This window comes from Gorilla gorilla, chromosome 10 (assembly GCF_029281585.2).
Source record: "Gorilla gorilla gorilla isolate KB3781 chromosome 10, NHGRI_mGorGor1-v2.1_pri, whole genome shotgun sequence".
In the NCBI taxonomy this organism is placed as follows: Eukaryota; Metazoa; Chordata; class Mammalia; order Primates; family Hominidae; genus Gorilla; species Gorilla gorilla.
In genome coordinates this window covers 131,845,031-131,917,119 of record NC_073234.2, presented here as the reverse complement: position 1 = coordinate 131,917,119, position 72,089 = coordinate 131,845,031, and the positions used below count along the sequence as shown (strand labels likewise).

Below are 72,089 nucleotides of genomic sequence, written 5' to 3'. Positions count from 1 at the left end.
GGCTGGTCTCAAACTTCTGACCTCAGGTGATCCACCTGCCTTGGCCTCCCAAAGTGCTGGGATTACAGGCATGAGTCATCGTGCCCGGCCTACAGGTGCTTTTTATCACCTCCATGTCTCTCAGATCCATCCTCCTCTCTCATCTCCATGTCACTACCTTGATCTAAGCCCTGATCTCTCACCTGGACCAATCTGAGCACCATAGCCAGGTGCTCCCCTTGCCCCACCCTAACTGCCTGCAAGCTGCTCTCTAAACCGCAGCCAGAGTGTTTAGGAAATGCATGACCTCCTCTTCCCTCATCCCCTCCAAACTCACTAGTAGCTGCCCCCTGCCCTCAGCAGGAAGACCCAACTCTTCTCTGTGGCTGGGTGCAGCCCTCTGCTGGAGTCCACATGTATCCATTTGTCAGAGCAGATTATCAAAGTATCAGAAATTTTGGAAGCTGCTTGACGTCACATTGGTGACTTGGAATCGGCCACAACGGGAGTATTTACACTACGGAAATTGGCAAACACTAATCCGAGCCTTTTTGCTTTCTCCTGGGGAACTGGTTGTTAAACATTTACCAGCACACCCGTGCCTGCACGACCTGGCCCACCTAACCCCACCAGTTCCTCCAGTTTTCTCCCTTCAGACTCTGCCCCTTGCCTCTGATGGCACCAGTCTACCTTCCTTCCTCTTGCAGGTAAATTGCATATCCTTTCTGTGAAGCTCAAGCATCACTTCCTCAGATAAGCATGCCTGGACCCCAGCACAGGTGCAATCTGTTGTATGCTCTTTCCAGCAGCAGGCTTATCTCAGCTTTTAATCACGTGATGTGTTAGAGTGCTAATTTCTTTCCCCTTTGCCCCACTAAACTGAAAGTGTCATGGGAGCAGGGCCTGCATCTGCCTTTGCTTATTGTTATATACCCAGAGCCCAGCACAGTGCCTGGCACATAGTAGGTACACATAAAATGCTTTTGCATATTTAATTTTAGTAAACCATACATAACAAAATTCACCACTTTAACTCATCTTTTTTTATTTTTTTTAAGTGATAGGTTCCCGATACATTGCCCAGGCTGGAGTGCAGTGGTTATTCACAGGGCAAGAGCCCAACTACTAATGAGCATGGGAGTTTTGACCTGCTTTGTTTCCAGCTTCGGTCAGTTCCCCGCTCCTTAGGCAACCTGGTGGTCCCCCACCCCCAAGTGGTCACCACATTGATGCTGAACTTACTGTGGACACTCAATTGGCTTAGGGCACTACAGCCCAGAACTCCTGGGCTCAAGCAATCAGCCTCCCGAGTAGCTGGGACTACAGGTGTGTACCGCTATGCCAGGCCATTTTAACTTTTTTTTTTCTGAGACGAAGTCTCACTCTATCGCCCAGGCTGGAGTGCAGTGACACGATCTCAGCTCACTGCAACCTCTGCCTCCCAGGTTCATGTGATTCTCCTTCCTCAGCCTCCTGAGTAGCTGGGATTACAGGCATGCGCCACCACACCTGGCTAATTTTTGTATTTTTAGTAGAGATGGGGTTTCACCATGTTGTCCAGGCTGGTCTCAAACTCTTGACCTCGTGATCCACCCGCCTTGGCCTTCCAAAGCACTGGGATTACAGGCATGAGCCACTGCGCCCGGCCCACTTCAACCATTTTAAGTATGCAGTTCGTTGGTATTAAATACATGAACAGGTGCAACCACGACCATGCAAAAAAAAAAAAATTTTTTTTTTTTTGAGATGGAGTTTTGCACTTGTCACCAGGCTAGAGTGCAATGGCGCAGTCTCAGCTCACTGGACCCTCCACCTCCTGGGCTCAAGAGATTCTCTTGCCTCAGCCTCCCTAGTAGCTGGGATTACAGGGGCCCGCCACCACACCCAACTAATTTTTTTTGTATTCTTAGTAGAGATGGGGTTTCACCATGTTGGCCAGGCTGGTCTCAAACTCCTGACCTCAGGTGATCCACCCACCTCAGCCTCCCAAAGTGCTGGGATTACAGATGTGAGCCACCGCACCTGGCCAAAAAATAAATTTAGTGTATGTATATTCAGCGTGTCTTTATTTGAATAGGTAATATATGTATATGTGGAAAAATTTCAAGCATTGCAAGAAAGTGTACAGTGAAAATAAATAAGATAAAAAAGAGCGTACATCTCCTTCACTGTCTGACTCTAGGCCCCCTGAGTTCCTTCACTAGAAGAAACCACCATCACTAGCCTCTTGGATAAGCTTCCAGAAGAATTTGATGCTATAAAAGCATGTAATGTAAGTGCATATCCCCTTTTGTTTAACAAATGATAGCATCTTCTACATGCTGTTATGCCTCTTTGTTCTTTCCGTTTGTTAATATCTTTTGGAGACCATTTCAGAGGAGTGCAGAGAGAGCTTTCGTTTGATCTGGGCTGCATAGCATTCCAGTATGTAGACGTACCATGATTTATTTAACCTGTTCTATGAGCCACTTTTATGGGGTGCTGTACATTTCCTTGTGACACAAAGGAAAGCCTACACAAGCTTTTGGAATCACACCAGTCAACAATTGAGCTAGGTACTGGAAATAAAACTGAGAACAAATATAAAGTGAGTCGAATGAAATCATGACATAATTGCAACATAATCAGCATTTGCTGAGTACCTAGTGTGGATCTGGGGCTGTCTAGGTGCTATATCATTTAACTTGAATGGCAATCCTGTGGGGAGTAGTTAACACCCATGTTTTGCTACTGAGGCTTGGACAGTTTCAGCAATTCAGCCAAGAACCAAACTTAGCATGCAAGTCCTCTGACCCCAAGTCTGAAACTCTTCCTTGTATCAGCACGCTGCCTCCTCTAGTGCCCAATCCTTGAGTCTCACTGGGATTTAAACACAGTGCACTGGGGCTGAAAAATGGACAGCTCAGGTGTAGACCAGGGTGCTAATGATAACCAATCTCCTCTCCATTACAGCCCTGTCTAGATTCTTCATCCATGCAACATATACTCATTGAGTGCCTCTCATGTGCCTAGCACTGTGCTTATGCATGGGATTGAGATCAACAAGATATGCAAGGTTTCTGTCCCTGTGCAATGGCGTTGAATGGTGACCCAACGCCCCCCTCCGCCACTAACTTACATACACATCTTAACACCTGGCACCTGTGAATGTGACCTCTTTTGGAAATAGGGTATTTGCAATATAATTAAGGATCCTGAGGTGAGATCATTGTATTTGTCTGTTGTGACACTGCTATAAAGAACTGCCCAAGACTGGGTAATTCATAACGAAAAGAGGTTTCATTGACTCACAGTTCTGCGTGGCTGGGGAGGCCTCAGGAAACTTACAATCGTGGTGGAAGGGGAAGCAGGCACGTATTACATGGCAGCAGGTGAGAGAGAGTACATAAAGGAGGAACTGTCAAACACTTATATAACCATCAGATCTTGTCAGAACTCACTCACTATCACGAGAACAGCATAAGGGAAACCACCCCTATGACCCAATCACCTGCCACCAGGTCCCTCCCTCAACACGTGGGGATTAAGGGGATTATAGTTTAAGATGAGATTTTTGCAGGGACACAGAGCCAAACCATATCAATCATCCTGGATCCCTAAATCCAATGACAAGTGCCTTTTATGAGAAAAAGATAGAGAGAGATTTGACACACCCATGTGAAGATGCAGTCAGGGATAGGAGCAAAGGAGCCACAAGCCAAGGAACATCTTGGGGCCACCAGTGGCTGGAAGAGGCAAGGAAGGATCTTCACCAAGAGCCTTCACAGGGAGGATGACCCAGCTAACACCTTGACTTTGCACTTCTGGCCCCCAGAACTATGACAAAATAAATGTCTGTTGTTTTAAGCCACCTAGTTTGTGTTCATTTGTCACGGCAGCCTAAGGAAATGAATATACCCCGTAAAGGGATCATTTTTCTTTTCTTTTTTTGAGACAGAGTCTCACTCTGTCACCTAGGCTGGAGTGTGGTGGTGCGATCTCGGCTCACTATAACCTCTGCCTCCCAGGTTCAAGTGATTCCCATGCCTCAGCCTCCCACGTAGCTGGGATTACAGGCACGTGCCATGACACCTGGCTAGTTTTTGTAGTTTTAGTAGAGACAGGGTTTCACCATGTTGGCCAGACTGGTCTAGAACTCCTGACCTCAAGTGATCCACCCGTCTCGGCCTCCCAATGTGCTGGGATTACAGGTACGCACTACCACGCCTGGCCTGGGATCATTATTTGAATGAAGAAAAGCGTTGGTTGCAAGATGACCCAGGTAGTGCATGTTAAAATTCACTGGAGCAGACCCTCTTGTGCTGTCAGAATGATACAGGCTAGTTTCTTGCAGAAGACACTGAAACAAATACAGTGGAATCCTGAGACCCCAAACTTCCAGCTGTTTTAAAAAACAGGCAGCTGGCAAGTCAGCAGGATAATTAGACAGGCAGACCGTTAACTTGCTCCAGTCATCACCATGGAGTGTCATCAGCCCAGGTTTTTTCATTAATGTCCAAGAACTCCTGGATCCCTCTGTCTTCAACAAACATGTACAGTGTGTGTGCTCTTTGGGGGGCCCTATCCTGGGCTCTGAAGGGGGTACGACACAGCCCCAACCCTATGGGGCTCAGGATCTGGTCGGGGAGGAGTAATGTCAGCCCTGGTGGTTAGAGGTAGTGCTGACATTCACCAGGATGCACTGATACAGCGACACAGTTCCAATGGTGGAATACTTCTGTCTGTGGCACTTGGTAAATAGCTGCCTCCCTGAACCCCTAAGTGCCATCCTGCCACCTTGGCTATGCCAGCCCCCGCCACCCTTCCTAAGACCCCAGGGATCTCTGCACCATTCAGCAACTAAAAGGATAATGGTGCCCTGGTACAGCAGGGAGGGGACCCCCAGGATCCTTCTTCTGTGCTGCAGCCAAGATCCATTCTGACTGATCAAACGCCATTGTTGTACTGAGTGACACATTGATGTAGTTTGGCTGTGTCCCCACCCAAACCTCATCTTGAATTGTAGCTCCCACAATTCCCATGTGTTGTGGAAGGGACCCGGTGGGAGGTAATTGAATCTTGGGAGTGGATCTTTCCCATGCTGTTCTCATGATAGTGAATAAGCCTCATGAGATCTGATGGTTTTATAAAGAGGATTTTCCCTGCACAAGTTCTCTTCTCTTGTCTGCCACCATGTGAGACATGCCTTTCACCTTCCACCATGATTATGAGGCCTCCCCAGCCATATGGAATTGCGAGTCCATTAAACCTCTTTCTTGGCCAGGTGTGGTGGCTCATGCCTGTAATCCCAGCACTTTGGGAGGCTGATGCAGGTGGATCACGAGGTCATGAGATCGAGGCCAGCCTGGCTAACATGGTGAAACCCCATCTCTACTAAAAAATACAAAATATTAGACAGGTGTGGTGGCATGCACCTGTAGTCCCAGCTACTCGGGAGGCTGAGGCAGGAGAAAGGCAGGGGAATTGCTTGGACCCAGGAGGCAGAGGTTGCAGTGAGCCAAGATCGCACTACTGCACTCCAGCCTAGGCAACAGAGCGAGACTCCGTCTAAAAAAAAAACAAAACCAAAACCTCTTTCTTTTGTAAATTCCTCAGTCTCAAGTATGTCTTTATCAGCAGCATGAGAACTGACTAATACTAATACACACATATTTTGAGGATCATCACTGATTGGACCTCAATGCTGAGGGGCTGACTTTGAATCTGTGTCTTTCATCTATATAACTCTAGCTAGTCATCTGAAATTGCAAGCCTTAGGCACAAAAACATGAGTGAGGGTGGGCCCATCTACCAACATCACTCCTCCCTGCCTTAAACATAGCCTCAAAGATATCACTGGTCCCTGCAAATGGCCCCAAAAGGGTCTAGGGAGAGACCTGGGGGATCCAGACCAGTACACACAATGGTCAGGACCACCTCTGCAAGCTGCCAAATCTCAAAGAAAGGCCAAAAGCCAAGACTAGTCTGAAAACCCCACAGTATGCATGCCCTGCTGAAAGTCAAGGGTCTGAAGCCTGGAGGCGAGGAGGCAGGGAGGGCCAGATCCTGGGGTCCAAGTAAGGCCAGTTCCAGATAAGCCAGAGGTTAACCCTCAAATGCCAGCAGGGGCCAGACAGGTAAGTACATTAATGAAGTGGCTAGCCCAAGCCTGATACTGGGACAGCCTTAGCACACTTCCCAAAACCATGTCTGTAATTTTCAATGGGATGAAGGCAATTTTTGTAGGGGCGGCTTCAGGCCCTTGGGCGTGTCAGGAAATTGGCTGCAGGTACCGTAGAAGAAGTGTGTTTCTATCATCCTTCTTTAGCTTTCTCTGCAAGGCCAAAGGGCCAAACATGAAAGATTTCAGAGTCATTCCGAAGGGTTTTTTGAGAATCAAAGCTACCTAACCGAGCTCCAGAGAGCAAGCCCTTTCCACAGGGGGTAAGAGGAGGCACCCCTGGGTCATTGGCATTGTTATTATTACAGAGGGTGATGAAGGATGGTGGGTCCTTGAGAGAATAAACTTTCCTAATCGTTCCTGAAACCAAAGATGGAGTGCACTGTATTGCATTATTTAACAATTGCATTGATTCATTCTGAATATTTCTGCAGACCTATTATGTGCAGGTTATTAAGGGGCTATGATGGGGAACAAATCAGAATTGGACTCTGCCCAGCCTGGCCAACATGTGAAACCCCGTCTCTACTAAAAATACAAAAATTAGCCAGGTGTCGTGGTGTGCACCTGTAATCCCAGCTCCTTGGGAGGCTGAGGCATGAGAATCACTTGAACCCGGAGGCAGAGGTTGCAGTGAGCCTGGATCACGCCACTGCATTCCAGCCTGAGTGACAGAGCAAGACTCTGTCTCAAAAAATAAATAAATAAATAAATAAAAAGAAAAGGAAAAGAAGTGGTCTTTGTTCTTGCAGTACTTACAGTCAACTGAGTACCTACTATGTGCCAGGCCCCTTGCAAAAATGATGTCAAGTACCCCCATATCACCATGAATTTTAGTTATTGAGGGCCTGTGCTATACCAGGGATGGTCAAGGTTAAGGATATCCGTGCAAATAATAATGGCGGCAACATGAACTGATGTCTTGCTAAGTGTCATGCATGCACTGACTGTGAGTGTTATTGTAGTTAAGTTCCCAGTAACCTCTGGGAACTAAACATAGTCCAGATGAGGAAACCGAGGCACAGAGAGGTTGCGACTCCTCCCACTAGTAAGTGGCAGAGATGGGGCTTGAACTTGCCCTGATTCTAGAGCAGACACTATTAATTATGCTGCCTGCTTAGTAATTCTCAAAACGTCCCTATAAGTAGTCATGCTTAGCCCCATTTTGCAGATTAGAAACTGAGGCTCTGGAAGGTTTTTCTTGTGACGGCAACCCAGGGCGGGGACCAGAGTGAAGCCTCGGCTCAGCTGCTAAAGTTAAAGGGGTACCAAAAACCCAGTAATCAAGATAAACAGTATTTAATGCAACATTTTAAAACTCACAAATTGATGTAAAATATCCACAATGAACAAGACATGAAAATTTTAAAGAAAGAGAGGATCCCACCTTGTACACAAAAGTCTTCACCTGACTTGCCTCACTCTAATCCCAGTCCTGTCTTTAATTTTTTCATAGTTTGTTCATCATTGATTTTGTTGGCAGTAATTTTCAGTTTTTAACAATATTGTATTAAAATTTTATTTATTTATTTATTTGTTTATTTGTTTGTTTATTTTTTAGAAATGAGGTCTCACTATGTTTCCCATGCTGTCTCAAACTCCTGGACTCAAGCCATCCTCCTACCTCGGCCTCCCAAAGTGCTGGGATTACAGGCGTGAGCTGCCACTTCCTGCCATTATTTATCTTGATTATGGACATTTTTTGTTTGCTGTTACATTTTGCACCTTGGCAAGTGCCTCACTGATCTTATCCTAGTATGGATTCTGCAGCATTAACTTCTCACAGCTATTTCATTTATTTTATTACTATTGTGTTTTTTGGAGGCAGGGTCTTGGCTCTGGCACCCAGGCAGGAGTGCAGTGCTGCGATCATAGCTCACGGCAGCCTCTAACTCCTAGGCTCAAGTGATCCTCCTGCCTCAGCCTCACAAGTAGCTAAGACTACAAGTGTGTACCACTCCATCTGGTTTTTATTTATTTTATTTTATTATTAATTTTTTTTTTTTGTAGAGAGAGAGAGTCTCACTATATTGTCCAGGATGGTCTTGAACTCCTGGTCTCAAGCGATCCTCCCACCTCAGCCTCCCAAAGTGTTGGGACTACAGGGGTGAGCCAGGAGTCAGGCCCCATAGCTGTCGGGTGTTCACCCTGTACCACTCTTTCAGGTCTTCCTTGTGTCTTATCCTCCCAACAGCCCTAGGAGGCAAGGTTATCTTCCCTAAAGGTCCTGTTTTACAGAGGAGGACACAAGACAGCGGCTCAGAGAGGTGGAGAGCTTTACTTAAAATCATACAGCAGAGGGGCGGACAGTTGAACCCAGCCAGGCTTCCTGGAAGGAGGGAGGGAACTTCTCCGCGCTGGGAACAGCCCAAGCGTGGGTGAGGGACTGATGATCGCCCAGGCGTCTCCAGAATTCCTGCAGGGGGTGGGGAGGGAGGACCTGGTGACCTCTGAGTTCCCAACAACCCTCGATTCCAGTTTTCTACGATTCCATTGCTTCTTATGAAGCTGGTGACTTGGAGCCTGCCCCAGTCCCTGGGCCCCAGCCTGGACCTGGGGAGCCCCGGGGCGGGAATCAGCGGGGACCCTGCACGTCCCAGGGCAGGGGGAACGGGGAAGGTGTCCCCGCCAGCCTGGTGCGCGGAGCCTGGCTCCTCGGCGCGCCTGAGCGGCAGCCCTGGGAGGGAGAGGCGTCGAATTGCAAGAAAGCTGTTGGTAATAAGCGGAATTGGGTTTTAATGGGGTTCGCATAGATAGAACAGAAATCAAATTAGGGCCTAATTGGCATGCAGGAGGCAGCCAGAGCCGCGGCGGCGCGGCGGGCCCGCTGGGGCCAAGCAGCGCAGCAGCCCCCGGGACGCCGCGTCCCGCCTGCGGGAGGCCTGGGCGCGCTGGGAAACCTCTCCGGCGGCGACGCCCCGCCCCTGCACAGCCCCGCCCCTGCGTTTCGCCCTGGAGAACCGAGGCACAGCCTGGGGACCAGCATCCCGCTACAGCCCTGCCCGGGCAGCCTGGGAGGGGCCCTTTGACCTTGACCCCGCTCCTTGAAAACGCTGGAGCCGCTGAGAGCTTGCAGAGCTTGGCGTTGGCTTGGTTTGATTTATTTTGATTTTCCCTATTGATGGCAAAGGAAAAAAAAAATGTAGGGGAGGTGGCACAGGGAAATAAAGTGGGACAGAAGAGGAGAAAGAGTATTGGCAAAAGGAAAAGGAACCGAACACCCAGTGCGTAATAATGAGAGCGATAATAGCAATGTTGGGTGCCGACCCTGGGCCAGGTCCTGAGCTGGCAGGTTGCAGGGATTTACAGCACGACCCCTGTGAGGTTTGATACTCCTCTTTTCATCTCACACGTGACGAACTGGAAGCACAGACGTTTAGTTGTTTCCTGAGGGTCACTCAGCAAGCAAACTGTGGTGCTCACGTTGCAACCCAAGGCTGGGGGACTCCTAGGGTAATACGTGTATCTGTTTCTGCCACAAGCAGGTAAAAGTTTTTTTAAATTATTTTTTGTTTTATTTTTATGCTATTTTTTGAGACAGTGTCTCACTCTGTCGCCCAGGCTGGAGTGCAGTGGGACGATCTCAGCTCACTGCAACCTCCGCCTCTCGGGTTCAAGCAATTCTCGTGCCTCAGCCTCCGAGTTGGGACTACAGTCACGTGCAACCACGCCCAGCTAATTTTTGTATTTTTAGTAGAGATGGGGTTTCATCATGTTGGCTAAGCTAGTCTCGAACTCCTGACCTCAAGAGATCTGCCCACTTCGGCCTCCCAAAGCGCTGGGATTACAGGCGTGAACTACCACGCTTGGCCCTATTTTTAATTCATTTTTATTAGGGACGAGGTTTCGCTATGTTGCCCAGGCTGGACTCGAACTCCTGGGCTTAAGCCATCCGCCTGCCTCGCCCTCCCAAAATGCTAGGGTTACAGGCATGAACCACCACAGCTGACCTTTTTTTTTTTTTTTTCCTTACCTACTTTTTTTTTTTTTTTTTTGAGACGGAGTCTTGCTCTATCGCCCAGGCTGGAGTGCAGTGGCGCGATCTCGGCTCACTGCAACCTCCTGAGCAATTCTCTGCCTCAGCCTCCGGAGTAGCTGGGATTACAGGCACGTGCCACCACGCCCGGCTAATTTTTTTTATTTTTAATAGAGACGGGGTTTCACCATCTTGGCCAGGCTGGTCTTGAACTACTGACCTCGTGATGCACCCGCCTTGGCCTCCCAAAGTGCTAGGATTACAAGCGTGAGCCACCGCACCCGGCCTTTTTCTTATCTACTTTTAAGAGCACTTACAAGATTCTCATAGACTGATGGTGCCTTGGTTTTATTGTTAACAATTCGAAAAGTTTTGAGATGGCATTTCTTTCCAAGATTTTACAATTCAGACTTTTGCTATATCAGACGAATTTTATTTTACATCTGCCCTCTTTCCCTGTAGTGTCCTTGGAAGTCTTACAGCTCCACAGACCACGTACTTCCTGGGCCAAACAGCACTCCTAGTCTTTGGGCGGATAGAAACTGAGAGAAGCAAAGAGAGACCTCCACCTTTCCACGGTGGGTGAGCTGAGCAGCAAGTAGTGATGCCAGGCAGGCGAGCCCCAAAGTGCAGCTTAGCGCCTGGGTTCTTGGCTTTGCCCAGGAAAGAATTCAAGGGCAAGCCAGAGGTAGAAGGAAAACAGCTTTATTGAAGAGGCCGTGTTACAGCTCCGTGACTGCTCCCGCAGAGCAGGGCTACCCCATAGACAGAGAGTAGCAGCTCAGGGCAGTTTTGCAGTGGTATTTATACCTACTTTTAACTGCATGCAGATTAAGGGGCGGTTCATGCAGAAACTTCTCGGGAAGGGGTAGTAATCATTGGGTCGTTGCCATGGAAAGGGGCGGTAACTCCCAGGTGTTGCCACGGCAATGGTAAATTGACGTGGCACACCGGTGGGCGCGTCTGATAGAAAGCTGCTTTTGCCGGCCCTGCTTTAACTAGTCCTCAGTCTGTTCCCGTGTCCCAACCCCACCTCTGGAGTCGGGTTCCGCCTCCTACCTCGGTAGGAGTTTAACTTGGAAGGAATACTGTAGCAACTCTCCTCAAGCATCCCCTGTATAGCATGTCCACTCCTCAAACAAGTCTTCAAGGGAGGCATTTTAATCCCCTCTTTTTTTTTTCTTTTTCTTTTTTTTTTTTTTTTTTTTGAGACAGAGGCTTGCTCTGTTGCCCAGGCTGGAGCGCAGTGGCGCCATCTCAGCTCACTGCAACCTCCGCCTCCGGGGTTCAAGCGATTCTCCTGTCTCAGCCTCCGGAGCAGCTGGGACTACAGGCTGCGCCACCATGCCAGGCTAATGTTTTTAATTTTTTAGTAGAGACGGGGTTTCACCATGTTGGCCAGGCCGGTCTCAAACTCCTGGTCTCAAGTGAGCTGCCCACCTCTGTCTCCCAAAGTGCTGGGATTACAGGCATGAGCCACCAAACCCGGCCTTTAATTCCCATTTTTAAGGCTCAGAGAGGTACAGTGACCTACCCAAGGTCACACAGTGAGTCCACGGTAGAACTGGTATCTGAACTCAGGTATGTCTGACCCCAGATCCCATGTTATTTTCCTGGCACTTTGCACATGGTGCTAAACAGTGATGACATCATCTCTTTCAGAAAGCACCAAGGATTAGCGTGGTGTGTTCTCTCAGCAGTTGGGAAATAGGATGTGCTGCTTCCATCCATGCTACAAACCCATCTTTGTCATCTTTTGGATACAACCAGAGTGAAGGAAACTTGGAATATCAGTTTCTGACAATTTCAAGCCTGATCTGTCTCCAAATGGAATCAGACATTTCTTGGTGGCAGCTGGCTGAGAACATTCCAGGGCAGCATTTTCCAATGCATATTACAGGAACATGTTCAGAATTGTTCATGAGATCATAGGCTCTGTGAACAAATGAACTGGGGAAATTTGGGATGGATCAACCAAGTTAAACCTGCTTCTTTACAGCAGGACTTTTCAGAGCCTTTAATGTGTTCACAGGCGTGGGAATCTCCAAGAGGATCAGTAGCAAAAAGCATTTTCCAAATAGAATTATGCATGGAATGCTTTCATAGAACACTGTGCAGGCAGGCATGACAGTACACACTTTGGGAAACATGACCAAGTGTGTTCCGAACTCAGCCCTTTAGAGTTCCAAATTGGTTGGGAGATGGAACCTGCCCTCTGCATTAATCCTACTGTCTTCTTCCCTTAGGTGGGACATGTTAAAGTCCTGCTCGTGGAGAAAAGCTTTCATGGTTGAATGAGAGAGTTGCAATTGTATCTGTTTCCCTAGAGCATTGCCAGTTGCACTTTTCAATACAAAATCTTCACATTTATGTCCTTATGGCTGTCCAGAGCATCATAGGGTATCTGAAGACTTACAGGCAAGTGAAATTATACTCAGAGACGCATGCAGCATGTTTAGCATTCAGCAAATCGTGGAGTTAGTGTTGGGGCTAGTGTTATTGATATTGTCATTAGACCCAGTTCCTGCCCTTGTGGAGTCCACAGTCTGGTCGAAAGAATAAAACACAGACCCTGCCACTAAATTAAAAAAAAAAAAAAAATTAGCTGGACAAGGTTAAAATGGCCAGGTATGGTTAAAATTGCCAAGCGTGATGGTGCGTCCCTATAGTCCCAGCTAGTCGGCAGGCTGAGGCGGGAGGATTACTTGACCCCAGGAGGTCAAGGCTGCAGCGAGCTATGATCACTCCACTGCATTCCAGCCTGGGCAACAGAGCAAGACCTCATCTCTTAAAAGAATATAATAAAATACACACACCCAACATGATAACTAACAGAGCAGCTTGGTACAACTGCAACAAAGTCCAACTGCAAATATTTTGGAAGTATAGCTATTCTATTCCCCGAAGCACATTAAAAAAATCTTTATTAGATTTTTAATTACAAAATTAATACAATGCCCATTGTTAAAAATAAGAAAAAACCACTTTAGAAAGTAGAAAATAGAAAGCCAAAAGTTTCTCTCTTCATGCTTCGACTCCACCATCCCTAGAGGTAATCAACGTTAATGTGGTGTGGACCCTGCCAGACGTTTTTATGCACAAACAAACATGTAAATAAGGGATTTTCTTTTTACCAAAAAGTGGGTCATAAGATACACACTGCTTGTAACCTACTTTTTTCACTTAACTATACACTGCGGATCTCTTCTTTCAAATATGCCCAGATCAATCTCCCTTCCTACTCCCAGCTGACCCCATAAACCACAGACCCATCCCTTGGGCATAGGATAACTGGCCTGCTTTGTGAACCCCTGAGGAGGGAAAAGCTGTGAGAGCTGGCTCATAAATGCATGTTCTTGGGGATTGAGACAGATGGAAAAGTGTTCAGATGGAGGGAACAGCATATGCAAAAGTATACAGGTGGGGCTGGGCATGGTGGCTCATGCCTGTAATCCCAGCATTTTGGGAGGTCGAGGCAGGCAGATCACTTGAGGTCAGGAGTTCAAGATCAGCCTGGTCAACATGGTGAAACCCCGTCTCTACTAAAAATATAAAAATTAGTTGGCCTTGGTGGCGTGTGCCTGTAATCCCAGCTACTTGGGAGGCTGAGGCAGGAGAGTCGCTTGAGCCCAGGAGGCGGAGGCTGCAGTGAGCTGAGATCCATTCAGTGCACTCCAGCCTGGGCGACAGAGTGAGACTCTGTCTCAAAAAAAAAAAGTGTACAGGTGGGAAGTTAGGTGAGCAAATCCCCGTAGTATGGGAAACGTACTTCTTTCTTTTCAATGCCTGAAGGCCATCGCATTCCGTGCATGTACCACGATTTATTTGCCCAGACTCTTTCATTTTGAAATGCTTTTTATGAGAGATTGGAATGTCGCTAGCTTGGTGTGGTCAGAGGCTAAGCACCTAGAGGGCAGTGGGTCAGGTCTCTTTAGGTTTTATCCAGCGTCCCACGCCCTGTGTACACCATGACTATCACATTTATCAGCTAATTTCATGATTGTTTCCCAAGGCGCTTTGAACTGGAATCACCTGAGGTGACACTCTTTAACTTAGAAGCACACAGTCAAATGGCTAAACTTGGCGACACAAATGAGTGACTTGAGCATGTCACCAGCCACTTGTCACATTTACTCACACGCTCAAGGGGTCAGTTGTACTGCAGTTAGCTGGTTAACTAGCATTTGTCAGGCTCTCATGAATTGCTGAAATACAGCAATGGTGGCAGTAGGAGGGATCTAATTGCAAGGGCAAATATTTGTTCCTGTGGACAAGGAAATACGGAAGAGGGGCCCCTTTAGGAGTTTCCCAGGAGGCGCGGTGGCTCACGCCTACAATCCCAGCATTTTGGGAGGCCGAGGCGGGTGGATCATCTAAGGTCAGGAGTTCGATACCAGCCTGGCCAACACGGCAAAATCCCATCTCTACCAAAAATACAAAAATTATCCAAGCGTGGTGGTGCATGCCTGTAATCCCAGCGACTGGGGAGGCTGAGGCCGGACAATCGCTTAAACTGCAGAAGTTGCAGTGAGCCAAGATCGTGCCACCGCACTCCAGCTTCGGGGACAGAGTGAGAGTCCATCTCAAAAAAAAAAAAAAAAAGTTTCCCAGGGAGGCAGTGAGGAATTAGAAAGCCATCGTAATCCATCATAGTTAGTCTTCAAAATGAAACTTGATTGGCCGAAATCAGACACTCAGCCTGTCTGGATGCTCTGATACTATGGACTTGACAAGTCAGGTCTTCCCTGAGTTCCAGCACTTCAGTTCCCCACGAGGAGGCCCGGAGACTAATAAAGCCCAAATAGCTAAGATCTCCAGAATCAGCAAATCCACACAGAAGACCTTGCATCAGCCGGCTCTGCGGGCTTCGGCTTCAGTGGCTGGTGTGCAGCGCTTTTCAATTGTCTCCATTCAGTTCCTCGAGTAGATCTCGTACACCGAGTGAGATCTTTATCATTTGTCACAGGGGTGATGCATGCTGGGCCTGCTACCGTGGAGTCAGTCTGGCTGCATAAAGACATCAGCAGCTCGACAAGGCTCTCTCAGCCCCTGGCCTGTGCTGCCGTCTGGGCTGAGGATGCCAGAGCTCCCGTGTCATTCACCTGTCCTGGAATGGGGCTGCCTCTTCTCTCATTTTAGCTATGCCCCTCCCAGTGTCAAAGTCAGAACCTCAGAGAAGCGATTTGGTCAGACTGGGTTCATCACAATTCAGCAAGTGGTTATTGATAGGTAGTGGACAGATCCGTGGGTCTGGGGACTGGTCTCAGCTCTGCCACTTGCTGCCAAGTGCCCTCGGGCACATCGTTAGAGCTCTCCAGTAGAAATGGAAATGAGAAAACCTCCCAGGATTCTTGAGAGGATGAAATGATCTAGAGAAAGCAGAGACCTAGGCAAGTCCATGACCGGTTCAGAATAGCATGTCCTGTCTCTAGCAAAATCCACACTATTAAGACATTTGACACAGGCCAGGCATGGTGGCTCACATCTGTAATCACAACAATTTGGGAAGCTGAGGTGGGAGGATGGTTTGAAGCAAGGAGTTCAGAACCAGCCTGGGCAATATAGTAAGACCCATTCTCTACAGAAAAAAAAAAAAAACAAAAACAAAAAATAAAATTAGCTGGGTGTGGTGGCTCAAGCCTGTAATCCCAGCCCTTTGGGAGGCTGAGGTGGGAGGATGGTTTGAAGCAAGGAGTTTAAGACAAGCCTGGGCAACATAGCAAGAACCCATCTCTACAAAAAATTACAAAAAAATAAAATTAGCTGGGCATGGTGGTGAACACCTGTAGTCCTGGCTACTTGGGAGGCTGAGACAGGAGGATCACTTGATCCCAGGAGTTTGAGGCTGCAGTGAGCTATGATCATGCTACTGCACTCCAGCTTGGGTGAAAAAGTGAGACCCTCTTTTGAAAAACAAACAAACAAAAAAAGACTTGTGACATAATATAGCAGTATTGATAAAAACACTTATGGACACAACAATTTGAATGTATGAAAAACCACTTGAACTATACACTTAAAATGGTTAAAATGTAAATTTTATGCAGTATTTTATACGTTTTATTTATTAAGAGACAGTCTCTCTATATTGCCCAGGCTAAACTCAAAGTCTTGAGCTCAAGCTATATTTCTGCCTCAGCCTCCTGAGTAGCTGGGACAATAGTCATGTGCCATCTTGCCTGGCATACACCATAATTTTTAAAAAGAACAATCACTTACTGAACAGTTATTACTTATTTTTGTTTTTGTTTTTGTTTTTTTTGAGACATGGTCTCACTCTGTCACCTAGGCTGGAGTGCAGTGGTGCGATCTTGGCTCACTGCGACCTCTGCTTCCTGGGTTCAAGCAATCTTCCTGCCTCAGCCTCCTAAACGGCTGGGAGTACAGGCACCTAACACCACACCTGGCTAATTTTTGTATTTTTGGTAAAGACAGGGTTTTGCCATATTGGCCAGGCTGGTCTCGAATTCCTGACCTCAACTGATCCACCTACCTTGGCCTCCCAAAATGCTGGAATTACAGGTGTCAGCCACCATGCCTGGCCCAATTATTACTTTTTTTTTTTTTTTTTTTGATGGCGTCTTGCTCTGTCATCCAGGCTGGAGTCCGGTGGTGTGATCTCGACTCACTGCAACCTCCACTTCCCAGGTTCAAGTAATTCTCCTGCCTCAGCCTCCCGAGTAGCTGGGACTACAGGCGTGCACCATCACGCCCGGCAAATTTTTTGTATTTTTAGTAGAGACAGGGTTTCACCATGTTGGCCAGGCTGGTCTTGAACTCCGGAGCTCAGGCAATCCACCGACCTCAGCCTCCCAAAGTGCTGGGATTACAGGCATGAGCCACTGCACCTGGCCCAATTATTACTTTTAAATGGCAAAAACCGCAATTACTTTTGCACCAACCTAATACTCTATGCTAGGTGTTTCACCTGTATTTAATCCGCCAAGAACTCCATCAGGTGGAAGACATTATGTCCAATTTAAAGATGAGGAAATGACTTCCAAGCAGCCACCCAAACTGGCAAGCAGCAGAGTTGGGATTCAAACTATGTCCATCCGACTCCTAAATCCACACTTTAACCTTGACATTTTAATGTCTTTTTTGCCAAAAGGTAGTATTGTTGGGTTCCTATTCAGTCCATCAGAGAAGCAGCTCCATTCATACATGCAGTCATTTGACTTCATTGAGTACCTGATCGGTGCCAGGGACTACGTTAGCTTCGAAGGAGACAAAGATGAATGACACCCTAAGGGTACTCCTATCATAGGCTAAGGCAGCAAACAGGCAGGGGAATAAACACAATAATGAGTCCTTTAGGAGCCCAGAGAGTTGTAAACAGAGAACCAGGAGGAGGGAAGTCTTCACAAAGAAAGGAACATCTGAGTTGAATTTTGTTTTCTGTTGTTTTTTGTTTTGAGACAGAGTCTCCCTCTGTCATCCAGGAGGAGTGCAGTGGCGTGATCTTGGCTCACTGCAACCTCCCTGGTTCAAGCAATTTTCCTGCCTCAGCCTCCCGAACAGCTGGGACTACAGGTAAGCATCACCACGCCCAGCTAATATTTTTTATTTTTAGTAGAGACGAGGTTTCACCATGTTGGCTAGGCTGGTGTCGAACTCCTGGCCTTAAGTGATCTGCCCACCTCGGCCTCCCAAAGTGCTGGGATTACAAGTGTGAGCCACCATGCTCGGCCTCTGTGCTGAATTTTGCAGTGTGCAGATGACTTTTTTCAGGAAGCAGAAGAGAAGATGGCATTGGCAAGGGCACAGTTGCTGAAGGTGTGTGGCTAGCATGTCACCAGAGCACACAGGGGCTCAGAGAAAGCAATGAAGAATTTGCTGGAAAGATAGCCAGGGACCAACAATGTAAGCAAAGAAGGCTGGACGGTATCTTGTAAGCATTGAGAGGACTCCAGGATTTGGGAGCCAGAGGAATGACCAGAATATATTTGTAGAGCAATGAGGGAAAAGGTTCCACTTCACTTCTTTATTTTTTTGGTAAAAATAGTATAACTGAAACAACTCAAGTGTTCATCAATAGATGAATAGATACATAAAATGTGGTATATCCACGTTGGATATTCTGCAATGGAATGTTATTCAGCCATAAAAAGAAAAAATGAAGTATGAGACATTCTACAACCTGGATGATCCTTGAAAACATCTGGATAAGTGAAAGAAGCCAGTCATGGTAGACCGTATATTGTATGATTTCACTTATACGAAATGCCCAGAGTAGGCGAAGCGTGGAGACTGGAAGTAATTAGTGGTTGCATGGGCTGGACAGGAGGGTAGGGGAGTGGGAATTTCGGCTAATGGGTATACGGTTTTTTGAGGGGTGATAAAAATGTTCTGAAATTAGGGCCCTGTGCACAACGTTGAGAATATATTAAAAACCGCTGCATTGTATGCTTTAAAAGAGGGTGAACTTTATAGTGGATGAATTATATCTCAATAAAACTGTTATTAAAAGACAACAGTGACCATATTAAGTAAAAGTTTGAAAAATACCAGTCACCCATACTCCTATGCTTCCCAACAAATTAACTATTTCCCATTTCCTGCTTTGTCCCTGCATGAATATATTTTATACGTACAATATCAGAGGGTATCATTTTTCTACTCTTTTTTTAACTTCAAATTTTATCACAAACAATTGTCCACATTCCTGTGAGGGCTCCACAATTGTTTGCAGATCTGCGTTTTAGGAAGATGAATGAATCCATTCAACAATTATTTTTTGAGCACCTGCCAGGAGCCAGGAACTGGGCAAGTCCCAGTTCTTGGGGAGGTTATTTTCTGGTGGGGGAGAAAGACAACAAATGAGACAATAAATGAGCAAGATAATTCCAGGCTGAGTGTGGTGGCTAATACATGTAATCCCAGCACTGTAGGAGGCCAAGGAGGGAGGATCGGTTGAGGCCAGAAGTTGGAGACCAGCCTGGGCGACATGGTGCGATCCCATCTCTAAACTTTATTTATTTATATTTGAGACAGAGTCTCGCTCTGTTGCCTAGGCTGGGGTGCACTACAACCTCCACCTCCTGGGCTCAAGCAATTCTTCTGCCTCAGCCTCCAGAGTAGCTGGGGCTACAGGCATGTACCACAATGCCTGGCTAATTTATGTATTTTTAAGCTTTTTCTTTTTTTTTTTTTTTGAGATGCAGTCTCACTCCATCACCAGGCTGGAGTGCAGTGGCATGATCTCGGCTCACTGCAACCTCTGCTTCCTACGTTCGAGCAATTCTCGTGTCTCAGGCTCCTGATTAACTGGGACTACAGGCATGCGCCACCATGCCCAGCTAATTTTTGTGTGTATTTTTAGTAGAGACAGGGTTTCACCATGTTGGCCAGGCTGATCTCGAACTCCTGGCCTCAAGTGGTTTGCCCGCTCCAGTCTCCCAAGGTGCTGGGATTATAGGCATGAGCCACTGAGTCCAGCCTTACATTTATTTATTTATTTAAAGAAAGGTAGTGAGGAGTATGACCTGAACAAAAATCCGCAGGGAAATGAGACCCCCAGGTGATTTCCAGCACAGCCACAGGAGGCCACGCCCAGAGATATCTGGAGGCCTCCCGAGCCTGGCTACTGCGTAGGCAGGGCAGCAAGTGCCAACCTGACAGCTGAGGGCAGCCCAGCCGCGCCCTGCCGCCTCGCTGCCTGCACATCAAAGTGACAGCGTTCCTGGTGCATCCGCTTCCTCTGGCTCTGAACCCCGGGAGCTGGCGCCGTGTCCCCCAGTGCAGACTCTGCCATCCACCTCCCACCAGATGCTCCCACGCCTGGGCTTTGTGACTCCTTCCCTTCTCAAATCACCGGCTTACTTAGGAGACAGGCCAATCTGGGCCAGATCCCCTGTGAAACTCACCGCTCCCCTGATCTCTGCCTTGTAACATCATTTTTCAATTGAGTCTTTGGATTAATTACTTAATAGCTGTCTTCTTTTGATGGCAAGCCCCATGAAAGTAGGAACTATGGATCCATAGCATTTAGTATGGAATACAGTGCCATTCATCTAAATATAAGATAAGCCACATAGGTAATTTATTTATTTTTAATTAAAAAAAATTTTTTTGAGACAAGACTCTCACTCTGTTGTCCAGGCTGGAGTGCAGTGGCGCAATCTTGGCTCACTGCAACCTCTGCCTCCTGTGTTCTAGTGATTCTTATGCCTCAGCCTCCAGAGTAGCCGGGATTGCAGGTGCACACCACCAGGCCTGGTTAATTTTTGGATTGTTGGTAGAGATGGGGTTTTGCCATGTTGGCCAGGCCAGTCTCAAACTCCTGACCTCAAGAGATCTGCCCGCCTTGGCTTCCCAAAGTGCTAGTAGTTACAGGCATAATAATTTACGATTTTTTTAACAGCCACCTTAAAAAACAGAAAGAAACAGAAACAGAAAGGTACAGGCATGTGGTACCTCATGCCTGTAACCCCAGTGCTTTGGGAGGCTGAGGCGGGAGGATCGCTTGAGCCTATGACTTCAAGGTTGCAGTGAGCTATGATCTCAACACCCCAGCCTGGGTGACACCCTGTCTCTTTAAAATTAAAAAAAAGTCAAAAGAAACAGATAAAACTAATTTACTAATTTTAGTAATATATTTTATTTAACCCAATATATCCAAAAACATTTTCATTTCCACGTGTGATCAATATAAAAATGTGAATGTGGTAGTTTACATTATTTTTTGCTCATACTAAGTCTTCAAAATCCAGTGTATATTTTATATTACAGCACATCTCAATTTGGGTCTACATTTTCATTGGAAATATTTGATCTTTTTTTTTTTTTTTTTTTCTGAGACAAGAATCTTGCCCTGTTGCCCAGGCTGGAGTGCAATAGCACAATCTCGGCTCACTGCAACCTCCGCCTCCTGGGTTCAAGCAATTCTTCTGCCTCAGCCTCCCAAGTAGCTGGGATTACAGGCATAAGCCACCGTGCCTGGCTGGAAATACTTGATCTTATTAGGTTTTATAAAATTTACAAGGAGGCTAAGTTATTCCAAACAGATGTCAAAGTTTTCCAATAGTTGAATGAATCAGTTTTTTAGTTTTAAATTTAAATTAAATAAAGTTGAATAAAATAAAAAATACAATTCCTCAGGCACATCAACTGTGTTTCAACTGTTCAACAGCCTATGTGGCAAGTGGCTACCATATTGGACTGCAAAGACAGAAGTGCTGCTATTTATTGGAATGAATGAATGGATAAACCCCAGTTTCACCAAATACCAATTATATAGCTTGAGCCTTGGGGTGGTTTTAAATACCCACAAAGTCTTTGCTACTCCTTTCTTCAAAAGAAGGAGCCTAATTCCTCTTCTCTTGAGCATGGGCCAGGCTTAATGACTCACTTCTAAGTAAAGGAATGTGGCTAGGTGACACTGTGTGACTTCCAAGGCAGGGTCACCCAGTGCCTTGTGGCTTCCTCCTTGGAGTCTTTTGGATCACTCATTCTGGGAGAAGCCAGCTGGCAGGGAATGCGGAGCCTTCGACAGCCCTGTGGGAAGGTCCCTGTGGAGGAACTGAGGCCTCCAGCCAACAGCCATGTGAGTGCTTTAAGCCACTATATTTTTAGGTAGTTTGTTCTGCAGCAATAGGTGATTAAGTCAAGCCTTAACCATAAAATGGGGTGAAAAACCCTAAAAGGCTTTTGTGAGGTTGAGAGATCATATATATAGAACACTTAGCAGAGCTCCTGGCACACTAAATAATCAATGGCCACTATTACTATGTCCCCTTCTTTTCTTTTCTTTCTTTATTTTTTTGAGATAGGGTCTTGCTCTGTCACACAGGCTGGAGTGCAGTGGTGCGATCATAGCTCACTGCAGCCTCAACTTCCCAGGCTCAAGTGATCCACCCACCTCAGCATCCTGAGTAGCTGGGACCACAGATGCACGCCACCACACCCAGCTAATTTTAAAATCTTTTGTAGAGACGGGGTCTTGCTATGTTGCCCAGGCTGGTCTTGAACCCCTGGGTTCAAGCAATCCACCTGTCTCGGCCTCCCAAAGTGCTAGGATTACAGGCATGAGCCACTGCAACCTCTCATTCATTCATTCATCAATTCACCCATTCATCTTAATGCTGACCAAGAGATACGTTGTATGCATCTCATTTGACTTAGGGAAAATAAAGTTAGAAATATAAATTTTATTTTCCAGGCTTCTCCTTTGTCTTCAGTCGTGCTAATCACATTGGCTTATGGAGACCTACTCATCTATGTGTAGGTTCTAACTGGGACTGCTCTTTTCATCAAAACTTCCTGAATTAGTGGATGCATGAACTAGCAAGTCAATGGTTATTCATTGTGATGAACACGGTGATAAGCCACCTGGATCCACCTTCAAGGAAGGACTTAGAGTTCAGCTGCTGGGAAGGTGGCTCACAGATGGCCTACAGCTGTCAGCCCCCCTCAGGAATTGCCTCTGCTGTCTGCAGCCAACTCGCACAGGCTGTACCCTTCCCAGTTCAGCCTGTATCCAGTGACTGACCCCTACAGGAATATAAAGACCTGGCCAATTTGGCCCATGGCAGGGACAATTCTGACAGGTCATCTATGCCCATGGGGCTGGCCAAGGTCTTGTGCCCACATCACAGTTCAATTTCTTAAAAATGGAAGAAGAAATATTACAGGGACGATTTGCACAAGGTAAAAATGCCACAAGCAAGAAATCACTTTTATTTAATTTATTTTTCAACTCAACTTCATCTCCCTCATCTCACTGATGCCCAGTCCTGCCACCGCCTCCTCCTCCTCCTCCTGCTCCTCCTCCTCCTCTTCCTCCCTTTCACAATGTTGATCCCTTGGACCTCAAAGTCTGTCTCAGCTTCTGCTCCAGAGAACCTACCTACCCTAAAACACTGATTGAAAGGAGGCCTCCATTGGGTTTCTCCATCTCTGCACTATTGACTTTCTGGATGATTCTTTGTGATGGGGGCTGTCCTGTGCACTGTAGGATGCTGAGCAGCATCCCTCGCCTCTACCCATGAGGTGCCAGTAGGACCTGTCCCCCAGTGAGGGAGGATCTCCAGATATTGTAATTGCAAAGTCACCTGTAATTGAGAATCACTGGCTCAGAATAAAGGAAATGGGGAAACAGGGAAAAAGGATCAGTCACTAGTAAGGCACAGCCAGGTCTTGCTGAGAGTGGAAAGTATTTCAGGATTAGGCTGGGCGCGGTGGCTCATACCTGTAATCCCAGCACTTTGGAAAGCCTGTGCGGGCGAATCACCTGAGGTCACGAGTTCAAGACTAGCCTGGCCAACATGGTGAAACCCTGTCTCTACTAAAAATACAAAAATTAGCCGAGTGGTGGCGCATGCCAGTAATCCCAGCTACTCGGGAGGCTGAGACATGAGAATCACTTGAACCCAGGAGGCAGAGGTTGCAGTGAGCCAAGATCACGCCACTCCACTCCAGCCTAGATGACAGACTGAGACTCTGTCTCAAAAAAAATAAAGAAAGTATTTCAGGATTTACCACTCTGCAGTGCCCACCGAAGTGTTCTGCAGATAAACTGCTCTAACTGCTCTCTAGCTCTACTTCTTATTTTATTTTAATTTTTGTAGAGATGGGATCTCACTGTGTTGCCCAGGCTGGTCTTGAACTTCTGGCCTCAGGCCATCTCCCCACCTCAGCCTCCCAAAGTATTGAGATTACAGGCGTGAGCCACCACACCCAGTCTCTAGACTGTTGTCTACTGCTCCCCATTCCACCAGCCAATCTATGGGCCTGAGACTGTTGCTTTGGGCTTCCAAGGCCTCATGGCTTCTGCTGACTCATGGTTTCTACTGACTGATGACTTCTGCTGACTCATGTTTTCTGCTTCCCTGACTTTTCCCTCTGTTTGTCTTTCAGCGTTTGTCCAAGCTGCCAACTCGTCTATGTTCACATTCCATAGACTTAGCCTCCCCAGAAAGAGTGTCTAACTGGCTCTTCCAGTCACTCTATGGTGGGGGCGGGCAACTCTGCCAGGCAGCACTCTCATCTAAGACCACTATGCTTGGGCCTGTCTGCTATGGGATCCGGGTGTTGAGGTCACAACGTCACCTTTCCTGGGAAGATGCCAAAGCACTGAGTATATAATAGCCTCACCTCAGTACAGTGATGTCGGTTGAGTCCACTAATGATCATAGGCCTCGGTTTCCTTGTCTGTTAAATGAGGATAAGAGAACTTGCACCATCCAACCAGGGAGCTATGTGCATCCAATGAGGTGAACCATAGAAAAGCTCTTTTCTTTTTTTTTTTTTTTTTGAGACAGAGTCTTGCTCTGTCACACAGGCTGGAGTGCAGCGGCACGATCTTGGCTCACTGCAACCTCTGCCTCCTGGGTTCAAGCAATTCTCCTGCCTCAGCCTCCCAAGCAGCTGAGACTACAGGCATGTGCCACCATACCTGGCTAATTTTTGTATTTTTTGGTAGAGATGGGGTTTTGCCATATTGGCCAGGCTGGTCTCGAACTCCTGACCTCAAGTGATCGGCACTACCTCGGCCTCCCAAAGGGCTGGGATTACAGGCGTGAGCCACCACTCCCGGCTGAGAAGCTCTTTTCAACTTAAATGTCTCATTTATAATATCGGCTGGGCATGGTGGCTCACACCTGTAATTCCAGCCCTTTGAGAGGCTGAGACGGGTGGATCACTTGAGGTCAGGAGTTCGAGACCCACCTGGCCATCATGGCAAAACCCCATCTGTACTAAAAGTACAAAAAATTAGTCAGGCCTGGTGCCACGTGCCTGTAGTCCCAGCTACTCGGAAAGCTAAGGCAGGAGAATTGCTTGCACCTGGGAACCAGAGGTTGCAGTGAGCCAGGATTGCTCCACTGCACTCCAGCCTGGGTGACAGAGTGAGACTCTTTCTGAAAAACAAATAAATAAATATTATTGCTGTGGTGAAACAACTTCCTGTGTATATGAAGTAGAAAAATACAGTCATAGTAATAGTAATCAGGACTGTCCTATTCCAAGTCTTCACAAAGACTCAGGACACTGGGCCCCTTCTAAACATCAGTGAGATGAGGGAGATGAAGTTGAGTTGAAAAAAAATAAAATAAAAGTGATTTCTTGCTTGTGGCATTTTTAGCTTGCGCATATCGTCCCTGTAATATTTCTTCTTCCTTTTTTGTTAATGGCTTGGGGGTTTGAACACTGTTTTGTTCAGCCGCACCGGGAAATGTTTAATGAATCCTTGTGAATATTCATTAAATGCTGTTAATATTTTCTGGTGGGGGAGGCCCCGCTGCCCATCCAGCGGGTCTCCGAACGGTGGTGGCAGGGGAAACAGCCCACCATTTGATTTGTGCTATTTGTTTTCCATTTCAGTTGCCCTATTTTCTGAGACCTCGGGAGGTTTGCAGGGGCCAAGGGTGGAGGCAGAGCTTGCTTCCTTTCCTTCTCTCCCTAGGCTGAGGAAGGAGTTTAGAGAGTGGGGGTGTGAAGTTGAAGATGCATAAACGCTACAGCCCAGCAACCACCCTTCTTCCTATGTATCTTCAAGAAACCCTCCTGCATGTGCAAAGAGATACGCAGGGAATGGTCACAGCACCACTGCTTGGAACAGCAGCAAAGTGAGAAACGATACTGATGCCTATTAATGGGAGAATGGATAGATGTATAATGGTCATACTAAGGGATTGCTATACGGTAGTGAAAATGGATGATCAAGCCTCTGTGTTAACACAGTTGGTATGGTTTGGCTGTGGCCCCACCCAAATTTCATCTTGAATTGTAGCTCCCATAATCCCCACGTGTCATGGGAGGGACCTGGTGGGAGGTAATTGATTCATGGGGGTGGGTCTTTCCCGTGCCGTTCTCATGATAGTGAATAAGTCTCATGAGATCTGATGGTTTTATAAAGGGGAGTTCCCCTACTTATGTTCTCTTGTCTGCTACCATGTAAGACGTGCCTTTGCTTCTAGTTCACCTTTTGCCATGATTCCTCAGCCATGTGGAACTGTGAGTCCATTAAACCTCTTTTTCTTTATAAATTACCCAGTCTCGGGTATGTCTGTATTAGCAGTGTGAGAACAGATGAATACTGTGGTTGAATCTGTTTTTATTGAGATAGAATGTATATGTCATAAAATTGACTTTTAAAAGTGTACAATGCTGTGGTTTTTAGTATAGTCGCAAAGTTGTGCAACCATCACCATGATCTAATTCCAGAATATTATCACCATCCCCAAAATAAACCTTGTACTCACTGAGCAGTCACTCTCCAATCCTCCCTACCCCCAGCCCCAGGCAACCGCTAATCTACTTTCTGTCTCTATGGATTTGCCCTATTCTGAATATTTCACATAAATGGAATTGTATACTATGTGGTCTTTTGGGCCTGGCTTTGTTCACTTAGCACAATTCCAAGGTTCATCCTTGTTGTAGCATGTTTCAGTACTTCGTTCCATTTTCCGACCAAATAATATTCCACTGTATGGATATGCCACATTTTATCCACTTATCAACTGATGGACATTTGAGTTGTTTCCACTTTTTAAAACTATTATAAATAACACTCTGGCATCCAGCAGGGTATTTAAAGAAAACAAAAAATATAAATAACACTGCTGGGAACATTCACGTACAGGCTTTTATATGGACATATGTTTTATTTCTCTCAAGTATATACCTAGGAGTGGATGGGTTATACAGCAATTCTCTGTTACTTTTTGAGAAACTGCCAGACTGTTTTCTGAAGCAGCTGCACCATTTTACCTTCCCATCAGCAATGTATGAGATTTCCATTTTTCCATCTCCTTGCGTGGTTGAAGCTTACATACATAGTGTAGAGAAAAAAAATCAAGTGTCAGAAGAATACGTTCAGTATGCCCTCATTTCCACAAAGCTTAGAAACATGCAAAATGATACCAGACATTGCACAGGTCTATACCAGGCACAGTTAAAGAAAGTAGTGGGGCCAGGAGCGGTGGCTCATGCCTGTAATCCCAGCACTTGGGCAGGCTGATCACTTGAGCTCAGGAGTTTGAGACCAGCCTGGCCAACATGGAGAAACTGTGTCTCTACTAAAAAAAATACAAAAAATTAACTGGGCGTAGTGGTGGGTGCCTGTAATCCCAGCTACTCAGGAGACTGAGGCAGGAGAATCACTTGAACCCAGGAGGCAGTGGTTGCAGTAAGCTGAGATCGCACCACTGCCCTCCAGCCTGGGTGACAGAGAGAGGCGCTGTCTCAAAAAAAAAAACAACAAAAAAAACTTGTGGGAATGAAAAACATCCAAATATGGGTCGTGGTTCCCACTGCAGGTGAGAAGAACAATATGATCAGAGTATATGAAGATCTAGAGTTTCCATCACGTGGGTATTATTTTATTTCTTAAGCGAGGTAGTGGGTCAAAGGAGTTTTAAAATTATTCTTTATCCCTTTTTGTGTATTTTTGGTATTTCCTAATGGATGATTACATCTAAGTTTATTTTTAGGTAGGGCATGTTTATACAGGCATATATACCTTTAAGCAGACTTATTCTGCAAGAATCTTTTGGAACTGGAGGATTTCTCAGTTGAAAAGTCTTCTGAGGATTATTGGGTCTGTTGTAATCTCCTGAGCACACAATTTTTCCCTGCCCGGCCTGGCAGTGATGTGTGATGTAAAGAATATCGGCTTTGAGGATCTCTATAAATAAAGAGGGCACAGCTGAAAGTAGCTATGGTGGTTTTAAATCCAAAAATTCATTGATACAGCTCCCTTTGTTTTATTTTTTGAGAGAGTCTCACTCTATTGCCCAGGCAGTGGTGCAATCATAGCTCACCGCAGCCTTGAACTCCTGGACTTAAGGGGTCCTCCCACCTCAGCCTCCTGAGTAGCTGGGACTACAGGTGCATGCCACCCCACTTGGCTAATTTTTTTAATGTATTTGCAGAGATGGGATCTCACTATATTGCCCAGACTGGTCTAGAACTCCTGGGCTCAAGAGATCCTCCTACCTCAGCGTGGGACTGAGGACTACAGGTGCGTAGCTGGAACTATAGGTGCCTGCCACCATGCCTGGCTAATTTTTATATTTTTCATAGAAGCAGAGTCTCACTGTGTTGTCCAGACTTGTCCCGAACTCCTGGGCTCAAGTGATCCTCCCCCTGTGACCTCCTAAAGTGCTGGGATTAGAGGTGTGAGCCACCACACTAGGCCAATGTGCTTCCCTTTAAAAGATGGAGCTTAATTTATCTCCCCTTGAGCTATGTGACTTGCTTCTAACAAACAGAATAAGATAGAAGAGACAGTGTGTGATTTCAGAGACTAGGTCATATAGAGCATGTAGCCTCTTCCTTTCTCTCACTTTTGAGTCACTTTCATTCTGGAAAAAGCCAGCTGCCATATTGTAAGGACACTCAAGCTGCTCTATAAAGAGGTCCACATGGTGAGGAACTGAGGCCTCTGGCCAACAGCCACGTGAGTGTGCCATCTTGGGAAAGGATCTGCCAGCCCCAGTCAAGCCTTCAGATACCTGCCATGCTGCCCAGCATCTTGACTGCAACCTCATGAAAGACCTTGAGCCAGAACCTTCCAGGTAAGCTGCTTCTGGATTCCTGGTTCCTGGAAACTGTGTAAGATATAAATGTTTGTTGTCAGGAAGCTGTTAAGTTTGGGGGTATTTTGTTACATAGCAGTAGATAATTTAAGCAATAAGAGACCTGTGATCTCACCTGACAAGTTTCTTGAGGGAGGATATTCCAGGGTGGTTAATTCAGGGACACACTGATGTCATCAAGGCTCCATGTTCTTTCCATCTCCCTACTCTACCTTGAGCGTATTGGCTTTTGCCTTCATGCTTGTCACTTCATGATCTCAAGGTGGCTGCCACAGCTCCAGACACCATATCCTCATACAGCTGCATTGAGAGGTGAGAGGTAGATGAAAAACACCTTTCCCACAAACCCCTCAGTAGACTTCCCGTATGTCTCATTGATCCAGGGGCATCATCTACTCTGCCCAAACCAGGCGCTACCAAGGGCAGTGAAATTGCTTTGATTGACTTGGCCTAAGGACATGTACCTGTGGTGGCCATGGAGCTGCACCGCTCAGATCTCCCTTCAAGAGAAACTGCTGTGGGGAGGGTAGGTATCTGACAGCCTATGGGTGCTGCACCACCGGATCTGCTCCATGCAGAGACTTTGCTCTCCCCAGGCTGCTCCCAGACAGGAACTGTATAGTGGGGGTTCTAGAGCTGGCACTTCTTTTTCTTCTTCTTCTTCTTTTTTTTTTTTTTTTTGAGACAGAGTCTCACTCTGTCACTCAGGCTGGAGTGCAGTGGTGCCATCTTGCCATCTGTAGCTGAGGCTACAGGCATGTGCCAATATGCCTGGCTAATTTTCGTATTTTCAGTAGAGACGGGGTTTCACCATGTTGGCCAGGCTGGTTGCAAACTCCTGGCCTCAAGTGATTCACCCGCCTTGGCCTCCCAAAGTGCTGGGATTACAGGCGTGAGCCACCATGTCTAGAACTGGGCACTTCTGCCCAGTGTGGGACTCTAACTCCCCATCAGCCTGGCTGAGACTTTCTCAGAGCTGGGCTGCAGCCTGAGCCTCTTCCAACCCAGTCCTCCTTCCTTCCCCCTCTCTTTTCCCAGGTGTCAGACCCATATCACACCCTAAAGATTTTCCCTGACCACTCCTGCTCTCTTTCTCTTATCCTTCACAGGCATCTCAGTAAATTTCTTGCACGTCTATTGTCCTCTTGGAATCTCATTCCCAGAACACTCACATTCACATGTTCCTCTGGGAGTAGGGATAAGTCTCCTTCTCTACACATGGGATGGTGTATATCCAAATAAAATCAGGGGGCAAGGGTAGAGAAGAATGGCTGTTCTGTTTTGTTTTTTTTTGTTTTTTTTTTTTGAGATGGAGTCTTGCTCTGTCACCCAGGCTGGAGTGCAGTGGTGCAATCTCGGCTCACTGCAAGCTCTGCCTCCCGGGTTCACACCATTCTCCTGCCTCAGCCTCCCGAATATCTGGGACTACAGGCACGCACCACCACATCCAGCTAATTCTCTGTATTTGCCTCAGCCTCCCGAGTAGCCGGGACTACAGGCACGCACCACCACACCCAGCTAATTTTTTGTATTTTTAGTACAGATGGGGTTTCACCATGTTAGCCAGGATGGTCTCAATCTCCTGACCTCATAATCCACCCGCCTCGGCCTCCCAAAGTGCTGGGATTACAGGTGTGAGCCACCGCGTCTGGCCAGGAATGGCTGTTCTATAGATAACCTTCAGGGCACGTTCAATGCCTGATGGGCCTGAGCACTAAGCCCTGCTCCACCCCAGACCATTGGTGGCACCTGGAGAGTTACTGACCTCTCTGACCTCAGCCTTCTCCTCTTAAAGCTAAAACCTAGAATTGTGGTGAGATTCACTGGAAAGGGCATGTGTAAAGTTCCTAGCATGTAATCATAACAAGGGCTGGCTGGGCACTGTGGCTCACCCTTGTAATCTCAGAGCTTTGGGAGGCCGAGATGGGAAGATCACTTGAACCCAGGAGTTGAAGACCTGGCTGGGCACTGTGGCTCACCCTTGTAATCTCAGAGCTTTGAGAGGCCGAGATGGGAAGATCACTTGAACCCAGGAGTTGAAGACCAGCCTGTGCAATATAGCAAGCCCCCATCTCTATAAAAATTTTTTTAAAAATTAGCTGGGTTTGACAGTGCATGCCTATAGTCCCAGCTACTTGGGAGGCCAAGGTGAGAGGATGACTTGAGCCCAGGAGTTTAAGGTTGCAGTAAGCCATCATTGCACAACTGCACTCCAGCCTGGATGAACAGCGAGATCCCATCTCAAATAACAATAATAATGATAATAATAAGGACTGCCATCTGAGTGATTCCTAATTTAAGTCACTTGACCTTGTGTAGCTCACTGAATCATCACCATGGCCCTTTTGGGAGTGAGTGCTATTGCCTTTTTTTTTTTGAGATGGACTCCCTTTGTCGCCCAGACTGGAGTGCAGTGGCGCAATCTTGGCTCACTGCAAGCTCCGCTTCCTGGGTTCACGCCATTCTCCTGCCTCAGCCTCCTGAGTAGCTGGGACTACAGGCGCCCGCCACCACGCGCAGCTAATTTTTCTGTATTTTTAGTAGAGACGGGGTTTCACCGTGTTAGCCAGGATGGTCTCGATCTCCTGACCTCATGATCCGCCCGCCTCGGCCTCCCAAAGTGCTGGGATTACAGGCATGAGCCACCGCGCCTGGCTTATTGCCTCTTTTTACCAAAACTGTGGCTCAGAGAGGTTAAGCAGTTTGCTAAAGTCCCACGGTGAGTAAGCGACTATGGAATAGGGATGATCCAATTATAATCCTAGCGTAGAATGATGTTGGGGCATTGGGCTATGCTGTGAACTATAGGTGCTTGATAAATGCTGTAAAATGAACCGCAAAAGCCCTACCCTAAAACAGAGCTGTGAAGTTCAATTTATTTAATTTATTTAACGAAAGGATCCTTTCATTACAAGAGCAGTTCAGCTTGATGATTGCTAGCACTTATTAAGCACTTGCTGTGTGCCAGGCGCTTTAAATAAATTGAACTTCACGGCCATGTTTTAGGGTAGGCCTTTTGCAGTTCATTTTACAGCCCAGGAAACAGATGCACAGAGAGTAAGGGATGAAGCTGGGGCTCCAGCCAAGCAGTTTGACCTCTGAGTTGACACATAACCATGGACTGTCTCCTGGAAAGAACCAGTGCTTCCAAAGAAAACAAAAACAAAACAAAACAAAAAAACAAGTATGGGTCTGGTTGGAATTCGAACTCTACCTCTTAGTTCTTGTGACCTTGGGCAAGTTACTTAATATCCCCCAGCCTCAGTTTCCCCAACTCTTAAGCTGGCGATCAATAACACCTACCTCAAACACAATTTTTGTGGTCAATGTTTCTGCTTGTGCAAGATTTAAATGAAAAAAAAATCTTGAAAGCTAGGACAGTGCCTGTTACACACATAGGCTCTTAATTAATTATCACGGGATTCCTGGCGTCGTCGACATTTATCTCTGATTTTCGTCTTTACAGGAATCATAAATCCGGTTCTGATTATCGCCACACACACAGATCCTTCTCAAAGATTCAGAGTCTTATTCTTTTATCTCTTCCCTAAAATATGATCTAATTTACAAAACTTTGACTTACAACTCCGCCAGAAGCCCAGCTGGCGTGTGAAGTGATGCACTCTGCAGCCGGCAGCACTGAAAAGCACCGGCCTCCCGGGAACCCAGCAAGGACCGTGATCTTCAGTTATTTTGTGCAATAAAGAAATTTTGTAAAATGAGTAACACCAGATCGTGTATCTGTTGGGACAACCCAGATTTTCCTGCTTAAAGCAGACCCCCACCCCGCCCCCCCTCCCCCGGCTTCCAATTCCCATGGGGAAGCCAACGGAATACAAAGTGCATTGCTACACCTGTACAACTGATGACTTCTCACAGTTCAATTTTCCAGTACTCCTCAAAGCCACAGGGCTGTGGCCTTCGCTCCTCACTCGGTTTCCCCATCTGTAAAATGGGAATGAATATTTGTGCCATACGATCTTCTATGCCTTGCAGGATAAATGTACCCAGGCACGGGGAAAAGACTCAGCTCAGTAAACATTTGTAGAATCTGAATTGATTTAGGCATTCAGGTCACTCAGCCAGCACTCGCTGAGCAATTGCTATAGATCCAAAAGAAATATCAGACATGATCATTGCCATTCAGGAGGGTTCCTGTCCACTTTATCAAGGCACTTTATCACATAGAGCAGTATTTCTTAAGGCTCAGTTAAACTCGTGCCTTCTCTGTGTATAACCATTAACCATTTCATGTTCTGTTATTTGAAATCTTGAAATAAATAAAACATGACCAGGAATAAAAGAAAACAATAAAAACAGCAAATACTCCAAGAGAAATGAAAATATATGTCCACATAAAGACTTGTACCCGAATGCTCATAGCAGCACTATTCATAATAGCCAAAAAGTGGACAAAACCCAAATGTCCATGAATAGATGAATGTATAAACAAAATGTGACATATCCGCACAGTGGAATGTTATTTGGCCATAGAAGGAAGTACTGACACTTGCTACAACATGAATGAACCTCAAAAACATTATGTTAATGAAAGAAATTAGTCAGAAAAGACTACATATGGTATGATGCCATTCATGCGAGAGTCCAGAATTGAGAAATCTATAGCAGGGGTCCCCAAACCCCCAGCCATGGACTGGTATTGGTGGCCCGTTAGGAACGAGGCCGCACAGCAGGAGGTGAGCAGCGGGCAAGTGAATGAAGCTTCATCTGTATTTACAGCATGTCTCAGGACTCACAGGCTTTTTTTTTAAATTGAGGCAGGGTCTTGTGCTGTCACCCAGGCTAGAGAGCAGTGGCACAATCATGGCTCACTGTAAACTTGAACTCCTGGGCTCAAGTGATCCTCCTGCCTCAGCCTCCTGACTAGCTAGCACTACAGGCACACACCACCAGGCTCAGCTTTTTTTTTTTTTTTTTTAATTTTTGTAGAGACAAGGTCTTGGTGTGTTGCCCAGGCTGGTCTTGAGCTCCCAGCCTCAAGAGATCCTCCTGTCTCAGCCTCCCGAAGTGCTAGGATTACAGGCGTGAGCCACCGCACCCCACGTACTTTAGTTTTTTGGAATGAGTCAACCAGTGGCCTAACCTGGGGTGGAGAATCCTCAGGGGTCCATTTCCAGAGCCTCCTGTCTTCAGAATTAAGCAAAAGGATTCAGCTCAGCCTAAACGACTCCATCTGGATCCTCAGCACAAACAAATTCTACCCGCTCCCGCAGAAGTTGGTCCCTGTGAGAACCCTTCCTGCAAGAACCCCTCTTGCAGGGCCGGCAGTGGAGAAAAGTCCCGCTCAGTGCTGGGGCGCAGGACCAGAGAGGAGCTTTCACCTGCGGGAGGGCTGGGTCTGAGTCGGCTTCCCCAGCCCCATCCCTAGCCTCACTCTGCAGGAGGATATTGACCAAGTGGAAGGGATTCGAAGAAGAGCAGGACACATGAATGGGGGCCTGCGGGAGTGGGGGTGAAGGGATGGGGGACCCCGCGGAGACTAAGGGGAGGCTCGGGGAATATCAACACCCACAGGCCAGGTGTCCCTCGGGCTGCCTGGCTTCCTCCGCAGCTCGCTGAAGCTGCTTGAATAACCGTGCTAATCTGCGCGCATCCCAATGGGACCCCGTCAGTTCCATCTCTAATCAGGTCGCTACTCTCATTTGGAGGGTTTAACGTACCATCCTTCATAGTGGGACACGCCACTCCGACCCACCGGCTGCTCAGAGGAGCTGCTTCTCCCTCCCCTCCGCTCTTTTTCCTCTGCATCCGCCCGCTCAAGAGTCTCACCTGGACATTTGGAGGGCGGTGCTGACCTCCTCCGAGACGTCGTCACCTACAGCGCCACCGCGCTGGTCCTAAGGTACAGGTCTGCCCTGCCCCAAACCCTTCAAGTCTTCAGGCCGGCCCCAAGCTACAGCTCAAGGCTCACTTTGACCTTGCGTGGCCCTGTCTCCATAGCTCATTTCCGGTATCGTCCTTCCTGGCGTCCCATAAGGTGCCCAGCATAGGGCATTTGACGGATCTCCAGCACTGTAGATTCTCAGCCTCGGCACTGCTGACGTTTGGGGCTGGCTCATTCTTTGCAGTGGGGAGGGTGCCCTGTGCATTGCAGCGTGTTGAGCAGCATCCCCAGCCTCCACCCACTAAATGCCAGTAGCATCTCCCTCCCCACATTTTTTTTTGGGGGGGGGGTCAGGGGGTGGGATGGAGTCTCACTCTGTCGCCCAGGCTGGAGTGCAGGGGCTCTATCTCAGCTCACTGCAACCTCCCCCTCCCAGGTTCAAGCAATTCCTTCTGCCTCAGCCTCCCAAGTAGCTGGGACTACAGGCACATGCCACCATGCCCAGCTATTTTTTTTATTATTTTTAGTAGAGACAGGGTTTTGCCATGTTGGCCAGGCTGGTCTTGAACTCCTGACCTCAGGTGATCCATCCTTCTCAGCCTCCCAAAGTGCTGGGATTACAGGTGTGAGCCACTGTGCCTTGCCCCCTCCTCACATTGTAACAAAAAAATCCAGACATTGCCGCATGTCCCTTGGGGGCCAAAACACCCTCAGGTGAGAACCACTGCTCAGTGGAAGGTAGAAGTGTGCAAGAGTCAGGCCCCTCACTCTCAAGCCGGACAGACCTAGGTCCAGTTGCTAGCCTTTACCCTAACAGCTACCCATCCCTGGCCAAGTTGCGTTAAATGAGGATAAACTGGTGCCTGCCTTATAGGACAGGGTGACTGCCACACAAGAAGATACAAGACAAATAGCTCTGTGGCCAGCACATAAACAATGCCCAGGATGATGCACTGTTTTGTTCTTCTGTTCCATCTTCCTGGTATCCCCTTTCTCCCTCCTTTCCTGGCCGGTGAGCTTTGTTTTTTTTTCTTTTTTCTGGGCGTGGGGGCGGAGGGTGGGATGGAGTCTCGCTCTGTCGGCCAGGCTGGCGTGCAGTGACCCGATCTCAGCTCACTGCAACCTCTGCCTCCTGGGTTCAAGTGATTCTCCTGCCTCAGCCTCCCAAGTAGCTGGGATTACAGGAGTGCACCACCATGCGCAGCTCATTTTTGTGCTTTTAGTAGAGATAGGGTTTCACCATGTTGACCAGGCTGGTCTCAAACTCCTGACCTTAAGTGATCCACCCACCACAAGTGATTCAAGGTGCTGGGATTACAAGTGTGAGCCACCCAGCCCGGCCATCTGGCCAGCGAACCTCTGTTTGTTTATCAGGATTCAGCTTGCACATCATCTCCTCAGGAAGCTTCTCTCCACCTGTCCCAGCTCCTGGCCATGTCTCCTCTACCATTGCACTTCCCATGCTGTACTGAACTTGTGTGTTGGAGGGTCTGTCTCCTGCACCTGCCTGTGAGCCCAGAGGCAGTAGTCTTCAACGCATTCTATTCTAGATTCCAGAGCCTACATTCAAGCTCAGCCCCTGTTCAGGGTGGCAAGAGGAAGGCAGGAAGTGTGCCAGTGTAGACATGTTCTGATCTGATCTGCAAAGACAGAAAGCCATTGTGTCTGCCCTAGGTTAAGTGGGGCGGGATGTAGTTACCACAAAGAGACCCAGAAGCTCATCAGCACAGAGAGAACATAATCCAAATCCTTGACCTCGTCAGTTCAAAGCTGTGATGAGGCAGACACAGTAAACTATTCCCGGCCTTGAACTCAATCTCTCTGGCCAACAGAGTCTCAGTTTTCCCATCTGTGTAATGGTGACAATACATAGTCACCTCCTGGAGTTTATTTAAGGATGGAATGAGGTGATACAGTTTGCCCATGATAAAGACACGCATCGGAAAGCAAACATGCAAACCTAGAGAGGAGAAGGATTCAAAGAGCCCTTCCTTCCTTCCTTGCTTCCTTCCTTCCTTCCTTCTTCTTTCTCTCTCTCTCTCTCTTTTTCATTTTTTGTTTGCTTGTTTGAGATGGAGTTATACTCCTTTTGCCCAGGCTGGAGTGCAATAGGGTGATCTCGGCTCACTGCAACCTCTGCCTCCCAAGTGCAAGTGATTCTCCTGCCTCAGCCTCCCAAGTAGCTGGGATTACAGGCACATGCCACCACACCCGTCTAATTTTGTATTTTTAGTAGAGACAGGGTTTTAGCATGTTGGCTAGGCTGGTCTCGAACTCTTGACCTCAAGTGATTCACCCGCCTCGGCCTCCCAATGTGCTGGGATTACAGGTGTGAGCCACTGCGCCCAGCCTCTTTTTTTCCCTAGCCGGTTTATTGAGGGATGATTGACTTATAAAAAGCTGTACCCATTTGATGTATACATCTCGATGAATTTGGGGATAAGTGTACACCCACGAAACCATCACTGGAGTTCATTTCTCTGCTATCAAGGACTAGCCAGTGGCGGTAGGGGTGGATGGAACTGTGTTTTCACATCAGGGAGAGTGTCCTCACCTTTGTTTGTGGTCTTAATCTGGGAGAAGGGTGGGGTGCACAGCTTATTTTTTCTGTTGAGATGTACAGAAAGATTTCCGTGTCCGTGAAGGATAAACATGATAGAAAGCCACTTAAGTCGTGAAAGCCAATATCTAGCTTGGAATCCAAGAAGAATTAATTGATAACAAGGGTCATTAATCCCCAGAGCAGGATGCCACCAGCACAGATAATAGCATTTCAATTACTGGAGGGTTTCTGTCTATTAAAGCCTGCCTGTTTCTACAAGGCAGTGCTAACTAGCGCAGCCCCTAGGACACGGTCCCCCTTCCCTGCCGCCCATTGTACACAGCTCCCTTCATCCTTTGACCTCCAGAAACACTTACTGCCTATGTCCTGTCTTGTAGAGTGTGCGTGTGTAGGCGTGTGTTAGGGACAAGAGAGATGGAGAGACAGAACCCCATTAGATCACAGAACTCTTAAAGCTAGAGAGCGATGTTCTATACTTTGCTTAGCTGTCTCTATTTAAATGCCTTTGTACATGTTTCTGTTACTATTATTCCTCTTACAATTAAAAATGTTTTAAAATAGCACAGTTAACACATGTTCATTGTAGAAAAAGCAGAAAAATCCTGATGAGCCACAAGAAACTAAAAAAATCACCCATAACCCCTCTGCCCAGAAAGACTCCGTGTGCACATCTTTCCATCGTTCTTTTTGTTTGTTTTTTCAAAAAAAAAAAAAAATCAGCCAAGTATTACATTCGTGCATGCAAACTGTTTAAAAAGTGTGGAATATAAGAGAGAAAGTGCTTATATTTTTCCTCCAATCCTTCACAGGGATAACCACTATTAACTGTTTAGTGTGAGTCTGTCAGAACTTGGTCCATATGAAACTCACTCAATTGTCCTATAGAACTGATGTTTATGGTTTCTTTGAATAAGCATAGAAACCGATCCTCCTAGCCTTAAAACTTGAGAAAGTTACAATTGTCTTACCAGAGTTCCTTTCTCAGGAAACCAGTCATCAGGCCTCCCAGATAGTATCAAGGAGCTAAAACTTACCAGGTCACTGCATTTGGACAATGAGATGTCAGTCCCCTCACAAGACATGATGGCCTAACTGACCACCTGCTTCCTGTTGACCTCCTCTTCCTTACACCTGTTTTCCCACACATGGTTACATTTCTTCCCTGCTATATAAACCCCTGATTTTAGTTGGTCAAGGAGATGGATTTGAGACTGAGCTCCCATCTCCTCAGCTGCAGCACCCGATTAAAGGCTTCTTCCTTGGCAATACTCATTGTCTCAGTGATTGGCTTTCTGTGCAGCAAACAACAGGGCTTAGACCGAACCCCTCGTGTTCGATAACGCATACATTGATAGACCTGTATGTGTATACAGCTATATATGTAGTATTAAAAAAAAAAAAAAAAGCCAGGCATGGTGGCTCATGCCTGTAATCCCAGCACTTTGGGAGGCTGAGGTGGGTGGATCACCTGAGGTCAGGAGCTCAAGCGCAGCCTGGCCAACATGGTGAAACGCCGTCTCTACTAATAGTACAAAAATTAGCCTGGTGTGGTGGCACATGCCTGTAATCCCAGCTACTCAGGAGGCTGAGGCAGGAGAATTGCTTGAACCCGGGAGGCGGAGGTTGCTGTGAGCCGAGATTGCATCACTGCACTCCAGCCTGGGCAACAAGAGTGAAACTCCATCTCCATAAAAAAAATAAAAATAAAAAATCCATAGACAAAATCATGCAATATGTATGTTTCTGTGATTTGCTTTTTTTTACCTATCCTAGAGAGCTGTGCATATCAACTCGTTTAAATCTTCCTTATTTTCTTTGACAACTGGGTAACATTCTACTACATCAACAAATTGCAATTGGTAAGCCCACTGTTTCCTGATGGGTATTTAAGTCATTTCCAACTTATCACTAACACAAAGCATACATCTTTGTCCACTTGTGCAAGTACTTTTGTGGGATAGATTCATAGAAGTGAAATTCTAGAGGCACTGTAATATGAAATTTAAATTTCGACAGAATTGTCAAATTCTAGGCTTTGCAGAGTAGCTCACGCCTGTAATCCCAGCACTTTGGGAGGCTGAGGTGGGAAGATTGCTTGAGGCCAGGAGTTTGAAACCAGCGTGGGCAACAGATGGAGACCCCATCTCTACCAAAAGATTAAAAATAATAAAATTAGCTGGGTGTGGTGATGCACACCTGTAGTTCTAGCTATTCGTGAGGCTGGGTGGGAGGATCACTTAAGCCAGGAGTTCAAGGCAGCAGTGAGCCATGATGGTTCCACTGCACTCCTGCTTGGGTGACAGAATAAGACCCTTCTCTTAAAAATAAACATTTTCAGCCAGTCGCGATGGTTCACGTCTCTAATCCCAAGACTTTGGGAGGCCAAGGTGGGCGGATGACCAGAGGTTGGGAGTTCAAGACCAGCCTGACCAACATGGGGAAACCCCATCTCTACTAAAAATACAAAATTAGCTGGCTGTGGTGGTGCAGGCCTGTAATCCCAGCTACTCGGGAGGCTGAGGCAGGAGAATCACTTGCACCCAGGAGGCAGAGGTTGTGGTCAGATGAGATCATGCCATTGTACTCCAGCCTGGGCAACAAGAGTGAAACTCCATCTCATAAATAAATAAATAAATAAATGTCAAATTGCTCTCCAAAAAAGCTGTACCAAATTATACTTCTACTGGCAGTCCATGAGAAGATCTGATCCCTGTGCTATTGCCAAGAGTGGAAATGATCAATCTTCAATTTTGTGCATGTGGCCAATTTCGTGGGTGAGCGTGGTGCATCATTTTACTCTGTATTTCCCTGATTACTGCGAAGCTGAGCATCTTTTCATGTGTTTATTGGCCATCAGCCTTCTTTCTATACATACGCACACATACACACTTCTAAAATGTTTCACAAGGCTTTGTTATCATCTGCTTGTTTTCTCTACAGTACATCAAAAACGCCTTTCTATGTCAATGCACGCACACTTTTGCCTCATTCCCAGTGGCTGTGTCACATGGCAGCAGCGCAAACTTCTCAATCAGTTCCTGATTGTCAAGAATTTAAGTTGCTCCCCATCTTTTGCTGTTCTTGCCAAAACTGTAGTGTCTTTATAGCTAAGTAAGATGTTGAACACTTTCGTATTTCCTTGGGATGAACTCCTAGAAGTGGAATTGCTGGTCAAAGGACATGTATTTTTTTAAGGTCATTGCTACTTATTGCCAAAATGCTCTGCAGAACAGCTGGTTAGAAGGTTTACATTCCCACCAGCAGTTCATGATAGTGTCCTTCCCTGGACATTGCCAAATGTCCACTGCAAGGACAAAACCAGCCCCAATTGAGACCCACTTTCTTAGAAACAGAATGGTTTCAATGCCCAGGCAGCTGAAGATAAACATTCTTTTTACTCTCTCCTATGGTCCGACTCAGTGGTTCTCCAACCTGAATGTTCTGTGTGCAATGCCATATATATCCTACTTTATGGGCAGAGAATTTTCAAGGGTAACTTGACTCCATCCACTTTTACCTTACACACTGACATGTGAACTTAACCTCTCCCTTAAATTGAACACCACTGGTCTCCCTGAAGGACCTTCAGCTTTATCACAAAGATCTTTCCAGCACAAAATCTCATGCCCAGGCTTCATCTTCAAGGCCTGCGGTGGTTACTGCCATTACTGGACACTTCCCATGGCGCCATGCCATTATACTGAATCCTCATGTTGACTGTGAGGTAGGTGCCCATTTCACAGAGCAGACCCAGAGGCTCACAAAGGTTAAATAACTTGCCCTATATTGCACAGCTGGCAAATGCTGGAGCCCATTTGATGCCAAACTGTACTGTTTTTCAATAGAAAGTATGCACCAGCAGTTAAAGAGAGTGTCTGTAACTGGCTCTTTTTCACTGATTGACATTCCTATTAATACCTTTGTGATTCCAAATCAAGTAGGTGAGGATTTTAAAATACAGCCTCTGTGTGTCATCAAAGGAGGAGCAGTTGGTATAGCTTGAGCTATGGGCAGAATGTAGGCCAGGCATCAGTCTTTGGTGGTGTGGGCATGGCTGTGCCTGGAGGCTAAGCCACTTAAATGACCTCTTAAAGGGCCATCCAAATCCATCCAATTCTGAGAATTGTTGGAGTAATTTCCACTGTGGGGTTCTAGTAACTATTAGACCAGTAGGGCTACCATTTAGCGTCTTGGACTGATGCTTCTCTTGTAACCTAAAGCAATGAATATGTTTTGCAATTGAGGGAACCACCCCTCCCCTTTTCTATCCCCTCCAGACTTTGGACCCTAAAAAGAGTGAAACCCTTTGAGCTCCTTGGAGGAAGGTGTGCCCACAAAGCCAAGGGTGTGATTAGATCGGCTAGAACCTTCCTGTTCCAACCACAGGAACCAATTAGATGATCTAATGGGAAGCTTTTCTTGTCATCGTGAAATTATATGATGCTATGAAGCTGCCCACTATTATGTATCCTTGATGATAATAATAATGTGTCCTTCCTGCATCATGTAACAAAGTATAATCAACTCTCTTGACAGCCTTGGTGTTAATGACTCTGCACCCATTTTGCTGCTAGGTAGAGTGAGGCAAACAGAGACCAGGGCACTGCCTAGCTCATCTTCCCTCAACAGGACACTACTTTTTTTTTTTTTTTGAGATGGAGTTTCACTCTTGTTCCCCAGGGTGGAGTGCAGTGGCGTGATCTTGGCCCACCGCAACCTCCAAATCCCAGGTTCAAGCAATTCTCCTGCCTCAGCCTCACGGGTAACTAGGACCATAGGCGTGCACCACCATGCCTGGCTAATTTTGTATTTTTAGTAGAGATGGGATTTCATTCACCATGTTGGCCAGGCTGGTCTTGAACTCCTGACCTCAGGTAATCTGCCCACCTCAGCCTCCCAAAGTGCTGGGATTACAGGCATGAGCCACCGCACCTGGCCAGAAACAGTTCTTTAGTGGACTCAGTGAAAGCAGGAATGTTGTTTCCTATGCTGTCAATCTGAAGTTCCAGCTACAGTGGAATTTCCCCAAAGTTTATTCTGGGGAACACCAGTCTCACCAGAAACTCTGTGGTTAGTTTGGAAAATTCTGCATTTCTAGTCCTCCTTCGGATTTTCTTAGGCATTAAAAGCTCTGAGAAGTCCTGCAGTCAGGCATCTTTTAAATTGTGAATAACTAAATATTTCCAAAACACATTTGACCACAGAATCTTGCTTTCATGTAGGAGTCCCCTGGGAGCCCTTGGGAAATTCTGTGTTTGGAATATTTAAATGACCTCTGCTGTTCTAAAAATATTTGCAGAGAGTTCCTTTAGTCAGGTATAGGGAAGTGAGGCCATCACTGGAGAATGGGTGTGGTGATAAAGAGAGCAAACTTCAACTTGAAGGCCCCTAGATCCAAGGATACCCTCACCTATGTCAGGGCAGATGAAAGGAAAGGAAGGGGAAGGAAAGGAAATGAGAGTGGAGGGGAGTGGAGGGGAGGGGAGGGGAATGGAGGGGCAGGGAGGGGAGGGGAGGGGAGGGGCGGGGAGGGGCGGGGAGGGGAGGGGAGGGGTGGGGAGGGGTGGGGAGGGGTGGGGAGGGGAGGGGAGGGGAAGGGAAGGGAAGGGAAGGGAAGGTGGGTATAGAACACAGCCACCACCCTGGGGTCTCTTGTGTGTCTCTCCCAGAGGTATCACCCCATCCTGATCCTTCAGATATTTATTTCTAATTGTTTTGCCATCTATGTTTATATCTCTAAACTATTTAGTTTCATTTATGCCTGATTTACAACTTGATGTAAATGGACTCCTGCTCATCAATTTTTCTCTTCCTTCTTTGTAGTCATCAAAATATCTGTGAAATTTGAACATGTTCTTGTCTGGAGCTGCAGCTTATTGGCTTTCATTGCTTTATTGTGCTCCACTGTAGGAACCGGCAGCCACTTATCCCATCTACTGTCAACGGACATTTGGGGCATGTCCAAGTTTTGGCAATAGTATCAGTCTGTTTGTGTTGCTGTAACAAAATACCTGAGGTCAAGTAACTTGCAGACAACAGGAATTTATTTCTCACAGTTCAGGAGGCTGGGAAGTCCAAGTACATGGCACTGGCAAGTTCGGTGTCTGGTGAGGGCCTAGTTTTTGCTTGCAGGATGATGCCTTGTTGCTGTATCCTCACATGGAAGAAGGTGAAAGGGTAAAAGGGCTTACCTAGTTCCCTCCAGCTGCTCTGTAGGATGCTATCCCATTAATGAGGACAGAGCCTCATGGCCTAATCACCTCCTAAAAGCACCATCTCTTAACACGGTTGCACTGGGGGTTGAGTTTCAACATGAATTTTGGAGGGAACACACACATTCAAACCAAAGCAGAAATCTCAACAATGATGCATTGCTGTATGTGTCTATGGGTGCACATGTGTAAGAGTTCTCCCAAACATAAACTCGGAGTGGAATTGCTGGATCATAGACTGTGTGTATCTTCAACTTTACTGGATAAGTGATTGTACAAGATTTGTTCCTCCACATCCTCACTAACATTTCTTGCTATCTCTATCTTTGATACCCCATGATCATCTGCTGTCTCCATCCTTCACCAATCTGTTCATTAATTTGCAAAGGCAAGTGAAGAAGCTTGGTATAGATGCCAGCTGGACATACAAACGACCTTGTATTTGCAGAATCAGAATTACCAAGAGAGTGGTCCATGAATCTGTTTTTCACAACCTCCCTGATTGATTTAGATGATCGACCTTGTCTGAGGGCCACTGATCTAGAGCCTTGACACATTTTTCATAAAGTCCTGGGATGCCCTTTTTTCAAACTAAATATTATGCAGAATGCAATATATGAAATGCATAAAATCAGAGCTGCCCTGCTTGGAACAGGAAGTAGGAGTGGAGGCTGGGCACGGTGGCTCACACCCATAATCCCAGCATTTTGGAAGGCTGAGGTAGGAGGATTGCTTGAGGCCAGAAGTTTCAGAGCAGCCCGGGAACGTAGCAAGACCCCATCTCTACAAAAATATTTTAAACTTAGCCTGGTGTGGTGGTGCACACCTGTAGTCTCAGCTACTTGGGAGGCTGAGGCAGGAGGATCACTTGAGCCCAGGAGTTTGAGGCTGCAGTAAGCTATGATTGTGCCACTGCACTCCAGCCTGGGTGACAGAGCAAGACGTCATCTCTTAAAAACAATTTTTTAAAAAGAATGGAAGATCCCAGGAAACAGAATGGCTGGCTCTTCACCATACCCAGTCCTCTTTCTCCAGCAGTAAAGCTGGGCTGCATTTCCCAGCCTCCTTTGCAGATAAATATAGCCACATGACTGAGCACTACCCAATGGATAGTGGACGGAAGTGATGGCAGGGGCAGGGGGAGGCATTTCCAGGCCTGGTTCATAAAAACCCTTTTCCATCTGCAGGCTAAATACAGAGGATGCAAAGGCTGAGTGGTGAGCAGAGCAAGCTGGAAGGGGCTGGGATCCCTAAATGACCCTATGGAAGGCTACCTGAAAAACAGGGGCACCCATTTTGGATTCCACATAGTGAGACATAAGTGGATGCTGTATTAACTCGTGGATACTTGTGGGTCAGTTTGTTGCAGCAGCTGGCATTGCCTTAATGAACATAGCCCTATCTCCACTGTCTGTGCCCAGGGCATCTCCGTGGAATCTGGATCCTCCGGGAAGCCCATGCAGAAGACCACAGGTGCAATGAAAGAAGATGCCCTCGTGAGACCTGGGCTCTGCAAATCCGTTCCCCCATAAGATAGGGGCAGGAGAGGACCCTACCTCCCTCAGCTCTTGTATGGATTTAATAAGATAATATATTTGGAAAGCACTCTGGTGCAGTGAAAGGCATTTCAGATGTGAGTTATATTTAGTTATTGTTACTGCATTTCTGCATATTTCTTTCACTACATCCGCAGCCAAGCCTCTCTCCATTGGCTACTCCACAGAAACTAGAGAAGCATTAATGCAGTAAATCTAAAAACTCAGCCCCTCGCTCCTTTCTCCGGGCAGGGCTGGGCCACGGTCCCCAGAGCAGCTGACCCTGAGTATAATGCAAATACTGTGTTCCATCAGGCTATTTTGAGACAGGCAAGGAATAAGACTCCCGCTCTCCCCCATAAGAGATGTACATCATCCCGTTTTTTTTAAAATTTCCTTTTGATTAAAAAGAATCAGCAGCCTATCTGAAAAATATCTGCTATCTCTCCTCTATGCTGAGGGATAAGAATTTTTTTTAACAAAGGACAAATATGCTCTCTAGCCCTTTAGTATCATAGGGACCATTTAGGACTTTTTTGTTTTATTTCGTTTTTTGAGACAGGGTCTCACTCTGTTGCCCAGGCTGGAGTGCAGCGGCACCATCGCGGCTCACTGCAGCCTCAACATCTCAGGCTCAAGCAATCCTCCCACCTCAGCCTCCCGAGTAGCTGAGATTACAGTCATGTGCCACCATGCCTGGCTAATTGTTATTATTATTATTTTTTGCAGAGACAAGGTTTTGCCATGTTGCCCAGGCTGGTGTCACCCTCCTGGCCCAAGTGATCCTCCCACCTCAGCCTCCCAAAGTGCTGGGATTACAGGTGTGAGCCACTGCTCCCAGCCCCCATTTAGGACTTTTTGCTGTGAGAGTTGTGTGGTTTTTGTGGGGAGTGATGAGGGTATAAGAATCTTATTTTGATAGGCTGGCACTTATAATTATCACTTGGAATGACCTTGGAATTATTTCCAGTTCTCCACACTGGAGAAAGAGTCAGGTTTAAGTTTTAAAATGTGTGATGGGTTGGGCATGGGGCCTCAAACCTGTAATCCCTGTGCTTTGGGAGGCCAAGGCAGGAAGATCTTTTGAGACCAGGAGTTTGAGACCCGCCTGGGCAACAGAGCGAGACTCCCATCTCTACAAAATTTAAAAATTAGCCTGATGTGGTGGCACATGCCTGTAGTCCCAGCTCCTTGGGAGGCTGAGGTGGGAGGATAGCTTGAACTCGGGAGGTGGAGGCTGCACTCCAGCTTAGGTGACAAAGTGAGACCATGCCTCTAAAAATATTTTTTTAAATCAATCAATCAGTAAATAAAATGCATGATGCAGTTGAGAACCTTCCAATTAGCCAGTCCCTGTCTGATGGCTGAAGGGGAGAGAAGTGGGGACAGTCCTCGCTTGTCTCCTGGTCTCCAAACCCTGATCCAGACCGTTTACTTTCTCTCACTTTCCTCCTTTCACTCGCTCTGTCTCAGAGGTCTTCACACTCCCCTTCATAATAGTGGATAATGACCTAAAGCTGCATCCATGTTGCTGCAAAGGGCATTATTTCATTCTTTTTTATGGCTGCATAGTATTCCATGGTGTATATGTACCACATTTTCTTTATCCAGTCATCCACTCATAGACACTTAGATTGATTCCATGTCTTTGCAATTGTGAATAGTGCTGCAATGAACATGAAATTTCAGGCATCTTTTTGTGAGAACGGTTGCTTTTCCTTAGGGTAGGTACCCAGTAAGCAGATTGCTGGCTCAAATGGTAATTCTAATTCCCATTCTCTCTTCTTTGAAGGGCATCAGTCATTAGATTTAGGGCCCACTCCTGATCCAGGATGATTTTTTTCTTCGAGATCCTTGGCTAGTTACATCTGCAAAGACCCTGTTTCCAAATAAGCTTGCACTCTGATGTTCTGGGTGGACATGAATTTTAGGGGCACACTATTCAACCCACTACAGTCTACCTTTTTTTTTTTTGAGACAGGGTCTCACTGTCTCACCCAGGATGGAGTGCAGTTGCATGATCTCAGCTCACTGCAGCCTCCACCTCTTGGGTTCAAGCGATTCTCCTGCCTCAGCCTCCTGAGTAGCTAGGACTACAGGTGCCTGCCACCATTCCCGGCTAATTTTTGTATTTTTAGTAGAGACAGGATTTCATCATGTTGGCTAGGCTGATCTTGAACTCCTGACCTCAAGTGATCCACCCGCCTCGGCCTCCCACAGTGCTGGGATTACAGGCGTGAGTCACCTCACCAAGCTACCTTCTGATCCCTCAAAGTTCATGTCCATCTTACATGCAAAATACATTCACCTCATCCCAATATCTGGAAATAGAAAGATGGACACTGGAAATGGGGATGATTCTAAAACCTCCCACAAACTGTTATGTGAACAAACGAAATAAGACATTAAAGGGTTGAACATAGTGCCTGATACGAAGCTGCATGAACAAAAAGTAGTCATCGAAGTATTTGCAGTTACCATGATGATACACAACTGGATGGATTTTCCCAAGACACTGCTTCCTTGTCACTTTCTTCCTTTAAAAAACTGACACCAGGCCAGGCACGGTGGCTTACGCCTATAATCCCAGCACTTTGGGAGGCCAAGGCCAAGGATCACCTGAGGTCAGGAGTTCGAGACCAGCCTGGCCAACATGGCAAAACCCCATCTCTACTAAAAATACAAAAATTAGCCAGGTGTGGTGGTGGGCACCCGTAATCCCAGCTACTAGGGAGGCTGGAGAATCACTTGAACCCAGGAGGCGGAGTTCGCAGTGAGCTGAGATTGAGCCACTGCACTCCAGCCTTGGTGACAGAGTGAGACTCCATCTCAAACAAACAAACAAACAAAGAAACAAAAACCCGACACCAGTTTCCCATTGCCTCCGGAATGAAGTCTGACCTCAGTTGGTTATTTGCTAAGGGCTTTGCAATTGGGCCTCCATCAAAATTGCATCTCCCTCACCTCTTGTCCCCAAGTCTAACTGGCATCCGAATTCCCTCTGCTCCTTCTTAATGTGTCCTGTTGGCTCGCTCCTATCAGAGTCCTCCACGTCCACTTAAAGGGGACTTCTGGAAGCCTTCTTGCCTACAGTGAGATCTGCCTCCACTGAGCTTACATCTCCCATATCGATGCTCGTCTGAGGTCATTGACTGACTTGCAGTTCTTAAGCTTCTAGAAGGCAGGATTGTATCTTCTACATGAGAGGGCCAGATGAAGCCATGAGCTCTGGTCCCAGACGTCAGCAGGCTTCAAAGCCCAGTTTTGCCCCTTAAACAAGATACTGAATGCCACTGCCTCTTAACCTCAGTTTCTTTCTTTCTTTTTTTTTTTTTCTGGGACAGAGTCTCACTCTGTCACACAGGCTGGAGTGCAGTGGTGCAATCTCAGCATCTCAGCTCACTGCAACCTCCACCTCCTGGGCTCAAGGGATTCTCCTGTCTCAGCCTCCCTAGTAGCTGGGATTACAGGTACACACCACCACACCCAGCTAATTTTGTATTTTTAGTAGAGATGGGGTTTCACTGTGTTAGCCAGGCTGGTCTCAAACTCCTGGCCTCAAGTGATCCACCCACCTTGGCCTCCCGAAGTGCTGGGATTACAAGCATGAGCCACCACACCCGGCCCCTTAGTTTCTGAATCTATAAAATAAAAGTCACTCTGTCTTCCTATTAGGGTCCCTGGAGGGCCGTGCAAAGCAACCCAGGTCAAGGGCCTAGCATTGAGCAAGTGATCAGGAAGTTTCTTTCCACATCTGGGTGTTACCTACTGCATCTGGCACCTCATGGGTGCTTGGGGGCTTTGTAAATATGTGTGGACGACGGTGAGCACTGCACAGGAGAGGACACATTCTGCCATAAATTGGGGAATACATTAGCCAAAATAACAACAGTGATTTATTATGTATCGGGCATGGCCCTAGCACTTTCCAAGCATCATTAATTGATCCTTCCATCTTGCCAAGGAATGTAAATCTCATACCGTGCCCAGTAGAGATCCCACCATGGTGTGGAGCTCCATCACAGCAGCCCTGGGAAAAACTGTCCTGGACAGATTGACTTGGAGCTGTCCCCCTATTTTATAGGCACCCCCTTCATCCTGCAAAGTCACTTGTTTGACCCTCCCACCCCAAATTCCTTCCCTGCCCCATGCCCAGCGCACCCCAGTGAAATGCACTTGTCACCCAGATCTCCCAGGCACCAGGAACCTGACTCAGGCAGGTAGGGGAAAAGTGGAGCAGTGAAAGTGGGCAGTGAAGGAAGAGCAACCAGAGGAACGGACGGGCATTACTCACGGGCTTAACTGGAATGTTTAGGAAGCAGATGTCATGTGTAAAAATCTCCCTAGACTCCTAGACTGGAAGGGGAGGGGGCAGGAAAGTTGAGACATGTGACCAAGCAATGCAGCACCAACATGCGTAAATGGAGAAACAGTTCCTTCCATTCCTCTGGGGCTTTAGAGTTGCACAAAGTGCTTTCTGGTAGAGGGCAAGCGAAGTACAATGCCCTGGCCAAGTAAGCACAGAGCTTACCATCCGCTGGGTTCCAAATTTGGAGTGGAGTCCAGACTGCTTTTTAAAACAATCCCGGGCAGGTGAGGTGGCTCATGCCTGTAACCCCGACACTTTGGGAGGGTGGATGACCTGAGGTCAGGAGTTCGAGACCAGCTTGGCCAACATGGTGAAATCCCATCTCTACTAAAAATACAAAAAATTAGCCGGCCATGGTGGTGCACGCCTATAATCCCAGCTACAGGGAAGCTGAGGCAGGAGAATCGCTTGAACCCGGGAGATGGAGGTTGCAGTGAGCCAAGATCGAACCACTGCACTCCAGCCTGGGTGACAGGATGAGACTCCATCTAAAAAAAAAAAAAAAAAATCCCAACTGTCTGCCAGGTCACAGAACCAGAGTCCTTCCTGGGAAACACACATTATCTTAGCAGCCTGCGGGAGACAGCCACATGCTGCCTTTGAGTTCATTAAGGTCTGATATGGGAAGTTCAGGCTGTGGTAGGCCAGTCAGGGGACTGCTGGGGCAGGTGGTGCCTTTTGCATCCTTCAGATGCAGCTTGTCCAAGGCCACCTGTGAGTCAACCTGAGCCCTGCTGATAATGGGCTCAGCCATGATTCTCAACATTAATATTTACAGCTGGCAGTGTTTGCACACCTCGCACCAAATGCCCCAAACAGCAGACCTTGTGCTATGAATGAAAGGAAAACTATCGCCTTGGATTTGAATAGTTCCCCTTTCCTGGGAAGCTCCAAAGATATGATTCAGTAAATGTTTCAACCCACTGTTCCAAGGGTATGGAAAATGCTGAAGCTAGGGTTGCTGCCTTAGTGCAGTGTAATCTGGGCAGTTTAGAGGGTTGTGGTTAAGAGCCCAGTCGCTGAGGGAACATCAATTTCAGTGCAAATCCCCTCTCTGTTCATAGAATTGCTGCTAGCCCGTAGGGTAGCATGGTGGGAATTAGGGGGAAAAAAACCCTTCTTCCAGAAGACACAGCTGACTCTAGCCTCCGCTTGCCCCATTTGACCTCGACTGAGCCTCAGTCTCCTCATCTGTGAAATGGGGATAATAATGGAACTTAGCTTATTGGCTGCTTGTGAGAATGAGATGAGATTCACATAATCATTACATCCTGCCTGCCTATCGGGAGATCAACTGCCCCGGTTTGCCCAGAACTGACAGGTGGGACTCAGGGCTTTCAGTATTAAAACCTGTGAAGACCCAGGCAAATGAGGATGAGTTGGTCACCCTACTGCTCAAGGAGTATCCCAGAAGTCACCATAGCTCTGGGTACATTTTTTTTTTTTTTGAGATGGAGTCTTGCTCTGTCACCCAGGCTGGAGTGAAGTGGTGCGATCTTGGCTCACTGCAACCTCTGCCTCCCAGGTTCAAGCGATTCTCATGCCTCAACCTCCCGAGCAGCTGGGACTACAGGCATGCGCCACCACATCCAGTTAATTTTTGTATTTTTAGTACAGATGGGGTTTCACTATGTTGGTCTCAAACTCCTGACCTCAGGTGATATGCCCACCTTGGCCTCCCAAAGTGCTGAGATTTTAGGCATAAGCCACCACATCTGGCTATGCTCTGGGTACATTCTGAGGTCTTAGGTGCCAGCACACAAGAGCTCCATTGTTGGGCAAGGGCTCGACTTCCTGCATTTGGTTCATGACCCCAGAAGTGGGCAGCTGGGTCTTGGGTGTGCACTGATGCTCTTCTTTGGGGGAATCGCCAAGGGCAGGGTCTAGGTTGGTTTCACTCAGCCCACAGTGGGTGCTCCATAAAGAGTTGCTGAATTGAATTAAGGACTGTGGGTCTTGCAACACAAGTCCATCCCTCACTGTGCCTTAGCCTTACTCAGACGGTGGGCTTTTCTGCATCTTCTCAGCATTCCCCAGGGGGCCTTAGGCAAGCTTGTTAACTGCCCTGTGCCTCAGTTTCCTCACCTGAGAAAGGGAGATAAGATCTTGCTTGGAGGATGGTTACGTAGTTTGAGATTTCTCAATGTCAACTGCTGGCATAGCTCCTAGTTGGAGCTCAGTAAATCATAACCAATCTCTCCTGAATGCTTGTCTTGAGCCAGACCTCGGGCCGCCACACTCTCTATGCACCGTCTCCTTTAGTTCTACCATAGGCTTGGATGGTAGGCAATACTACTGTCCATCATTCATAGACGAGGGCCTCAAGGCTCCAGAGAGTTAATAAGCTTGGCTAAAAAGGAGACAAGTCCGTGTTGTCCAAGCACATGTATACAGCCTCTGCTGGGGGTTAGTCTCCTTTTTCTCTAAGCTGTCCAAGAAAGAACCCAGTAGATGGTTCCATTTATGTTTACAAACAATCTTCAGAATGGAGGGGCACCAACCTCCCAAGAGATCAGGTTTGGGATGGTTCAGAGATTACAAGTATCCTTATAAGGGGAAGGACATCTACCATTGTTAAGATTTTTCATGAGCAATATAGGCATGAAAAGGCTTAGGGGAGAGGAGCGCAGAAGAGAGGAAGGGAGAAGTGGAGACCGCCCCCTTTTGAAGAACTCTTAAGAAATCCAGTGGAAGTATTTCTTCCAATACCACAGCTCCTGCATCTGGACTGACCCTCATTTCTTTTTGAATGTGTCTTTATCATAGAAAACTTGCGATCACACCATCTTTTTTGAAGGCCAATGATACAACCCAGTGACCAGGTGTGAACTCTGGCATTTTGCATTAAGAGTTGTCATTACTCAATAAGGTCATCATGTAAACCAAGCCATTGCTGGATGTATAATAGATATGTTCAAAAGACATGCTCTGTCCCAGGGCTGCCCTGATGCAGATGGAAAAGGCTCTGGCTAATTCGTGTCTATGGGTGGATCCCCACCCCAGAGTGCAGCCTCACCAGCTTGGCCAAGTCTTATGCCTTCATTTGAAGTCCCCCCTCTGATCTCTACAACTCTGTGATGGTAGAACTGTTAATTTCACCTCCTTTTGACATATGAGACAACTAAAGCTTAGAGAGGTCAAGTCAGCTGCCCAAGGTCACACAGCTGGAGTAGCACAACAAGGATTTGAACCCAGATCTCCTGCCTCTAGAGTCCATGATTGTGAACACTTCATTGTGTTGCCTTCATCCATTCTATGAAGGCCTTGGACTAGGTGTGTGTGTGGGGAGGGGGTGTTGGAGTGTCTTGTCTTTTCTTAATAGACTTTATTTATTCATTCATTTTTTGAGATGAAGTCTCACTCTGTCTCGCAGGCTGGAGTGCAGTGGCTCAATCTCAGTTTACTGCAACCTCGACCTCCCAAGTTCAAGCGATTCTCCTGCCTCAGCCTCCTGAGTAGCTGGGATTACAGGCATGCGCCACCACACCTGGCTAATTTTTGTATTTTTAGTAGAGACAGAGTTTCACCATGTTGCTCAGGCTGGTCTCGAACCCCTGACCTCAGGTGATCCGCCCGCCTTGGCCTTCCAAAGTGCTGGGATTACAGGCATAAGCCACCGCACCTGGACAATAGACTTCATTTTTAAGAGCAGTTTCAGATTTACAGAAAAACTGTGAAGACAGTACAGGGAATTCACATATACCCCACACCCAGTTTCCCCTATAATTAACATATTAGTATGGTACATGTATTACAATGAATGAACCCGTATTGATGACATTATTATTAACTAGAACCCATACTTTATTATTGACATTCCCTTAGTTTTTCCCTAATGCACTTTTTCTGTTTCAGGATTTCATCCACGATCCCACATTACACTCAGGTCCTCATGTCTCCTCAGGCTCTGCTTGGCTGTGACAGTGTCGCAGATTTTCCTTGTTTTTGATGGCCTTGATAGTTTTGAGGAGTACTAGTCAGATATTTTGGAGAAAGTCCGTCTGTGGGAATGTTTTTCTCAGAACTGGACCAGGTGCTGTGGTTTGAACGTGTCCCCTCAAAGTTCGCATGTTGGAAACTGAATCTCCAATGCAATAGTGTTAAGAGGTGGGACCTTTAAGAGATGATTAGGTCGTGAGGGCTCTGCCTTCAAGAATGAATTAATGCCTTTATCTCTGGATGGGTTAGTTATTTTGGGAATGAGTTGCTGGTAAAAGGATAAGTTTGCCTCCTTTCGCTTTCCTTCCCTTCTCTCTCTTTCTCTCCCTACTTCTCCCTCCCTCCCTCTCTGTCTCCCCACTTCCCATGTGCTCTCTTGCTCTCCCCCTTCCACCATCAGAAGACACATCAAGAAGGCCCTTGCTGATGCAGGCCCCTCGACCTTGGACTTCTCAGCCTCCAGAGCTGCAAGAAATAAATCTCTGTTCTTCATAAATTACCCAGTCTCAGGTATTCATTAGAGCAGCACAAAACAGACTAAGACACCAGGGTTATGCCTTTTGGGGAGGAAGACCCAGAGATAAAATGTGATTCTTATTACATCAGAGCAAGAATCCATACTATCAACACAATCTCACGGTTGCTGACCTTGATCACCTGGTAAGGTAGAGTTTCTCGGGTTTCTCCATGGTCAAGTTGCTTTTTTTTTTTTTTTTTTTTGAGACAGAGTCTCCCTCTCCCTCTGTCACCCAGGCTGAAGTGCAGTGACCCAATCTCAGCTCACTGCAACCTCTGCCTCCCGGGTTCAAGCAAGTCTCCTGCCTCAGCCTCCTGAGTAGCTGGGATTACAGGCACCCGCCCCCACACCCAGCTAATTTTTGTATTTTTAGTAGAGACGGGGTTTCACCATGTTGGCCAGGCTGGTCTCAAACTCCTGACCTCAAGTGATCTACCCGCCTCGGCCTCCCAAAGTGCTGGGATTACAGGTGTTAGCCACCGCGCCCGGCCACTATTTTAGTACTTTTAACAGTACAGTGCCCTCTTTTTGAATAAGGGCCTCATGTTTTCATTTTACATGGACACCACAAATTAAGTAGCAGTCTTGCCCCCACTATTCCTAGCATCCCCAACCCCATATGCACCCCAAATCTCTCTGAGGAACCCCACGTCTCTGTCAGATGGTGGTTGAAAGCCTTGGGTGAGGTGCTCTCACAGGCCCAGCTGGCCATGGACTGGGATGGACTTCCTGAGGTTGGCCATGGACTGGGATGGTGCATTTCTTCCACACCCTTCCGACTCTGACCGTGTCAAGTAGTGGAAACTGGAGAAACCGAGGCATAGTGAGGAAGAATGATTTAAACTGGTGCTCACAGGATGAAAGCCAGGACTGGACGAAAGATTTCTTCAGACTCCACCCTAAGCAGGCTGACAACTCTGAAATAGTGCCTCAGAGTCTGACAGAGCTGGGTTCAAGGCTCAGCTTGGCCAACTCAGGCCAGTTGGCTTTCCTCTTGGAGCCTCGATGTGCTCATCTGTTGAATGGGAGTAAAATTCCAGGCACCTAGGACTAAGCTTCATCAAGACAGTGCACTTGAGACTCTTTTGTTAACTTTTTTAGAGATGGAGCCTCACTCTGCCACCCAGGCTGGAGTGCAGTGGCATGATCATAGCTCACTGCGGCCTCAAACTCCTGGGCTCAAGCGATCCTCCTGCCTCAACTTCCCAAGTAGCTAGGACTACAGGTGCACGCCACCACCCCTAGCTGATTTTCTTAGAGACGGAGCCTCGCTCTGTCACCCAGGCTGCAGTGCGGTGGCGTGATCTCGGCTCACTACAACCTCTGCCTCCCAGGTTCAAGTGATTCTCCTGCCTCAGCCTCCCGAGTACCTATGACTACAGGCACCCACCACTACCCCCAGCTAATTTTTGTATTTTTAATAGAGACGGAGTTTCGCCATGTTGGCCAGGCTGGTCTCAAACTCCTGGACTCAAGTGATCTGCCTGCCTCGGCCTCCCAAAATGTTGGGATTACAGGCATGAGCCACCGCATCCAGCCTTCTTATTTTTATTTTTTTAGAGATAGGTCTCGCTGTGTTGCCCAGGCTGGTCTCAAACTCCTGGACTCAAACCATCCTCCCACTGTGGCCTCCTAAAGCTCTGAGATTACAGACACAAGCCACCAGGCCTGGCCAGCTACTTTTATGAGCTGGAATGCCCAGCCTGGGTATGAGGTGTTGCTGCTGTACACAGAAGTATGAGTGTTTGCTTTATCTCCTTGCCCATCTCTGCTTCACGCCTGGATATGTTTCAATGTGTTCACACTTCCCGTCTGGGAATATGAACACCCAGAGGACCAAGCCTGGGTGTGCTTATGTCCCTTCGAGTCCGGCGTAGAGCAGACCTGGCTTAATAAGAACCTTGAACCGGGAAGGAGATGGAGGAGTTCCCGCTTCACCTGGAGCAGGCTCCTCTGTTTCAACTCTATAAACTGTGAAGGCGACAAAGCCCTTTTTGTATTTTGCAAGAGATACAGTTTGCAAATGATCTCATTACCCCCACAGCTATGAGCGGAGTTATGCCGGGCCTTTCTAACAAGTGGCAGTAAAACATTTTATAGGCCCCTCTGCCCCCCTCCTCTCCCCCACCGTGTAATTTTCTCTGTTTGGGGTTGGACTTGGTGTTTTCCCTCTTTTCCTTCTCTTTCTCCTTGCACTTTCTCTCATGTTAATTATATTAGTTGCCATGGAAACAGTGATGTCATTGGCACGGGCGCGCTCAATGACATCCAAAAGCACAGTTTATAGCATGGCTCGAAATTTATTCCATGGCTTGAAGCCTTGGGGAGGGGGGTTATATGGCGATTATATCTTGGGCACCATCTGGGCATGAGGATGGAAAGTGGCAAGAAAGTAGCTGGGTTGGGGGTGGCTTTGCCAGCTTCCCAGAACCCCAGATACTGGGGGCCATTTACATTTGGAGTAGGTGGAGGACACCGTGTATACAATGAAGAATCATTCCTTGGCTTCTCCCAACACTCACTGTCTTTGCAGCACCCTGCCGCACATTTGTCCCCAATTTAGGATTTCAGAATCCTTCATGGAGTGGTGCTTAAAAGTGCTTAACACTGGTGTGTATACTTGTGTGAGTATGCATGTGTGTGTGTACGTGGGCCTATGCCTAATGCACTAAAGCCATGCTGTTGGTATGAAAATATGATCTGCAGCATGCCACGCACGTTAGTTCATACACAGGGTTTGCATACACATGAGCACCCTAATTTGCCCATCTGTACTTCATTTTAGAAGGTACAGTTGCATCCACATGAGTGATTTTTGCCATCCCTCCTGCCCCCCAAGCCTCCCCACCACAGCTCACTTTTTTAGTGAGCTGCCTTTGCTGCAGCTGGAGGCGCAGGGCGGAGGGGAGGGCTGTGTACAGAGGCATTGGGGCTGTGGTAGAACTTGGGGCACCCTGCACAAGGACACGTGCAGATGTGGGCTCCCCGAGCTCGCCCCCATCGGGCTTTCCAGTTGCTCTGCGGGAGGTCTGCGTGTCTAGATCTGGCCCTAAGCAGACAGACCCTAAAGTGAGAGCCACTGGGCAGTCCCCTCCTCCTCCCTGAGGGCCCGTCGATGCGTTTTCAGTTCCTGTGGCATCACCTCGAGCTTGGGGAGGGAGGTCTGCAAACCCAGTGTGCAGGGCTAAGCGGGGGCCCCAGGGGTTCTCATTAATTCTGGAGGATTCATGTCTGAGATGGGAAGAACCCAGGGCTCCACAGAAAGGAGGGTTTCGAAAGGCAGGGTGGGAAGACCAAGGGGCACAAGGCACCAGCATGGGAGTCAGGGGCATGACTGAGGGAGAAGGAAGAAAACCAACTCCCAACAGCTTCAGGGAAACAGACGGACTCAGGGCCCCGGAAGTGGGGAGCCCAAGGCAGAACTTCCGGCACCGCCTGCCCACAGGCCTCAAATAGCGGCCTCCAGCCTCCAGCTCCATCTCAGTCCCAGCTTTCTTGACATTGATTCCCGACAGGACCACTGCAGGGAGCTGCACCCAGGTTCACCTTTAACCCCACCTCATGTCCAAAAATGTCACTGGACCAAGTGAAGTCACGTGCACAGCCACAAGCCATTGACTGTGACCAGGGGTGTGGCTTCATCTCATTGGCCGGGTTTGGGTCACATGGCACCAGGGAGACAGTATAGAGGATAGGTGTAGCCCTGAGACCGAGGTGGGGATGGGGGTATGGGGGGTAGGGGGATGGGGGGATGGAGGGTATGGTGGGACTTTGATGCTTATTTCTGCCCTCATCATTCTTAGGTTTCCCACCAAAGGTACTCGCCCTTATTCATTATAACCTGCAGACCCAGGCCGGATTCTGTTCTGCAGCAGCCCCAATACTTAATCTAAACCTGGGTTTTTCAACCTCAGACCTACACAAAAATGACTGCAGGTGTGGCCAAATGTCCTGCAGGGGTAGCTGTGGGGGGTGGGGTTAAAACCACCCCTGGCTGAGAACCACTGGTCTAAACCATCTCTGCTCCTATTCCTTCCATCCACATTCCTCCTGTTACTCTCATTTTCTTTCTTGCTAAAACCCTCCATGACTCCATATTATTATTATTAGATCACTTTAGGTCAGCAGTTCGAGACCAGCCAGGCTAACATGGTGAAACCCCACCTCTACTAAAAATACAAAAATTAGCTGGGCTGGCGGTGGGCGCCTGTAGTCCCAGCTACTTGGGAGGCTGAGGCAGGAGAATCCCTTGAACCCGGGAGGTGGAGGTTGCAGTGAGCTGAGATCATGCCACTGCACTCCAGCCTAGGCGACAGGCAACAGAGTAAGACACTGTATCAAAAAAAAAAAAGAAAGAACAAGAAGAACCTCCAGACCCAGTACCCCTGAATAAACCATTGCCCCTGTACCACCTCCAGCTCCTGGTCAGTCTGCTGAACTGGAGATAGGAGCCTCCAGTGGAGGGGTCCAGGGTGCTCTAGGCCCCGAGGAAAGTCTTGGGAGAGCCACTCAGATGGGAAGCAGGTCCCAGTGGGGGAGAAGGGCACCAAGTGGAGAAAGGGGGCAAAGTAGGTCCAGGCAGTGGGAAAGGCAGGTGCAAAAGCATAGTGGCATGACAGGGTGTGGCTTAGGGACACTAAGACCCACAGACTCGTAGTAATAACAACCTCTTAGCACTGGGCTAGGTGCTATGTTGCTTTGTTATGATCAACCTCACAACAGCCCCGTGAGATGGGGCTAGGAAATTAGTTAATATATACACAAAGCACATGGCCCAATCTCTGGCACACAGAAAGCCCTATATAGGTGTTTGCTATGATATTCATGGTACTGCTACTACTACTACTACTACTACTAATAGGGAGCCATGGAGGGTTTTAGCAAGAGAGAAAATGAGAGTAACAGGGAGGAATGTGGATGGAAGGAGCAGGAGCAGAGATGGTTTAGACCAGTGGTTCTCAGCCAGGGGTGGTTTTAACCCCACCCCCCATCGCTACCCCCACAGGACATTTGGTCTGGAGTCATTTTTGTTGTGACCATGCGAGGGGAGTGGTTCGTGGTGGCATCTGATAGAGGCCAGAGATGCTACTAAACATCTTACAACACAGGACAGCCCCCCACAGCAAATAATCATCCAGCCCTGAATGTCAATAGGACTGAGGCTGAAAAACCCAGATTTAGATTAAGTATGGGGGCTGTTGCAGAACAGAATATGGGTTGTCAAAAGGAGGCTCTAGGCAGAACAAGGGCCCTGGGATGGCCAAAGATTGGAAGAGCCTACTCCCCTCCCTTCCCTCCTCCCGCCAAGTGAGCTCCTCTCCTCCCCATCTGCAGTGTGTGCTGAGGGTGGGGAGGATGGTAGCAGAGAAGGCATGGGTGGGGCTGGCAGGGAGAAGTGCTGGAAAGTCTACAGGTCCTGGCAGACTGTGGCAAGTGACCTTCTCTCCAGCTCCTGTATCACAGGCTCAACATGTTCCTTGAATGGGGGTAGATATCCTGCGTCGGGGTCTGGTTTGCCTCGCGGAACACCCACCCTGGAAATAGGGACCCGTCGCCACTCAGCTTGCAGATCACAAAGCCCCAGGGGCAGCTTTGCCCTTCTTCAGTCCTCAGAGTTCCAAATGTTATTTGCTTCAGTAACATAAGCACAGAGGGAAGGGAGAGAGGAAAGTGAGTGGGGAAAGAGAGAAACAGCGAGTCAAAACCAGTGAGGACCACCAGGACAGAGCCTGGGAGGGACAGACAGACTCAGCAGGAGAAAGAAACGTGGAGAAAGAAAAACACAGACTGAGACTGAGAAAGAGAGATCGAGACGAAGCTGGAGAGGGACAAACGGAGAGTGGTGGAGAAACAACGGAAAACCCACGTAAGAGAGAGCCAGACAGATTGAGAGTGGCAAGAAGAAACAGAAATGGAGAAGGAGCAAAAGAGAGAGAAAGGTTGACAGTGGACGGGCAGACTAAGAGTGTGAGCAAGGGACATCTTTCCTTGCAAACTCCATGGTCTGCAGCCCAGTAACTCTCCAAGGCTTTGCCATATTTCAGCCACGGAACTGGGGAATTGGGAAAGTTTTCTCATCACAGGTCCGGGACGAGCGAGCATTGTTCCCATTATTGCTGGCATTCTCTGCGAACTGGACATTAGCCAGCAGGAAATTCCTGGGACAAATCTTTCCACTCAGAGTTTTTTTAAAACTTTTATTTATTTATTTTAATTTTTTTTCTTTAGGGACAAAAGAAAAAAAGATCAAGAGGCAAAAAGAAAAAGAAAAAAAGAAATGAACCACCTGGTACAGGAAAAACATATCTAGCAACAGCCTCAGTTGGGCCAGGGGAGGCTGAGAAGCCACTGTGTCCGCTGTGCCTCATTCTTCCCCTGGAAGGATTTATGACCTCACACTGCCATGACATCACAATGCGTTGCCATGGGTCCCACTTTATTATCATAAACAAAACGCCGTTCCTTGGGCCACTGCCTGTCTGAGCAGGAGGGGAAAAAAAGCCTCTGGGTAATGTGTTTTCTTGGGAAGGCAGCTTGTTCGGAAGTCTGAAAAGCTGCAAAGATAGTTGTACATACAGTTCCCTCCCTGTAGCCTCTGGACAAGGTTTGGGACGGGAACAAGAAGGATGAAGTCAGCTCCCTGCAGGAGGATCTCCAGCTCTGCGTGTTCTCACTGCCAAAAAGCAGCTTCCCCAGGCCTCCCTCACTGCTCCAAACAGGGTTTTTATTCATTCACCGAAAATGCATGGAGTACCTACTGTGTGCTAGACACTGACAGAGCTGGGGCAGGGATCAATGAAAAACGTGACGCCAGCCCCACCCCTTTCAGAATCTTTAATACTTAACAGCCCGCAAGTAACATGAATGTGTAAAATTGTAATTTGGGTTAAGTGTGCTGAAGGAAGCAAACAGGAAGCTAGGATGAGAATGGAGGGAAGAGGCTATTTACATGAGCAATCTGGGAGGGCCTCTCTAAGGAGGTGACATTTTAGACCAGACTTGAAGGAGAAGTAGGAATTGGCTGTGAAGGGCAGAGGGAGTTGGCAGTAACTAAAGCAGGACCAGCCACACCAGGCAGAGTGACCGTCGGGATCTAAGTTCCCACCAGGGGCCTCTTCCCATGTATTTTATAGAATTCCTGGGTAGCTGACTCAGATGAGAGGGCTTATTATGAGGAATCATCGTTGTCATGAGTCTGAGCTGAGTAAAGCTTCTGCACCCTGCCACAATCATGCCAGAAAACCCTCATTTCCATTGCAGAACTGTCAGATCGGCACTGTGAAAACAAGTCAGCCAAGAGCAGAAATACCTGTAGGACGCAGAGGGGGCTCTCCCCAGCATAAGTCCATTTTGCAAGAAGCAAATAATGCTCTTAAGCAGCAGGAAGGAGAGAGGGAAGGAAGGGGAGAGAAGCCTTGGGGACAGATGTGGGGGCACTGCCTGTGGGTCAGGAGGCCAGGTGAAGGACAGGTGGGCAAGCCGTCCCTGCCCCTCCCAGGAGATGAACCATGAGGGAGTTAGGACTCTGGATATAGAAGAGAACGAGAGGCCGGGCATGTTGGCTCACACCTGTAATCCCAGCACTTTGGGAGGCTGAGGCAGCAGATCACCTGAGGTCAGGAGTTCAAGACCAGCCTGGCCAACAAGGTGAAACCCCGTCTTTACTAAAAATACAAAAATTAGCCAGGCATGGTGGCAAGTGCCTATAATCCCAGCCATTTGGGAGGCTGAGGCATGAGAATTGCTTGAACCTGGGAGGCGAAGGTTGCCTCCCATGTTCCAAGACCGCACCACTGCACTCCAGCCTGGGCAACAAGAGTGAGACTTTGTCTGAAAAAAAAAAAAAAAAAGAAAAAGAATAGAACGAGAGCTTCTAGATCATCTGAACAATGATGGGGACAGATGGGGACACGGAGGCCCCAAGTAGAGAAGGATCTGGCCTGAGGTGGTACAGGAAGTTAGGCACAGAGCCCTTCCGCTCACTTGCTGTGTGACTTTGGGAAGCTCACTTCACATCTCTGAGCCCCTGTCCCCACTGTAACATGGGAAGAATGCATATAAGGCTCTTTATACTGCTGCAATATATAGAGAGGGTTGTTTTTTGACCCCTACTTCCTGGAGAACATGTTCATTAAACCACGCTGGCTTCCCATTTGTTAGTTCATTTCATACTCAGGGTGGCCCTGACAGGTAAACATGGCTGTCCATGCTTTACAGATAAAGAAACTGAGGCCAAGAGGGGTTGAGTAACACACTCAAGATTCCACAGCCAGGTATAAGGGCCAGATCCCCACCCTACCTGCCTGACTTCAAATGGAGTCCGTGTTCCCGACAGAAGCTTGGCCTTGTCCTGGGATGCATGAATGTGTGTATGGATAATTGGTACTGACCCAGAGACACAGAGCTAGGATGGAGACAAGGCTGCAGAGATGAGAGACCCAGCTTGCTGGCCAACAGTGATGGTGTGCCAGAGGACAGAAGAGACGCCAGGATGTGGGAGAGAAGAGAGGACTCCAATCTGCATGCTGAGTGATATGTCCAGATGCGTGAATCTTTTTTGAGACAGAATCTCGCTCTGCCACCCAGGCTGGAGTGCAGTGGCATGATTTCGGCTCACTGCAACCTCCACCTCCATGGTTCAAGTGATTCTCCTGCCTCAGCCTCCCAAGTAGCTAGGATTACAGATGCATATCACCATGCCCGGCTAATTTTTGTATTTTTAGTAGACATGGGATTTCACAGTGTTGGCCATGCTGGTCTTGAACTCCTGACCTTGTCATTCGCCCGCCTCGGCCTCTCAAAGTGCTGGGATTACACGCATGAGCCACCCTGCCCCATGATTCTAATTTTTATGTAAGATGCATATCTTAGGCTTTCAGATCAGAGTAAGGAAGACTCAGTAGGAACACCAGTAACTCAGCTAGAGCCAGCTGGGTGACAGAAAAAGCATCTGGATGAGAAATTAGGGGATGTGCAGGCCATTAGATCAGGAGCCAGGCATCTCAGATTCTAGAGAAGTGCTGGGTTTAATGTCTATTTATTCCTGGGCCAAGCACTTGACTGCCCTTGCTTTACAAGTCTCACCACATCCTATAAGGTGGTTGGTTGGTTGCTTTGTTTTGAGACCAAGTTTCACTCTGTCGCCCAGGCTGGAGTGCAGTGGCACGATCTCAGCTCACTGCAACCTCCACCTCCCGGTTTCAAGCGATTCTCATGCCTCAGCCTCCTGAGTAGCTGGGATTACAGGCGCCCGCCACCATGCCCTGCTAATTCTTGAATTTTTAGTAGAGACAGGGTTTCACCTTGTTGGCCAGGCTGGTCTCAAACTCCTGACCTCAAGTGATCTGTTCACCTTGACCTCCGAAAGTGCTGAGATTACAGATGTGAGCCACTGGGCCTGGCTCTATAAGGTGGGCATTGTATCCCACTTCATGGATGTCAGAACCGAGTCCCAGAAAGATTCCAGTCCTAGGCCAGGCATGGTGGCTTACACCTCAAGTTCCAGCATTTTAAGAGGCCAAGGCAGGAGGATAGCTTGAGACCAGGAGTTCAAGACCAGCCTGAGCAACAGAGTAAGACTCCATCTCTACCAAAAAATAAATTAAAATAATTTTAATTAAAAAAATTAAAAACCAGTTGAGCATGGTGGTGTGCAGCTGTGGTCCTAGATATTCCGGAAGCTAAGGTGGGAGGATCTCTTGAGCTAGGGAGGCGAAGGCTACAGTGAGCCATGATAACATCACTGCACTCCAGCCTGGGCAACAAAGCAAGACCCCAAGTCAAAAAACACGCAAAAAAACTCCAGTCCTAGCCATTTGCCTCGACATAGAGATACAATATTTCTCAGGCTTAATTTCCTCTAATTAAAAATAAAAGGATTAGTCTAAATCAGGGATCAGTAAACTTTTTTGTAAAGGGTGACACAGAAAATATTTTAAGTTTTGCACATCATATCATGTTTGTAGCAACTACTCAACTCTGCTGTTGTAAAAGTAGCCATAGGCCGGGCACGGTGGCTCATGCCTGTAATCCCAGCACTTTGGGAGGCCGAGGCAGGCGAATTACAAGGTCAGGAGTACAAGACCTGCCTGGCCAACATGGTGAAACCCTGTCTCTACTAAAAATACAAAAATTAGGCATAGTGGCGCGTGCCTGTAATCCCAGCTATTCAGGAGGCTGAGGCGGGAGAATTGCTTGAACCGGGACTCGGGAGGCAGAGGTTGCAATGAGCAGTGATTGTGCCACTGCACTCCAGCCTGTGCTACAGAACGAGACTCTGTCTCAAAAAAAAAAAGAAGCAGGCTGGACGAGGTGGCTCACACCTGTAATCCCAGCACTTTGGGAGGCCGAGGTGGGTGGATCACGAGGTCATGAAATCAAGACCATCCTGGCTAACACGGTGAAACCCCGTCTCTACTAAAAATACAAAAAATTAGCCGGGCATGCACGCGGGCGCCTGTAGCCCCAGCTACTCGGGAGGTTGAGGCAGGAGAATGGCATGAACCCGGGAGGCGGAGCTTGCAGCGAGCCGAGATCGCGTCACTGCACTCCAGCCTGGGAGACAGCGAGACTCCGTCTCAAAAAAAAAAAAAAAAAAAAAAGCAGCCATAGACAATATGTAAATGACAAACGAGTGTGAGTGTTCCAATAAAACTTTATTTACAAAACTAGTGGCGGCACTTCACCCCCACTAGGATGACTATAATCTAAACATCATAATAAGTGTTGGTGAAGATGTGGAGAAACCAGCTAGTAAGAATGTAAAATGGTCTGGGTGCAGTGGCTCAAACCTGTACATCCAGCACTTTGGGAGGCTGAGGCGGGTGGATCACTTGAGGTCACCAGTTTGAGACCAGCCTGGCCAACATGGTGAAACCCTGTCTCTACTAAAAATACACAAATTAGCTGGGCATGGTGGCGGGTGCCTGTAATCCCACCTACTCGGGAGGCTGAGGCATGAGAATTGCTTGAACCTGGGAGACGGAGGTTGCAGTGAGCTGAGATCGCACCACTGCACTCCAGCCTGGGCAATAGAAACTCTGTATCAAAAAAGATAAAAAAGAATGTAAAATGATGCAGCCGGCCACGCACGGTGGCTCACGCCTGCAATCCCAGCACTTTGGGAGGCCAAGGCAGGCGGATCTCCTGAGGTCAGGAGTTCGAGACCAGCCTGACCAACATTGAGAAATCCCATCTCTACAAAAATACAAAATTAGCCAGAAGTGGTGGTGTATGCCTGTAATCTCAGCTACTCAGGAGGCTGAGGCAGGAGAATCACTTGAACCCAGGAGGCAGAAGTTGCGGTGAGCCGAGATTGTGCCATTGCACTCCAACCTGGGCAACAAGATAAAAACTCCATCTCAAAAAAAAGAAAAAAAAAAAAAAAAAAAGAGATGCAGCCACTCTGAAAAACACCAGAGGTTCTGTTTTCCACAGGTAATTGGTAGTTCCTCAAATGAGTAAACATAGAACTGCCATATGACCTGGAAATCTTACTTCCAGGTATATATGCAAGAGGAATGGAAACATGTCCACACAAAAACTTGTGCCTGAATGTTCATGGTGGCATGACTCATAATAGCCAAAATATGCAATCAGCCCAAATGTCCCTCAGCTGGATGAATGGATAAGCAAAATATGGCATATCCATAGAAGGGAATATTATTTAGCCATAAAAAGGAATGAAGTAGTGATACGGGCTACAACATGGAAGAACCTTGAGGTTATGCTAAATGAAAGAAGCCAATCACCACACATGAGATAATTCTATTATATGAAATGTCCACAATAGACAAATCCATAGAGAAAGAAATTAGATTAATGGTTGCTGGGGGCTGGAGTTGAGGGAATCAGGACACAGAGTTTCTTTTTGAAGTGATGAAAGTATTCTAAAATTGACTGTGGAGATGGTTGCACATATCTATAAATGTACTGAAAATCATTGAATTGTACACTTTAAATAGATGAATGTTATGGCATATGAATCACATCTCAAAAAAGCTATTATAAAAAAAATTCATTTACCGATAAAGCAAAAAAGGACATGAGGGAAATTTTGGGGGTGGATAGAAGTGTTCCAAAAAATAATTTTGGTGCTGGTTTGCATGACTGTATATATTTACTACAACAGATCAAATCATGTACTTTAAATGGACAAATTTGACATGATGTAAATTATACCTCAATAAGGTTCCTAAAGAAGGAGGGAAAAAAAATAGGTGTTGGATTGGATTTGGCTCACAAGTCGTGGTTTGCTGACCCCTAGTCTAAATGATGAGCACACAAGGACTCTTTAGATTCTAAGTAGGCACTGCTCCAACTTGAGCTGGTTTAGGCAAAATGAGGAATGTATTGGCACACACAACTGAAAAGTCTAGAGAATAGGTGGTATGTCTGCCAGAGTTCTCCAGAGAAACAGAACCTATAATATATGCTTATATACACTGTATGAGGAATTGGCTCATGGAATTACAGAGGCTGAGAAGTACCACGATCTGCCATCAGCAAGCTGAAGGCCCAGGAAAGCCGGCGGTGTCAATCAGACCTGAGAACCAGGGAAGACCATGATGTCAATCCCAGTCCAAGAGCAGGAGAAGGTGAGATGAGGTGTCCCAGCCCAAACACTGAGGCGGGGGGAAAAAGGGTGAATGCATTCTCCCTCTGCCTTTTGTTTCATTCAGGATTGGACAATGTCCTCCCACATGGGAGAAGGCAGTCTACTTGTACTGAATCCACAGATTCAAATGCTAATCTCATCTAGAAACAACGTTTACTCTGGGCACCCTGTGGCCCATTCAAGTTGACATATATAATTAACCATCATGGTTGGTTTCAGGCCCTGTGGAATCTAGGGGTGCAAATATCACCAGAACCTGGCTTTTTTTCCATACTGCTTCCACTCCTATCTCCACGAAATGGCTGCCAGAAGGCCCTGTCCCATTTTCTCAGCTTCAAGTCCAGTAGAGAAGATTAGGGAGCCTTTTCCAAAGGTTGTTGCAAAAATATTTGCATCATGTTGGCTCTGATTGGACCACAGGTCCATCTCTGATCCAATCCCTGTGGCCAGGAAAACACAGTGTTCTGATTGGCCAATCCTGAGTCACATGGCACCCCCAGAGCTGAAGTATGCGTTTTTGTTTGTTTTGTTCTGTTTTTTGAGACAGAGTCTCACTCTGTCACCCAGGCTAGACTGCAGTGATGCGATCTCAGCTCACTGCAACCTCCGTCTCCCACGTTCAAGTGATTATCCTGCCTCAGACTCCTGAGTAGCTGGGATTACAGGCACCTGCCATCGCATATGGCTAATTTTTGTATTTTTAGTAGAGATGGGGTTTCACCATGTTGGCCAGGCTGATCTTGAACTCCGAAACTCAGGTGATCTGCCTGTCTTGGCCTCCCAAAGTGCTGGGATTACAGGTGTGAGTCACCACGCCTGGCCAGGATACATTTAATATTACCCAAAGCCCAGGATACACATGGGGTAGGTGGGGGACAGGTGACTCCCCTAGAGATAAATTGGGGTGCTAACTCAGTGGGACCCAACAGCAGAAGTCAGGAAGCATTTCTTATACCAAATATTTTTGCTTAAGCAGTTCCAAACACCAAAGGAGTTACATAAACATTGTTAGTCATGTTCTGTCAGTGACAAAGTGAAAGAGTGAAGACAGCCTGCAGGTCACTGGCAAAGCAAACCCCTACCCCGCTCGCCCCGAGTCTTTCACCTTTGCTCTCAGCATGAGGTTTAACTACCTGCAAGTCAAGACAGAAGGGGTCATTTATTCAACAGACGGTTATTACAGCCAGCCACGCACACCATGTCTATAAAATTCTCTTAGGTCAGGAAATTGAAAGTCCTGGAAATTAAGGGGCAGACGTAAAGACTGTGTAGCAGAGCGCAGGGCTGGGTCCCAAGCACCAGGGGCAGTGCCGCACTGCCCAGACACTCCAAGCCTTTTTAGGGCAGCCATAGAACCCGGAGAAGTCCTCTGTGATGCCTGCAGAGTCTCTGTCTTTACCTCCCTAGAAGGGGAAGAGGGATCCCATCAAAAGGAAATCAGAAAGTTGGGGATGGCCGGGTGCGGTGGCTCACGCCTGTAATCCCAACACTTCAGGAGGCTGAGGCGAGAGGATCACTTGAGATCAGGAGTTCAAGACCAGTCTGACCAACATGATGAAACCCTGTCTCTACTAAATATACAAACATAAGCCAGATGTAGTGGTGCACACCTGTAATTCCAGCTACTCAGGAGGCTGAGGCAGGAGAATCGCTTGAACCTGGGAGGTGGAGGTTGCAATGAGCCGAGATCACACCACTGCACTCCAGCCTGGGCGACAGAGTGAAACTGTGTTTCAAAAAAAAAAAAAAGAGAGAGAGAGAGAGAAAGTGGTCACTACAATGGGTCTTTCTGTTATTGTATTCTAGTGTGGCTGCGTGTGTGTGTGTGTGTGTGTGTCTGCATCTGCCTTCACCACTGTATCATAAGTTCCTTGTAGATGGAGCTTTTATCTTAATTCTCTTTGTACACTGAGGGCTCAGTAATGGGGGGTCCAACTCCAAGATGCTCAATAAATGTTTTTGCACTGGACAGAAAAAATTAACAGAGCAAATAGGGACAATGAGCGTCTTTGACCTGAACACAAGGAAGACTCAGTGCACCTTACTGTCCTAAAAGCTAGACCCAAAACTAAGATGGTATCCAGTCTGTCCAGTGCCAGAGTGGCCCAACTTTTATTTCTTCTCCTTGTTTTTCCCATAGGGTAGTCAGTCATGAAGCTTAGCCTGTGTCTCTTTCCTCCTTCGAATGTTCTCCCAGGGCTTTGGTCTGGCAGGCCCTCACTCCTGACCACCAGCCAGGACAACTGGCAGACCCCAGGCCAGGGAATAAAATCTAAACACCTCCCTTCTGTCAACATCCCACTGTTGGTCCTTCCACAAGTCCTTCCAAGCCCCTATCTCTGTACCTTTGCAAACTGAGCTCCTCTGTTCCCTCCCCTCTCTTTGCCCTTCCTCGTCTCTCCCACCTCCCGGTGGCATCATGCTTGGACTTCCTAAGTGCAGAACTCACTTGGCCACCATGGTTCAGCCTGATCCTTTTGCATCAATGCCCTTCCTTGTTTCTCTAGCTGCCTCCAGCCAGCTCTCCTTTTGGAGACAGCTCAGCACCACCTCTTTCCAGAAGCTTTCCTATTCACCCCTTCCATCCTAGGGTGGAATTGGAAATCCCTTCTCTTCCTCCTTAAGGCCTCTCTATTTAACCAATGCTGCAACAGCCTTTCTTGCGTGGGAGGAAATTGTCTGCCGCCCCATCTCTCTCCACTGCTAGATATGAACATCTTTTTATTTTTGAGATGGAGTTTTGCTCTTGTTACCCAGGCTGGAGTGCAGTGGTGCAACCTCTGCCTCCCAAGTTCAAGCAATTCTCCTGCATCAGCCTCCTGAGTAGCTGAGATTACAGGTGCCCACCACCATGCCCGGCTAATTATTTTTGAAATGGAGTCTCGCTCTGTCACCCAGGCTGGAGTGCGATGGCACAATCTCAGCTCACTGCAACCTCCGCCTCCTGGGTTCAAGCGATTCTCCTGCCTCAGCCTCCCAAATAACTGGGACAACAGGCGTGCGACACTGCGCCCGGCTAATTTTTTTGTATTTTTAGTAGAGACGGGGTTTCACTATATTGGCCAGGCTGATCTCGAACTCCTGACCTTGTGATCCACCTACCTCAGCCTCCCAAAGTGCTGGGATTACAGGCGTGAGCCACTGCGCCTGGCCAGATATAAACATCTTAATGACACAAATGATACTATTTGTCTTTGTCTTTGCTGCACCTAAGAATGCCTGGCACACAGAAGTTGCATAATAGATGCTTTACTTAATGAATGAATGCAAGTACGCATGTGACTGCTATGGGGGCTCCTTCTATCCTGGCCAGTGCCTAAAAGAGACTGGCCCATGGTGGGCACTCAGTGCATGTTCATGGAATGATTAAATGAATGAATGAGTTGATGGATGGATGGGTGGATAATTCCTTCAGTGCTTCTCCATGCAAGGTGACCAACTACCCTAGTTTGCTCAGGACATGGGACTTCCGGCACTAAACCCGGGCAAGTCTCAGGCAAACTGGGAAAAGCTGGCCACTCTACCTACCTCCATGACACCACATAAGACCTGACTCCAGTCAGCCTGGGTTAAATCCTAGTCACTTGCTAATCTTGTGTATTTTATGATTTCCTCATTTCACACATTTGTGTCCAGTCTTCTGATTTTGCTGGAGAGCATAGCTCTTTCCATAGGGTGACCCACAGTAACCCTTCAGGGCTACACAGAAACAGGCTTTGAAAGATCTTCATTATCATCATTATTGAAACTCTTCATGTATGTTTTTTCTCTAAATCTCCCAGTGACTTCATGAGGTAGATATTCTCCTTCTCATTTTACACGAGACTGTAGAACCCTGGAGTCTGAGTGACCAATCCAAGCTAGCACACCTAGGGTGTTGTAGGATTTAAAACTGGTGTAAGCCGGGCGCAGTGGCTCACACCTATAATCACCGCAATTTGGGTGGCCGAGGCAGAAAGATCTCTTGAGGCCAGGAGTTCAAGACCAGCCTGGGCAACATAGTGAGACCCTGTCTCTACAAAAAAATGTAAAAATTAGGCGGATGCAGTGGCAAGCGCCAGTAGTCCCAGCAACTTGGGACGCTGAGACAGGAGGATGCTTGAGCTCAGGAGGTCAAGGCTGCGGTGAGCTATGATCACACCACTGCACTCCAGTCTAGGCAACAGAGTGAGGCCCTGTCTCTAAAATAAAAACAAAACAGGCCTGTTGGAGTCTAAAATAAAAACAAAACAGGCCTGTTGGAGTCTGAATCGTATGCTTAAGGGGCACCCAGGTTGGTCCCTCTTCAGCACCCAGGCCCAGATTTTGTAGGGTGTGGCGGCTGCCCATCACCCTCACTGGGTCCCTGAATGCATGGCTGGATGAAAGTCCCTTAGAGTCCTGTTCTCCAGCTGCTAGCCCAGGACCTTGAGCTCTAGAGAGAAGAGAATCAACACCACTCCCAAGGGGGAGAAATTACTACTCTCCAGCTCTGGAGATTTGGCCCATGGTGGGCCAAATGGAGGCCCATCCCTCATTTCTAACAGTCCTGCCAACTCCCCCTTGGACACAAGAGCAGGGAAAACGCTTCCCCAAGGTCAGGAGGGTATATTTGTCTCCCAGGACTGCTGTCACAAAGTACTGTAAACTGGGTAGCTTAAACCCATAGAAATTATTATTTCACAGTTCTGGAGGCCAGAAGTTCAAAATCAAGGTTTGAGTAGAGTTGGTTCCTTCTGGAGGTTTCCGGGGAGAGTCTGATCCAGGCCTCTCTTCTGGCTCCTGGTGGCTCCAGGCAATCCTTGGCGTTCCTCTGCTTGTAGATGCTTCACTCCAACTTCTACCTCTGTCTCCACCTGGTCTTGCCTCTTTTTGTTTCTGTGTCTTCTCTTCTTCTTATAAAGACACCAGTCATTGGGTTTAAGGCCCACCGTAAATCCAGGATAATTGCTTCTGGAGATCCTTAACTAATTACACCTATGTATTAGTCCATTTTACACTGCTGATAAAGACATACCCGAGACTGGGTAATTTATTTAAAAAAAAAAAAAAAAAAAAAGAGGTTTAATGGATTCACAGTTCCACGTGGCTGGGGAGGCCTCACAATCATGGTGAAAGGCGAAAAGCACGTCTTACATGGTGGCGGCGAGAGAGAATGAGAGCCAAGTGAAAGGGGTTTCCCCTTATAAAACCACCAGATCTCGTGAAACTTATTCACTACCACGAGAACAGTATTAAGGGAAACCTCCCCCGTGATTCAGTTATCTCCCACTGGGCCCCTCCCACAACACTTGGGAGTTATGGGAGCTACAAATCAAGATGAGAATTGGGTGGAGACACAGCCAAACCATATCAACCTACAAAGACCCTTTTTCCAAATAATGTCACATCCCGGCATTCTGCGTGGACATGAATTTGGGGGGACACAGTTCAACCCATTACAGAAGTTCATTGCCTTGGAGGCTCCCAGTGTCTGCTGAGAACATGGCCACATCACCCACTTCCCTAGGCCCTCCTTCGACAGGACATCCCTGCAACAGCTGCTGTGGAGGAGGCCACCACCCTCACCCTGCATAGACCATCCCCCCAACCCATACCCACTCTGCCCCGCCAGGCTCCTCGGAAGTCTGACGGCTCCATGACAAGCCCCACGCACTGGCGGGAGACATGGGGGTGGGGGGAAACCACAGTTGCAGAATCCCAGCATGAGAAGAAGGAAAGTGCTGACTTAAAAATTGAAACCCTGACAGATGTAGAGCTTTTTAACTCTGCGATGGGCCTGTTGGCGCTTGTCAGATCCTAGCACGTTTGCTAATGTGCATTTTCATCAAAGGAAGAGCCTGCTAGAGATCCCATGGCT

General features: G+C 47.4%; 1 long non-coding RNA gene across 1 annotated transcript; it reads right to left on the bottom strand.

The window, feature by feature from the left end:
* Positions 1 to 26,102: 26,102 nt before the first annotated feature.
* On the bottom strand, positions 26,103 to 34,676 carry LOC129525870 (uncharacterized). The gene is made up of 3 exons (XR_008670400.1): positions 34,445 to 34,676; positions 28,770 to 28,954; positions 26,103 to 28,666 (listed from the first exon to the last, which is right to left on the bottom strand). It is a non-coding gene; the product is annotated as an uncharacterized lncRNA (long non-coding RNA).
* Positions 34,677 to 72,089: the final 37,413 nt, after the last annotated feature.